The sequence below is a fragment of the Magnolia sinica genome, chromosome 3, assembly GCF_029962835.1.
Source record: "Magnolia sinica isolate HGM2019 chromosome 3, MsV1, whole genome shotgun sequence".
NCBI lineage: Eukaryota > Viridiplantae > Streptophyta > Magnoliopsida > Magnoliales > Magnoliaceae > Magnolia > Magnolia sinica.
The window spans coordinates 29,851,285-29,913,224 of NC_080575.1; the positions used below are offsets into that span (position 1 = coordinate 29,851,285).

At 41.8% G+C, this 61,940-nt stretch overlaps 2 protein-coding genes across 2 annotated transcripts; both read left to right on the forward strand.

The window, feature by feature from the left end:
• The first annotated feature begins 400 nt into the window (after window positions 1–400).
• LOC131239765 (cytochrome P450 71A1-like) lies at window positions 401–5,633 on the forward strand. The gene is made up of 2 exons (XM_058237625.1): window positions 401–1,369; window positions 4,801–5,633. The coding sequence occupies exons 1-2, from the start codon at window positions 470–472 to the stop codon at window positions 5,416–5,418; spliced, it is 1,518 nt and encodes a 505-aa protein (XP_058093608.1). The 5' UTR covers window positions 401–469; the 3' UTR covers window positions 5,419–5,633.
• A 19,858-nt stretch (window positions 5,634–25,491) lies between these two features.
• On the forward strand, window positions 25,492–59,700 carry LOC131239764 (cytochrome P450 71A1-like). Its single transcript, XM_058237623.1, has 2 exons — window positions 25,492–26,448; window positions 59,026–59,700. The coding sequence occupies exons 1-2, from the start codon at window positions 25,555–25,557 to the stop codon at window positions 59,641–59,643; spliced, it is 1,512 nt and encodes a 503-aa protein (XP_058093606.1). The 5' UTR covers window positions 25,492–25,554; the 3' UTR covers window positions 59,644–59,700.
• The last annotated feature ends 2,240 nt before the right edge of the window (window positions 59,701–61,940 follow it).

A 61,940-nucleotide genomic window follows, 5' to 3' on the forward strand; every position in this document is an offset into this window, starting at 1 on the left:
ACCACGTGTACGGCAGACGCATGTGACTCTTCAGAAGAGCAGAAAAAGACCACTTGCCAAAGGGAGACCAACAAGGCATTCACCATAAGCCACAGAGGAGAAGAAACAGCTGTCCAACACAAACCCTACTTGCCAAAGGCAGACCAACGAGGCATTTACCATAAGCCACACAAACCCCCCTGCTTTTTAAACACTCGAGCTTTTTTCATAACCTCTTAAAATTTCTGTTGCAATTTTATTACGGAATAAAAGGTTATGCAAACTCATTGGAGATAAAAACGTTTGACAAAAGAGTAAAAGATTAGAGGAAAACAACTGGGAAGAAATTTTGGAATACCGGCTGCATGCGTTTAAAGATAGAACACTAGCCACTTTCCCTGTTACCCGAATACTCATACTTCAGGAAGTTTATTTATAGGAGACCGCTAGCTATCTCATAGCACTCAACCCCAACAGTTTAAAAGATTCAATGGCTCTCAGCACCACCCTCTCAGCATGGCTTCCTCTTCTTATAATGATTATAATCCCTTCTCTTCCTCTCTTCCTTTTAATACACAAAAGGAATAGTAAAAGACGCTCAAAGCTACCTCCAGGTCCACCTGGGCTTCCCATCTTAGGCAACCTGCACCAGCTCACTTCCTTGCCTCATCGCAAGTTCTGGCTACTCTCTAGAAAGTATGGCCCACTCATGCATTTGCAACTGGGTCATGTACCGACCCTCATCGTTTCTTCTGCGAGAATTGCCAAGGAGGTCATGAAATCTCAAGATCTTCATTTCTGCAGCCGGCCGGCACTCGTCTCGCAAAGAAAACTCTCTTACAATTTCTCTGATGTGGCTTTTGCACCATACGGTGAGTACTGGCGAGAGATGCGTAAGATCAGCATCGTTGATCTTCTTAGCACGAAGAGAGTGCAATCCTTTCGAGAAATTCGAGGGGATGAAGTCGCAAAAATGGTTGCTTCGATTTCTTCGTCTTCTTCTCGCGCAGAACCTGTTAATCTGAGTGAGATGATGCTTTCTCTCACCTACGATATAGTTTCTTGGGCTGCTTTCGGTAAGAGCTATAACGAAGGAAGTGAAGATGAGAAGATGGAATTTCATGAAGTGCTCAAGGAGACAGGGATCATGTTGGGGAGTTTCTTTGTTGCCGATTATTTACCATGGATGTGGTGGGCCGATGTTATCACGGGGTTGTATGGACGGCTGGAGCGGAGTTTCTCTAAGTTGGATGCTTTTTATGAAAGACTCATCAACGAGCACCAGAATAGGAATAAGCCTGAAGCTGAGGAGGATGACTTTGTGGATGTGCTGCTTCGCTTGCAGCATGAATTCCATCTCACCAAAGATCAAATCAAAGGAATTATTATGGTAATCCACGTTTTCTTCATTTCTTCCAACTTCATTTCTTAGATAGAAAATGAATAATTTCATTCAAGCGGTGAACTCCCTACCTATGAAAATAGAAATCATGAGATACAGCAGCTGTATCAGTAGTTTATTATTATTATTATTGAGAGAGAACAGATATTTATTAAAATTCCTTTTCCACCGACATTTCACGTGTAGAATATCCAATCTAGTGCAAAAGGTAGGCAGCACCATGTGATCACACCTGAAATGAGAGATGACATGATCAACTAACTCATTGGGTGGGCCACACCAGCACATTGACTCTTACTTTGGCTGTCCATTGATTTTGATGCTGTCCCACTTAATGAGTTCCATATCAAATGATCATCATAGTATTAACCCACATCTGAACGGATTAGATGTTCTACACGTGACATCTTAGTGGAAATATATCGTTTGTATCTGCGCATCAGAAAGTGGATTGCGTGGCGTGCCACACGCCACAAACCTCGGTAGTGCGTTGTCTGTAGATTACTCCACCATGACGTAATTGTTTCATCTCCACTTGGCCAGATTGTTTTACGGCTTGAGAAGGAAAAAAAAAAACCAAGAAAAAAAAAAGAGAAAGGGAGGTCTAAAGCTCAAATGGACCAGACCATATATAAAGCAGTGGGGATTGAACTTCTGCCATTGAAAACTTCTAATGGTCAAGTAAGTTTTGAAAGGACGCTTTAGCTGGAAGTTCCTGCGCAAGGATGCTCGGTGGGTCCACTGAAATTTTTGTGATAAATCCACTCCGTCCATACGTTTTTAGGGATCATTTTAGGTCGTGCGACCAAAAATGATCTATATCCAACACTTGATTGGGTCACACGTTAGAAAATAGTTGGCATACAGTGAGCACAGTTGAGGCATTCTTACTGCTATAAAAGTTTTCTATCAGGCTATATTTTTTGTTTTTTCACTTCATCTCATTGGGAATTACCTTATAAACGGTTTGGATAAGCATATAAACATCAAGTGGAGCCTGGAAGGTTTCAACGGTACGAATTTCTTTCCCCGATTTTCCCTCTTGTGTGAGTTAGTTATTTATCCACCTAATTTTTGGTCTCACGTGTTAAAATGAGCTCTTTGGATGGACGAAATGGATTTCTCACGTACATTTTAGTGGTCCCACCCAGCATCCTTGCACATGAATTTCATGCGCGCGAAAGGCTTTCCCTGGAAATCTGTGTCGGTTTTGAAACAATCTGATATTTAGTTCGTCCCTTCATCCAGGACTGTGTGACCGTATGAACAGATTGGATGGCAAATAAACATCATGTTAGGCCTAAGAAGGTTTAAACGGTGGGAATCATTGCCCACACTGCTTTTTGAGGTGTGGTCTACTTGATCTGCCTCATTTTTGGCTCAGATCTTTAAGTGATCTTACAAAATGGATGGACGGTATAGATATAACACATAAATCATGATGAGCCCACAGAATTTGGTTACGTGGTCAAAATGATTGTGACCGTCATCTACGAACACTAGAGCATGTACTAATAATCTAACTCTGTCCACATAGCCGTTGCTAGTAAGGCTGTCGGTGATCGGCTATTGGGCTTCTGGTACTGCCAACTTTGGGCTGGGTTGTTGTACTGTTGTACCAATGATCTCTGAGAACCCAGGATTCATAAGATTCCTCAAGTCACACGGGATGAAAACATATATAATTTCAATAATTCAAAATAAATTGATTGGTAAAAATAAATAAAAACAATATTAAAATACTTTAAATAGTGAACTCAAACTTAGGACCGAGTTTCAAATTCAAATAATCTAAAAACGTGACTTACTAGCAAACTCATTATTTATAAGTAATCATGATTTCTACTATATATGCTTTTTGGTTTTTGGCCAAAAATAATAAGTGTCTAATTTGGCCTAACCACATTATTCTCCTAAATTTCTAAGCCCTTCAATGTTGGACACGACTCCTAAAACTTAGAAGATCAAAAGTTATGATGGAATTAAAACTTACTATTTATGGTAAAAATGGAAATAAAATGGACTTTCGACCATTGATCCGATGGAATGTCGCAATTCCAGCATGGGCAACCTGGCACAGAAGGGTTGGTTGGCTAAAGTAGCTTCTTCTGCACCAAAATCATATATGGTATGTCGAAAAACTAATTCTGGTTTGCAAAGTACGACTGTTTTAAGGTTCTGACATTCCTGATCACTTCCGCCTCCGATTGGGCCTTCTTTGGTTCATCTTAGCCATAAAAGCGTCTGTGACCAGCTCTACATCAACCACGCCCAAGGAACCGGCGCTGGCTTAAAATTCAAGCCTATTTATAAATCAGGCTGAACTCGAGCTTCATATAAAGACTGTCAGCCCAGCCCGAGTCCAGTCCCGCCTGGTTATGCAAAGCATTTTTATAACATATCAATGTGTGGTTAATAAATTAAACTTATTTGAAGTATGCTTTTGGATTTCAATGTCATACATTAAATAATTTCCTTTATTGCAATTATCTTTCACTTTTTTCTCTCTCATTTTTAATAACCTCATTATTAAATTCTTATTTTGCAATTGACTGTTGGTTGCTGTGAAATCCACTCAGTCGATTAGTAGAGGCACCACGTTAGGACCCTAGCTGAATATTCATGTCCATCTAAAACTTGGGTAGTATTCTCACCAACCTGTAGAAACAACCCACATTTTAAAATCTTGAAATCCTTGCCCTTGATTGAAGGGGGGAGGGATTAGGAATATTTTTACTATAAGAAGTATATTATGAAAGTGCCCTTTGCAAGCCGGGCTGGGTTCACAGTCTTTTGGTAATGTAGTCCAAGCTTAGCCCAGTTTAGAAACTGCCTTGATTTTCAACTCCGATTCTGGCCCTCAGGCCTGATACTCCTAACCAAGTCTGGCCCAAGGCCCGTGTGCCGACTTAGTCCATTGACACCCCAACATGCAGGAACCAGTACTTATTGGATGCTATTTACGTGACCTGACCTCAGTGTTGTGTGTGCATGGTACCATGACATCGAGCTCCATGGGGTCCCCTCCATGGTGGGCCATGGGCCTAAAAATCAGGCTAATTCATGATTTAGGTGGGCAATATTAACCACGGGCGTCAGTTGAGAGTAGATACCTATCCATTGAAACCTCCATGATCGCTTATAAGGCTCGCTAAGAAATGGTACAAACATATAGCCCATCTGTTGTGTGTATCCCACTTGGATAAGGGATCACACCAAATTTCAGCCGTATCCTAAGTTGGTATAGCTGTGCACATTTCTTTAATTATATCATGTTAACTTTATATATAAAGACATTATAACCCCTAACCATGCTAAGGGGTCTTGGAATACCAAATTGGAACTCTCTCTCAATGGTATGCTTGAACCCGATATTTTATCTTATTTAAATGCTTTACCTTTTTCTTCTTTTGTTGCAGAATGTTTTGATCGCTGGAACAGAAACAAGCTCGACACTCGTGGTTTGGGCAATGACAGAACTTATGAGGAACCCAAAAACAATGAAGAAAGCACAAGATGAAGTTAGAAGAATTGTTGGGAATAAAGGAAAGGTGGAAGAAAGCGATCTTCATCAACTTGAATACCTTAAGATAGTTATAAAAGAGACACTGAGGTTACACCCTCCAGGGGCACTTCTACTTCCTCGAGAAACCATCCAGGATTGCAGGATCGATGGATATGATGTTGCTGCGAAGACTAGGGTGATTGTGAATGCATTCGCAATCGGGAGAGACCCCAGTTCATGGGAAAACCCAGAAGAATTCATGCCAGAGAGATTCACGGGCAGCTCTATCGATTACAAAGGGCAAGATTTTGAACTCATACCATTTGGGGCAGGTAGGAGAGTTTGTCCTGGGATGTATTTTGGAGCCATGATTTATGAGCTCGCCCTTGCGAATCTTCTCTATTCTTTTAATTGGGATTTTTCAGCTGGGATGAAGAAAGAGGATGTGGATATGACTGAGGAATTCGGAGTTGTTGTGCATAAGAAACATGATCTTTATCTTGTGCCGACCGAATATAGCAAATTTGGTTAACAAAAAAAATAAAATTAATTGTGAAACAATCACATATAGTGGCTGTATCAAAGTTGTGATCCAACCAATACAATAAGCCATACCATCAGTTTTTGGTTGAATTTGACATTTTTGTACCGTGTGATCATTATGGTGTGGTCCACCCTTTGTAGGATAGTATATTTGATGTATTTGGCACATTCGCAAGAAATAATAAGGCATTAGCATGCGCTGTACCTAGTGCTTTTCTTGTCATTTCGTATTATGTCTCCGACTGCTATAAAAAGTACATTTATATTTGCTAAGACTTAAATTCCTCATGTATTGAAGCATATATCTATTATATATTGAGATCTTGTTTTTGGACAAGAACATTTTTTTGTTCATAGTGCTATTGTCTGTGGTAATTCTTTTCTTATGCATGAGTATTTTGGTCATTCTAGTAAACGTCATTACATGATTATTCCTCTTGCCACTGCCTAATTTCTTTGTTGAAAAAGAGTATTATTTATTGCAATGTATCATGGTCGAGCGTAAAAGAGTACCATGACAGAAATTGGATATACCTCTAAGTGGTGAGTTGACACATGATGAAACTACTATTATGACCGGAGTTTTGGACTTACTATTTATAAATGACCTCCATTCCTATTATTCAAGGTTTTCACCCAAAAATAGTAATAAAGTGTCCAATTTGGCCCAACCACGGTATTCTCCTAACTTTTCTAAGCCCTTTTCATGTTGGGCATGACTCTTAAACTCAAACGATCAAAATTTATACTCGAACTAAAAATTACCATTGATAGTAAAAACAAAATTAAATGGGATTTTTGACCATCGATTTGATGGAAACTTGCAAATGCGGCATGGCCAACCCAGCATAGCAAGGTTGGTTGGCTTAAGTAGCTTCTCCTACCCTAAAATCATATACAATATGTCGAAAAACTTATCCCGGTTTGCGAGATACGACTGATTTAAGGTTGTGACAATTTGGATCGTTTCTGCCTCGATCAGGCTTTTTCTAGTCCATCTTTGCCAAGAAAGTATCTGCGACCTACTCTACATCAGTCCCCTCCGCTTCAAAAGAACTCGAGTTCTCATCTAGCTTCAATTCATGATACTCAGTTAAGTCCACAACGTCGAAAGTATGCAAGATCTCCATGTCATCTGGAAGATCAACAATGTAATCATTGTTATTGATCTTTCGAAGGATCTGTATTGGTCCAATCTTCTTGTTTTTCAACTTATTGTAGGTCCCAATTGGAAATCTCTCCTTGCGTAGATGAAAGAAAACATTGTCGCCTACCTCGAACATCTTTTGCCGCCAATGCTTGTCGGCTTACTCCTTGTACTCGTCGTTCGAAGCTTGCAACTTCGCTTATAAATCCATATGAATGCCCATGATTCGGTCCTCCATATGCTCTACTTCAATGCTCATGCCCGGGAGCTTGGGAAAATGAACCAAGTCAAGTGTGTGACGGGACAGTCGACCATAAACAATCTGAAACAGGGACTTCCTTGTTGAGCGGTTCACCATGCTATTAAATGCAAAATCCGCTTGAGACAAGGTCACATTAACCTCACTGCTTCGGCTTGGAACATGAAATAAACTAGAGGAGGTTTCCCAACGTCTGATTCACAATTTTAATCTGCCCATCGGTCTATGGGTGTAGGTAGAACTGTACACGAGTCAAACCGAGTCAAGCTTGGCACAACTTGGCTCGGCTCGGTCCTCAAGCCTGATTGGCCAGCTTGTCTTGGTTTGATCAACAGCTCGGGCCAGTTCGAGCCTATGTAACATTTTCTCAAACATGTATAATGCATCTTCAATTTCTCACAGAATACAAAACAATAATAGCACTTTACAGGTATTTCATTAAATACTTGACGAGTAATATCAAAATCAAGTTATGAGGGCAGTCTTATAATAAAAAGGTTTTTTTTTATAAAGATTTGTTTTATATCCATTCCTTCCTTTCCACTAGTCGATCCCATGAAGAATGCGTGTACCCAAAACAACACTTCATTGAGTCATTTCATCAAACACTCAGCGAGCAACATCAATATCAAAATAACCAAGTCACTAAGCCGATTCGATCCGAGTTGATTTGAGTTGGGGTTCGATTCGAGTTGAGTCGAGCTCAGGCATGCTCGCACTCGGCTCAAAAAATTTTCGAGCTCCAAAAACCAACTCGACTTTAAAAAATTTCGAGCTCCAAAAACCAACTCGACTCGGTCCAAATCCAATTTTGAGCCAAGGCGAGTCGAGTCGAGCAAAGCTAACTGAGCTAACTCAACTCGTGTATAGCTCTAGTGGTAGGCACTACTGAACTAAAGTTACGTACTGAATTGATTCCATAAATTCCGCTAGAAGTGGCTAATAAACTTCATGTCTCAGTTAGAAGTAATGGTCTTGGGAACCACGTGTAGCCACATGACCTCTCTGAAGAATAGATTTGCCACATGTGTTACATCAATGGTCTTCTTATATGGGATAAAGCGTCATCTTTAAAAAATGATCTACCACCACGAACACCGAATCCATGTTGCGTTGTGTTCATGAGAGACTAAGCATGAAGTCTATAGATAAGTCTTCTTAATGGTCGTTAGGCACAGGTAATGAGGTGTAGAGGCTCATATTCTTAGATTGCCCCTTAAAGGACTAACAAACATGACAATGCTGTACCGCTCTACCCACGTCACATATCAATTGCGGCCAGTAATACCATTCCTAATAAGAGACCGCGTCTTGTCTTGCCTAAGGTGTCCACCAAGACTACCTTTATGTAGCTCTTGTATAATTTGTTCTCTCAAAGAACTTTTGGGGATGCACAATTGAGTCCCTTTGAAGAGGAAATCGTCTTACACATGTAAGTCACTGAGATTACCCTCTTAGCACCTCACCTATGCATCCTTGAAGTCCTCATCATCGGCATACACTCCTTGAGACAGTCGAAGCTGACCACCTCATTGCACATTATAACCAATAGTGATGCACGACGGCTAAGTGCATCAGCTATCTTGTTATACTGCCCTGACTTGTGCTTCAAAATGAATGTGAATTCCTGTAAAAATACAACCCATCTAGCATCACACAATTTGCGTTATCCTAACTATTAATAAACTTTAAGGATTAACGGTAAGTATAGAGAATAAACTATTTCTGAATCAGATAATGCCACCAATGTCACAGTGCTTGAATCACTGCATACAACTCAGGCTCATATGTCTACCATTTCTTTCAGGCTTCGCTGAGCTTTTCATTTTAGAAGGCCACCGACTTACCTTCCTATGATAAGACCCTTCCAATTCTAACATATGAGATGTCATACTCAACCTCAAATAGCTTGTCGAAACTGGGAAGAACCAAAACCGGTGTTATGCACAATTTATGCTTAATTTTATCAAAATTCTTGTTCGCCTCATCAGTTCGTTAAAACAACTATTTTTTCATGAAATCTATAATGACTGTGATTATAGTGCTGAAATTCCACATGAATCATGATAGAATGTCCCCAACCCATGAAAACTATGTACTTCATGGATGTTTGTTAGAACTGACCATTCCTTAATGGCTTTCACCCTTTGTCATCCACCCTGATGTTCGTAGACCTCATGACAAAGCCTAAAAATAATAGGCTTTTAGTAAAAAGGATGCATATTTTTAGATTGAGGTACAACTTATTCTCGATGTACACTTAAATGACCTGTTGGAGATGTTTCATATGGCTTGCTTCGTCTTAACTATATATCAAAATTTCATCGAAGTAGACTACTATGAATTCAGAACTTAGTTCATCAACCTCATGAATGTACTAGGCACGTTCGAAAAGACCAAATGGCATGACCAATCATTCATATGACTCCTCCTTGGTCTTAAAAGTTATCTTCCACTCATCACCTAACCATATTCGGACCTGATGGTAGCTGCTCCTCAAATTCAATTTAGAAAATAATTTGGCACTCTCAAGCATATCTAACATATCGTCCAACCGTGGTATGGAAAACCTATATTTTATGGTAATATTATTCATCACCCGACTGTCGACATACATACACCAACTCCCATCTTTCTTAGGAGTTAATAGGGTTGGAACAGAGCTTTCTCGAATCAGATCCTTAAGGATCAAATCATTTACTTGTCCTTATAGAATATCACACTCCTTCGGACTCATCTGATAGTGAGGACAATTGGGTAAGCTAGACCCTGGGATAAGGTCAATATGGTGTTGAATATCTCACATTGGGGGTAATTGATCGGAAAGGTTGTCGGGCCAAATACCTTTAAATTCATGTGGCAGTGGTTTTAGTTTCTCAGGAATGATGATGGTCTCAAGTTCTATTTCTTTTATAATTAATGCATAGGTTTGTCCTGTCTCTTTGGATTCTACTGATCATGCCAATCTAATCGCCTTGATTAGGAACGTCAAATGAAAAATTTTAACCTAGGCCCTAATATCATCACCTAGCTCTCTTACAAAAAAATCAATCATAAAGGTTTTAGGTAGTTTAATCATGAGATTCGCAAGACATTCAAACTTGTCTTCATACTCTTGCATTGATCCATGTAATTGTAGCCATGATAATATTTTGCCCGACACTGTATACTCCATAGAATCAAAGCAAATGCATATGGTAGATTTGAACTCATCCCACGTCCATATAACTATGTTATATTCCAATCTAATCACCTTGATTACAGACATCGGATGAAAAAGTTTAACCTTACCCCTAATATCGTTGCTCGGCTCTCCTACGAAACAATCAATCATAAGGGGTTCAAGTAGTTTAATCGTAAGGTGGTTCGCAGGATGTTCAAATTTATCTCCATAATCTTTCACTAATTCATGTTGTTGTAGTCATGATCAACATTTCCTCCAACCTTATATACTCCGTGGAACCAAAGCGAGCACCGATAGCATATTTGAACTCATCCAACATCCATATAATTACAGACGATATCTTCCATCCAATGACACCATTAAATGCTTTTGCCTTTAAAGTGAAATGTCACTAATCCAATCTTCTCATGTGTAGGGCCTGGCTATAGGGTTGTCAATGGACCGAGCTCGGGCTTGCAAAATCAAAATTTTGAATATGCCCAGCCAAAATAGTTCGAAATCTGAACTAAGGCCAACCCTAGCCGAAATAGTTCAAAATCTAAACTAAGGCCAACCCCAGGCTTGGTCAGTTGACAGCCCTATTAGGCTATATCTAAAGAAAAGCCGAGCCTAATAGATCTAGCCGAGGGGGTCCTCCCTCATTGAAGCTGGGAAAATCCACCCATGTATATTTACTTCACAACGTAGAAGAGGAGTTGGATATCATAGGATTGTAGATCATTGAAGGTGTGAGCAACAATGGAGGTGTATGGTGCATTTGAGGTGACTCGATCACCTTTCTGGTGAATTAAGTTGTAAGAGTGTCTGTAAGATATCCTTCAACTTTCAAAAAATTTGGTTGTTCTTCCTAAACTCAAATAGTTTGTTGTAACTTAACATCAGCTATCATGATTCATTCGCCATCATTATTATTTGAATTTCAAGCTGATTAACATTTAGTCATAATGGATTGGTATATTCTAGTAAATGATGTGTGCCTTCAATGAATATATGAGGAAGAAGGAAGGAATAACAAAGAAGATAAGATTTGATAAGCAAAGTAAGAAGAGGAGGAAGAAAGAATGGTGTTATTACCCTTTGCAAAGAGAGTAAATGTATTCTTATATCATCAGCAACAACAATCATCTTTAAAATAACCTACAATTAAAATAATAATTGTTGATGTCAAAATCTGGATGACACTCCCCTCAGTCTCCCAAACCTTGGACCACTTCAACGTCTTGATCCTGCACAATGAGAACAGGCAAAGGTGACCCTGGCTAAGCCGGGGGACCTCCGATGCCTAAGTCAGGTCAAGGGAACCTGGGTCTAAGTGGGGAGTAGTGGAGAATGTTAGAATGTTGCGTACCTGTAGTAGTGGGGTTTCAATGGATTTATACCTGACTGTTGGACGGTCTGGGTTCGCTATTGTCGGCACGATTTACTCAATCAACGAGATACTGAGATTGTGGGGATATTATACGCAATCCGTGGATCATGTAGTGCATCATGCGGATAATGTGTATCTGGGAGCGAAGCAATCGGCCACGTTTACTTATGGTAGTTTTTGAATCTGGCAGACAGAATGCCCGCCTTGACATATTGCCTCGGCTCGGTACTCTGGAAAGCTTCTCTTTGAGGTCCAAGGCAAGGTGCCGGATTTATCTTATCGAGTCGGACTTCGTGCAATTGATGTCAGTGGTCAGATTGTTCGTCTTCCCTTAGACGTTAGGTAGGTAGCTTACCACTTCCGATCGAAGTGTGGAAGTCACTCCGATCCTCAACCTCGAAGTAAGAGCACCTTCATAGCTAAGAGCACCTCCATAGCGCATGACTTCTTCAGGGACGCTTATATCAGGTCGGACGAGCATCGCCTCGGTTGTTCATATACTTGGTTGAATTAGTTTGAAGCTTACCTTTAGGTTTATTAGGGGCTCGGATCTTCCCATAACAGAAGCCCCCTAATCTTCGAGTTCAACTGTGGACTCGGAAAGTAATTACATAGAAGATCGCCCGCCCATGCTGGTGCAATCATGATCTTCGAATTTGAAGCGCCATATTCTCAGGATTTTGCGCCTGTGGACTGCTTTCTAGCGGACGCGTGCCAACGGTTACGATTTCGAATAATTGATCAGCCTATGATGAGTCGCCACATAAGCTCGAGGAAGAGTCCATGCGACAGCTCCACCTACTCGAGGATCGTTCTGTGTATCAGAGCACGCTGTTCAATGTCGGAACCGTACTACCTGGCAGGGGCTTGGCCAATGATAGACAGCCGCGTGTACTCGAAAATCAGCTCGTGACGATTTGATTGCGGCCATCACTCCTTGTCATTAATGCAGAGATTCTCTGTGGCTTATATAAGTTTCTTTCGGACCTACTCCTTTCATTGGCATTTTAAGCTTGAGTGCGTGCCAGAGGAGGTGATATTCGGTGAGAACAATTCCGGTTGATTTAGAGATTTCGACGGGTGATTCCGACCGATCAAATGTTTCCGGCAAAGGCGATTTTCGGTGACCATCCGGTGAGTCCCTCTCATCGTTCCTTTTACTTCTCTTTATAATGTCATCTGATCTTAAGATTGTTCAGGAGTATGGTGATGACTCCGAGCCGGGGAACTCTGATGGTGGGAGAGGGGCCTCTGAAGGCCCCTTTGAAGCTATACCCTTATACCCTCTGCCTCGAAGACAAGAGGCAGGGGCTCGTACTCAACGGGTTGGAAAGAAGAAGGCTGCTTGAGTCCCCCAGACTACTACCGCCGAGGCTACTGAAATGCCCACGAGTGGATGAGCCTCGGAGGTAGTCCCTGGAGGCTCCGTTCTGTCGAAGTCTCAAATGGAATGGATCCATTCGGAGTTCCAGATCCCAAACCCCGTTTAGGTAAGGGCCCCCGGGCCCCTCGACACCGCTAGTGCCCCTGCTGAGGGGGAAGTTACAATCTTCCTCTATGCACTGGAATGTGGGCTCCGGCTCCCTCTTCATCCTTTCTTCCGAACTATAACAGCTTACCTCGGACTTGCTCCGGGGCAATTCACCCCCAATGCTTGGAGGGTGTTAATCTCTGCCTTCATCATCTGGCGCCAAGTCGGGAATCCAGAGCTGACCCCAGAGGAGCTGATGAGCCTGTACCTGGTTAAGCACGACAGCCAAGTACCATGGTACTACTTCACGACCAGAGGCAGCAAAGGGTCGGGGCTGGTGATGAACCTTCCGTCTTTCAACAAGGATTGGAAGAATAAGTAGTTCTGGGCTGCGAGCGAGTGAGAGGCACCAGTGGCGGAGCTGGGGACTCTGTCGACTCGGGTCCCCACCCGATTCTCGAAACCAGGTCGGACTTCGATTCTCTTTCCTTCCATTTTTTTAAATCTCCTTCTGCTTCAATCAGAATAGAGCTTTCTTTATCCTTGTAGATTTCCCAAGAGGCATGTCACTCCTTCACTCGGCCCAGAAGAACCGCATCGCCAAGGTTGGGGCACGATCGAGGGAACTTTGTTCCTGGACAGACCTGATCACTGCGGCCAACCTCCACTGGTCCGGGCTTTGCAAGTCTCAGCCTCTCCCCACATCCTTCAGTAAGTTGTCATTTTATTATCTTTCGTGAGATCAACTTCATTTGCTGGGTTGTTGATCCGTTATTTCTTGTGCAGGCATGGCTAAGGTGTCTGGTTCTTGGAGGCGGAAGGTTGCTCCAACAGCAGAGGAGATGCTGAGGGCCGAGTCAAGGACGAAGACTACTGTTCGGAGGAGGTAGGCCGTCACTCACGGGTAAGGCCTCTCTGTTGTAATTTTGGATGCCGTAGCTCTAGCTGCGGTTCTTGTCGATATGTGGGTTCCAGCAATCCATGTTCCCGCTACAGCAACTATAACTCCTTCCTCAGCAGCAACCATAACTCCTTCCCTTCCTCACACTGTCGTTCCTCCCACCGCGGAGGCCCTACCTGCAGCCCCCGAGCCCTGCATTATTGTGCCCTCTTCCTCTGAACGGGACGAGGCCATTAGGATGGCTGACGATATGCTCTCTCCCCTCAAAGCTGGAAATGAGTTTGGGGCCGAGGCTCAAACCTCAGCAGGTAGTTGGATTGGGAGGCAGCGGGCTCGGCCCAGGTGGGGATGGGCGGCGGGAGGTTCCAACCGGGCTACCACTTGTCTTGTTTGACGCCTTGGGCCGCGAAACATGCCCCAGAAGAGGAGATAGCCAAACTTCTCACCAAGTCGAACAGCTCCTTCCTGAACGACCTAGCTTCTGTTTTCTATACGGTATTACTCATTGCTTTTCTGCCTCATCCACATGCTCATTTTTCTATCTCCGTTCAGACTGTCTCGAAGCTCCTTTCGACTCGGGAGAGAATACGGGAGCTCGAGAGGAGGGATGCCGAGGTGGAGGCTCTTCGGAACGAGGTGGGGGTTCGCAGGGATGAGGCTACCTTGTTTCATCTCGAGTTGGGCGAGCTACGTCGGCAGCTTGAAGATGGGAAGACTAGAGAGCTCTAGCTGTTGAAGGTTGCAGATGACCTCAATGTCCGATGCGAGGCGGCGGAGGCCGAGCTGGCACGGGCTAGGGCTCATGCGGATTCGTTGGCCAAGGAGATTACCTGGCTGGGAGAAGTCCTAAAATGGACTAAGGCTAAGGTGGAAGAAGAACGAAGCCGAGCTGTCTCTCAAGCGATGGAGGCTCAACGGGCCGAAGACGAGGCTTCCCTGACAGGAGCAGTAGCGGCTGCGATTGATGCCTTCAAGGCTTCGAAGGAAAGGGATGCCGAAGCCACCAAGTTTTACAACTGTGGCTATAATGCTTGTATTAAAGTGGTCAAGGATTTGTACCTGGACCTTAACCTTGAGCCCTTGTTGCCTGACGACACTGGAGAGGAGCCTACCGAAGACGCCCACCCGGACCAAGCCCCTGATTCCTAAGCGCCCCCGACTGCATAATTCTCAGTAACCCTCTTTTTTTATTTTTGAATGGATAATATTATTATTTTTTAAATGGATGGTATATTTTTTGACCCTTTGGAAAGGGTTCTTGGATGATGATTTTTCTCGTATTGGTTAATTTTTGGATGTTTGATGCCGATTGTTGATTGTCGAACTGAATCATTGTCCTGTCGGTTGATCTCCATGTATGGCCGAGCCGAGCCTGTCCTTGGACGGGTCAACTCCCTCCAACGCATTTTTAGTAGACCTTTTTAAGCCTTCCTGGCTCGATTATTGTTGAGTCCGAACCCCTGGGGGTTCGGCTCTTCCCACGATTGGCGAGAAACCTTTGTTCTATGCGTTAGTCGGATGATGAGCCGATTACCCTACTGGAGAGCGAAGTCATCTTTTAGGTTTTCCCCTGTCTTGGAGGGGATGTCATGTCGAGTTTTCGTGGGATTACGTTCTGACCCCTTCTTTAAGGGATCGGCCCGTTCAGTCCGCCTCTGAATATGAGAGGCGCCTTCTACTTAATAGATAATTTCGTACGTGTAGAAGATGAATCATGAATTTTATTGAAAGCCTTAAAGGCTGGTCGCTTGGAGGCGCATACTTATTAGGGGCCTTAAAGGCCAGTACATTAGGGATAGTAAATCTTCAGATGCTCAGTGTTCTAAGGGTGAGGGAGTTGGTGGCCCTCGAGGTCTTCCAAGTGGTAGGAGCCTGGCTTTGTTAATCGGACCACTCGATATGGTCCTTCCCAGTTAGGCCCGAGTGCTCCAACCCCCGGCTCGACAGTGTTCTGAAAGACCCGGCGGAGGACTAAGTCCCCTGGGCCGAACCACCTGACCTTGACTTTAGAATTGTAAAAGCGCGCCACCTGCTGATATCGAGCAGCAACTCGAAGCCTCGAGATGTCTTGGACTTCCTCATGAAGATCCAGGTTAATTGCGATCTGTTCAGAGTTTTGGTCCTCTTGGTAATTTCTTACCCGAGCAGTAGGGAGACCGATTTTTATCGGCACCATTGCTTCCGAGGTGTAGGAGAGCGAGAATGGGGTTTCCCCAGTAGAGGACTAAACTGTGGTCCTGTAGGCCCAGAGGACGAATGGGAGCTCCTCGGCCCAGTTAACTTTTGCTTTCTTCAATTTCATTTTGAGATGGTGTTTAATGACCTTGTTAACTGCTTTCACCTGTCCGTTGGACTATGGGTGCTGAGGAGAAGAATATGCGTTTGCGATGCTGAGCCCTTGACACATGCTTCGGAACTTGTCGTTATCGAATTGTCGACCATTGTCTAACACGATGATATGTGGGATCCCGAACCGGCAGATAATATTTTTCCAGACAAAGTCAATCACTTTCTATTCGGTGATCTTTGCAACAGGCTTGGCTTCGGCCCACTTCGTGAAGTAGTCGACCGCGATGATGGCGAACTTGACCTGCCCTTTCTTGGTAGGTAGAGGGCTGATGATGTCGATCCCCTATTGGGCGAATGGCCACGGTCCGCTCATAGGGGTCATTTCTTCCACTGGTTGCCTTGGCATAGCAGCATAACGTTGGCATTTGACATATTTTTGTACATAGTCCTTCGAGTCTTGCTTGAGAGTCGGCCAAAAATATCCTTGACAAAGTATCTTCAGGGCCAGAGCTTGACCACAAGAATGGTTCCCGCATATTCTTTCGTGAATCTCCCGAATTACGTAATCAGCTTCATCCAGTCGGAGGCACCTGAGGTAAGGCTGGGAATGCCCCTTCTTGTATAAGATGTCGTCCAAGACGACGTATCGAGCCGCTCTGACTCTCAGTCGTCTCGCCTCCAATTTATCCGGGGAGATTTCACCGGACGTGAGATAGTTGAAGATCGGGTTCATCTAGCTCGGAGTAATGTGCACTGGATTGACTCTTTCTACCTGGCCAATGCTCGGATGTTTTATGAATTCAACGGGGATGAATCGCGGGATCTTCCCTTTCGCAGCCGAGGTGAGCCTCGCAAGGGCGTCGGCCCATGAGTTCTCCACTCTTGGGATCTGCTGGATAGTGCAACTCCAGAATTTTTCGATCAGATTCCTCGCCTCATCAAAATAAGCGATCATCCTTGTCTCTTTGGCTTCATACTCGGTGGAAATGTGGTTTACCACCAGCTGTGAATCGCATCGGATCTGGAGAGACTGAACGACTAAACTTGCCGCCAACCTGAGTCCGGCTAGTAAGGCTTCATACTCCGCCTCATTATTCGAGGCTTTGAACCCGAGTCTGATCGCATATTGAATAATCGTAGAATCAGGAGCGACCGGGACGATTCCAGCTCTAGCTCCTTTGACATTGGACGACCCATCAACATTGAGGACCCATCCCGAGTCAATACTGCCTTTTGGTCACCCAAGGAGACAAGCGGGGTCATCTCAACTTCGGTGCCGATGTCATCTGCATTCGAAGTTGTGAACTCGGCAATAAAGTTCGCCACAGCCTGGCCCTTAATTATTGTCCTTGAGCGAAATTGGATATCGAACTCTTCGAGCTCAATGGCCCACTTGGTCATCCATCCTGAAACCTCAGGTCTCTGGAGAACTTGTCTTAGAGGAGAGTCGGTCAATACAACGATGGAATGAGCCTGGAAGTACGAACGCAACCTCCGGGCTGAAACAACAAGGCTGAGTGCTAATTTCTCCAGGGACGGAATCTTATTTCCGTAGGTACCATCACCTTGCTCACGTAATATATGGGGTATTGCTTATTTTCGACTTCTCTGATTAGGGCCAAGCTGACAGCCGAGGCCGAGACCACGAGGTACAAGAACAGGGGCTCACCTTCTTTAGGCTTGGATAGGAGGGGGTGAGCCCAGGTATTGCTTTAGCTGCTCGAAGGTTTGCTCGCATTCTGACGTCCACTCTGCCTTCTTATGACCCTTTAATTGTTGAAAGAAGGGGAGGCATTTGTCCGTCGCTCTGGATATGAAACATCTGAGTGCGGCTACTCTTCCTGTGAGGCATTGTATTTCCTTGACAGTCCGAGGTGAATTCATGTCAATGAGCACCTTAATCTTATCGGGGTTGGCCTTGATACCCCACTGACTGACTTGAAACCCAAGGAACTTTCCCGATTCAACCCCAAAAACACACTTTGCGCGATTCAGCTTCATCTGGTATTTTCAGAGGACACTGAATGTCTCCCCGAGATTTGTTAAGTGATCAGACGCCTTAATACTTTTCACCAGTATGTCGTCAACATATACTTTCATGGTGTGTCCGATCTGTTTGGCAAACATTTGATTTACCATCCTCTGATATGTCACCCAGCGTTCTTCAGGCCAAATGGCATGACCCGGTAACAGTAGAATCTCTTACCCATGACGAAGGTAGTCTTCTGCCTGTCTGGAGGATGCATCACAATCTGGTTGTACCCAGAATAGGTGTCCAGGAAGGAGAGTAACTCATGACCAGCCGTGCTGTCCACCAGTTGATCGATCCGAGGTAATGGGAAGCTATCCTTGGGACATGCCTTATTCAGGTCTGAGTAGTCTACACTGACCCGCCACTTCCCGTTGGATTTTTTGACAAGCACTACATTTGCAATCCAGTTGGGGTAATATATTTCCTCTATGAAGCTAGCATCGAGTAGGATGGAGACCTCCTCAGCAATGGCCTCGTAGCATTCTTCGTCGAATGGTCTTATCTTTTGTTTCACTGGTTTATGATCTGGGTCTACGTTCAGCCTATGGACCAAAACATTAGGGGAGATCCCTGACATATCTGCGTGCGACCACGCGAAGACGTCCTTGTGTCGCCGCAGGAATGTTAACATTTGGAACCGTTGCTCGGAGCTTAATGATGTACCGAGCTGAACGGTCTTGCTCCGGTTTGCTTCATCGAGGGGCACTTTCTCCAGATCTTCTACAGACGAGTTCCCAACTGATCCTCGGAGGTCCAGAACGTTGATAGTAATTTCTTATTTGATGGATCCCTTTTTTACCGCTATCGCGTAACATCTCCAAGCCTCGCGTTGATTGCCTCGGATGTAGCTTATTCTGCCCTCAGCTAGGAACTTCATCATTAGGTGATAAGTAGAGACGACTACCCTCATTGCATTGAGGGAGGGTCGACCTAGGATGACATTGTGCATCGATGGTATATTGACAACAAGAAAGTCCACCATAAGGGTGACTTGGTGTTGTCCTTCTCCTCCAATTACTGGGAGGGAAATGGCTCCTTCGAAGATCACTCTCTCTCCGACAAAGCCGTGTAGGAGGGTCTTCACAGGTCGGAAGCGCGACTGGGGAACCTCCATTCTTTCGAAAGCTTCAGAATAGATCACATCGGCTGAACTTTCGATGTCGACCAGGATGCGGTACACTTTGTGATTTACTATAGTCATCGTGACCACTAGAGCATCGTTATGCCGATGCTGGATTTCGTGCGCATCATCTTCCGTAAAGATTAGGCTGCACGGATTGACCTGGAGCTCCTTACTAGGCCGCTCAATTAAATGGACGTAGTGTTCTGGATCGGACTTCCTAGAGTAGGTCTTCCGAGCCCTGTTGGAATCTCCTCCACTGGCCGAGCCCCTGAAAGTGGTGCGGATTTCAGCTGGCTCTTCCGTGGGGTTATTCGGTCGCACTTGCTCCCGTTCTTCCTTCCGAGCGGCCCTCTCTTTTTTAGTGTATCAACGTAGGTGTCCCTTGCGGATAAGGGACTTGATTTCATCCTTGAGATCCACACAATCGTCCGTATTGTGGTTGTGGTCATGATGAAAACAGCAGAACTTTCATCTGTCCCGATGTTCCGGGTTGGCCTTCATATAAACAGGCCAATTCAAAAGTTTTTCTCCTCGGATATCTAACAGGATCTGTTCAGTGGACATATTGAGGGGGGTGTAGGAATGGAATTTTCCTTTCGGTCTTCGGCTCGGTCGACGATCGCGAGGGGCGCAGTCATCCGACCCTTTGCCGATCGGCTGAGACTCTTCGTTCCTAGGCCTCTTCCCTTTAACAGTTGAGTCGATTACTTGTACACTTTTGTGGGCATTGGTAAACTCCTTGGCATTAGTGTATTTTTGGGCTCTTGCGACGAAGTCCACTAACGTCTTCGGAGGGTTCTTTCCAATGGAGAAAGTGAACCTTCCTTCTTTCAGACCACTGAATACCGCAGCGAGCACCATTTTGTCATCGTAATCTTCTACCTGTAACACTTCCTTGTTGAAGCGAGCAATGTAGTTCTTTAGCGACTCTTTTGGCACTTGTCTGATAGTGAGCAGGTAAGTGTTGGGTTTTCGACTTCTCTTACCACTTATAAACTCGGTAAGGAATAGTAGGCTTAACTCTGCGAAGGAACCGATGGAATTGGGTTTGAGCTAACGGTACCAACTCCAAGTGGATCCTGTAAGGGTGATAGAAAATTCCCTATACATCATCGCATCCGTTGTTGTCTAGATCTGCATCCACGAACGATAGGCTTCTAGATGCTCAGATGGGTCACGGGATCCAGAATATTGGATGACAGGAGGTATTCGAAACCTCTACGGCATCACTTCATCCATGATAGTGGAGGTGAAGGGAGGTTCGATCTCTTCCATCATCGTCTGAACCATAGTGGGAACTGTCGACAATTGCTGCTTCCTTTCCAGGGTTAAGAACTTGTCATTGAGTTCCGCAAACTACGCTTCCCAGGGATCTTTCTTCTCAGCGACAATCTCTGGGGCATCTTCTATTTCTGGAGTCCTCCTTTCCCTCCTTCGCTCTAGCTGATGGGGGAGGTCTGTAGGTGCCAAAACCGAGGTGATCGAGTTGTTAGTGGGAGCCCAAGTGGCGGTATTCCGTACCGAGACTTAAACTTGTACCGGAGGAGGATTCTAACCCGAAAGCGACGCCCGAGAGTGTTGGGGTGCCTCGGGCCTCATACTCCTCAGCACAGAGTGAGCCTCTACGAACAGTCAGACCAGCTCGGGAACGGGATCCTCGCGAATTGGCTGTGGTTCCTGTTGCTGCTTCATTATGTTTACTTCATCGTGTAGGCCCTGAATCTCATTTTGCATGGCTCAATACTTACTGACCCAGTTGCGAAAATGCTGAGAAGGCCCCGAAGCTGACTCGACATGAAGTAGTGACGAAGAGCAAGTTGGCTCATTTGGCTTTGGTTCCACATCCACTGCTTTCTTCTTTCCTCTGGCCATTATATTTGAAGGTAGGAACCTGACCTTTCGTATCAGATTCCCACAGACGGCGCCAAAAAATGTTGAGGTCAAAATCTGGACGGCACTCCCCTCAGTCTCCCGAACCATGGACCACTTCAATGTCTTGATCCTGCACAATGAGAACAGGCAAAGGTGACCCTAGCTAAGCCGGGGGACCCTCCGATGCCTAAGTCAGGTCAAGGGAACCTGGGTCTAAGTGGGGAGTAGTGGAGAATGTTAGAATGTTGCGTACTTGTAGTAGTAGGGTCTCAATGTATTTATATCTGACTGTTGGACGGTATGGGTCCGCTATTGTCGACACGATTTACTCAATCAGCGGGATACTGAGATCGTAGGGATATTATACGCAATCCGTGGATCGTGTAGCGCATCATGCGGATAATGCGTATCTGGGAGCGAAGCAATCAGCTACGTTTGCTTATGGTAGTTTCCGAATCTAGCAGACGGAATGCCCGCCTTGACATATTGCCTCGGCTCGGCGCTCTGGAAACCTTCTCTTTAAGGTCCAAGGCAAGGTGCCCGATTTATCTTATCGGGTCGGACTTCGTGCAATTGATGTCAGTGGTCGGATTGTTTGTCTTCCGTCAGACATTAGGTAGGCAGCTTACCACTTCCGATCAAAGTGTGGAAGTCACTTCGATCCTCTGCCTCGAAGTAAGAGCACCTTCATAGCTAAGAGCACCTTCATAGCGCATGACTTCTTCAGGGACGCTTACATCAGGTCAGACGAGCATAGCCTCGGTTGTTCATATACTTGGTTGAATTGATTTGAGGCTTACCCATAAGTTTATTAGGGCTCAAATCTTCCCATAACAATAATAATAATAATAATAATAATAATAATAGCTACATGCAAGAGATTTGGAAATGATGCTGCCACGTGCAATGCAATAAATATAAATCTCGACAAATACATAGCAATCAACTTCTATTATCAACTCTCCAGGGTCATCCTGACACCAGCATATTTCTGTCTTTTTGGATGAGACGAATAATCGATGAGATTGGATGGTTGAATAGAGAGGATGAAGTTGAGGTGTTGCCCAAGAGAATTTGCCATCTGCCCACGCCAGTGCCCAGACCTGCTCATGCACAGGCAACACTTGTCGATATGGCCCATGGGTGCAAGATCCGAACTTTTCATCAAATGGGAAAGCTTTCTTAGATCATTTGGTCCAAAATTCAGAGGGCAAGTAAAACGTCTGAATGATTTTTGTTTCCAGCTGTCGATTTCTTTTATACACTGGCCTACATTATGAACCAGCCCGATTTTGGCCAGATGATCTAGAAAGTGTGGCGCACATCATGGAAAGCTCAGATCTTATATATATATGCTATGTTGGCATGTGATGGCGTGGTTTGGACCAGATATTGATTCGATGAGAGATGCAACAAAAAAAAAATGCGAGCTAAAGTGGAAAATTCGTAAATGGACATTTACTTCCAAATGAAAATTTTGAGCAGCTTATGCTATTCAAGATAAGAATATGATACATTATCAATTCATTATTGGTCCACGTGGCATCCAAAATCTGGACGGATCATCAAGTTGACCCAGCGGAATATGCAGGTCGCGGAAGGCAAACTGACATGCCAGTAGCTACCTCACTCTTGTGTATGATGTGGGCCCACCACCTGTTAAAATGCTCAGCTGCCCACCAGTTCGCGCCGAACTCGTGCTAACTTTTTTTAACACACATCATATGTGATGTGACTCTGAAATGTAATCTGTCTGCATGAAGCAGAATCTCATGAAACGTTCCGGCCCAATTTTTACTTTGATCTAAAACTTTGGTGGGGCATGAAAAATGAAAATAGTCTTCTCCCTTTATTTGCATTTCTCTTTGCTATGGCCCACTAGAATTTTAGATGAGAGTAAAAATTCGTACCTTGGGATTTCATAGGATTCCACATCACATGCACCGTTTGGATTAGACACCCATGACACGTGTGCAAAAGATGCACAAGTGTATTGGTGCACGGGTGAGCATGACACGTGTGTGTATATATATATGCCAAAATGTCCTATATAGTCGAGCTCATGGGATCTTCCCATGAGGTCTGAGTTGTGTGGGCCCACCGTGATGCATGTCAAACATCTATCCCATCAGTCAGATGCACCATTCCATGGTGGGCCTAGGACTTAGGACTTAAAAACCAAGTCAATTCATGACTTTTGTGGGCCACACTACATACAAAAGTTGAGAGGGGTTATCCTCCATTAAAACATTAATAATCATTTGTTGGGCCTACTGATATGTGGTTCACAAATCCAGCCCATCCATTATGTGTGTACCACTTGGATGAGGGGTTAGACCAAGTTTCTGATGCATCAAAATTTCAGGTGGCCCCCACTAAGTTCTTTTATATATTTTAGGCATGTATTCACATGATTTTAGATGGTATGGCCCACCTAAGTTCCGTATACGGCTGATTTTTGGGATATCCCATAATTTAAAGGGGACCCATCAAATGCATGGTGTTGATGTTCGACATACATTATGGTGGGGCCCACACAGCTCGACCTCATGGAAAGTTCCCATGAGCTCGACCGTATAGAACCTTTTCCCCATATATAGCAGGGTGAGTTAACTCTGTGTGACCCATCATGATGTATGTGTAGTATTGCACACTGTCCGTTTTTACAGCTTATTTTAAGGTGTGAGCCCAAGATTGAAACATATCCAAAGCTCAAGTGTGCCACACCACAAAAAACAGTGGAGACAATGACATCTGCCATTGAAACCTTCCTAAGACTACACTGATATTTATTGGTCATTCAACCTTTTTCATAAGGTCACACATACATGGATAATGCAAAAACACAAATATCAGCTTGAACTAAAACTTTTGTGGCCCCTAAGAAGTTTTTCAACTGTAAGTGTTCAATTCCCTTGTAGTCCACTTGAGCTTCATATATCCTTCAATTTTGAGCATGTACCTTAAAATGAGTTGAGCACGTACCTTAAAATGAGCTAAAAATGGATGAATGAAATGAATAAAACACATACATGACAGTGGGTCTCACAGGGTTTACTCACCATGCTATAGCACTTTTTAAGTTACTACACACAGTCCGCATCCTCCAACACCCACCACCCAAATGGTAAGATCATTCGATCGATGTGATATTTATCCGTAGACTCCAACTAAGGCCGTTTGGCCTCTACTATACATGACATAAGGAGCAACCAGACATTTTGCCAACACATTTAGTCTTAAGAGAGTCGTCATCTTTAAAATTTTAGAATACACTAAATAAGCTTTTCATGATAAGTAAGGGATATGTATGGAATCCTAAATACCTAAGCGCTTCCAAGCCCTCACCTTGAAGCTAGACACGTTGCAAATAGCTTGGATTTTGTCCGCTCCGTTTTCTTGCGCAAGTAATCCCCTCCCAACTCTTTATATTTGCACATAGATCCCAGACCACCAGACAAAGGTGATGTTGGGCCCACCATAACAAATACATGGTGAATCCGGATCCTCTGCTTGACACAGGCAGTAAAATCAGGGCGCGGATTATGTATTACCCCTGCTTGTTCGGAGCTCCGGACAGGCGGAGGCTCCAAGGGCCATTGAAGGGCCACCGTGATGTATGAGTCTTATCCACAACATCCTTCTCTTTTTTCATATCATTCTAGAATAATATAAATAAAATAAGGAAAATTAAAGGCTCAAGTGGACCGCATCATATGAAGCAGCGGTGTTAAGGACACCCACCGTTGAAACATTCCTAGGGCCCAATGTGTCATTTATTTTCCATCCAACCCCTTGATATGGTCATATACACCCGGATGAAGTGAAAAAACAAATATCATATTCATCTAAAACTTCCGTGGCCACTAAGAAATTTTAAACTGTAGGAATCTAATCACCACCGTGTGGCCCATTTAACACTTCAATATTCTCTATTTTCAGGATAATATGAAAAAACAAAATGACCGTGTGGATAAAGTACATACATCACAGTGGCCCCTCATTGGCCCTTGGAGCCTCCACCTATGCTGTGCTCCAAACAGGCGGGGGTAGTACCTAATCCACGCGGGTAAAATTAATCTTTCCTGCATTGTAATTGGTCCATGTCATTAGTGACACTATCAGCACTGCTGCATTAAATACAGTGTCTGATGATGTGGTCCAATTAGATTGCAACAAGCAGAATTTTCATGAAGCAAAGGATCCGGATTCATGGCGCATTGTCTCGTGTCAGGACCTCATCCCACTCAAGTAGCATATCTAAAACTAGAGTGATCCAAGAAACAGGAAAAAGAAGGGTTGTGTTGCCCATCATTGGCAGCCTTCCCTCTCTTCCCTTTGTTTTTCTCTCACCCTATCGAAATTTATCTCCTTTCATCTCTTCATGTTGCACGTGCCACTTCACTAGTACTGAACACTACACTAAAGGAAGAGACCACTATCTCATAGCCCTCAAACCAATCAGTTTAGAAGATCCAATGACTCTCAGCACCACCCTCTCAGCATGGCTTCCTCTTCTTCTAATGATTATAATCCCTTCTCTTCCTCTCTTCCTTTTCATACAGAAAAGGAATCGTAAAAGAACCTCAAAGCTCCCTCCAGGTCCATCTGGCCTTCCCATCTTTGGCAACCTGCACCAGCTCACTTCCTTGCCTCATCGCAAGCTCTGGCTACTCTCTAGAAAGTATGGCCCACTCATGCATTTGCAACTGGGCCATGTACTGACCCTCATCGTTTCTTCTGCGAGAATTGCCAAGGAGGTCATGAAATCTCAAGATCTTCATTTCTGCAGCCGGCCGGCACTCGTCTCATTCAAAAAACTCTCTTACAATTTCTCAGATGTGTCTTTTGCACCCTACGGTGAGTACTGGCGACAGATCCGCAAGATCGGCATGGTTGAGCTGCTTAGCACGAGAAGGGTGCAATCCTTTCGAGATGTTCGAGAGGATGAAGTTGCAAGAATGGTTACTTCGATTTCTTCTTCTTCTTCAGTACATGTCAATCTGAGTGAGATGATGATTTCTCTCGCCTGCAACATAGTTTGTAGGGCTGCTTTTGGTAAGAGCTACAATGAAGGAAATGAACATGAGAAGATGGAATTTCATGGAGTGCTTAAGGAGGCAGCGATCACGTTTGGGAGTTTCTTTGTTGCTGATTATTTGCCATGGATGTGGTGGGCCGATGTGATCACAGGGTTGAATGGACGGCTGGAGCGGATTTTCTCCAAATTGGATGCTTTTTATGAACGAATCATCAACGAGCATCAGGATCGGAATAGGCCTGAAGCTGAGGCGGATGACTTTGTTGATGTGCTGCTTCAAGTGCAGCAGGAATACCATCTCACTAGAGATCAAATCAAGGGAATAATCATGGTAATCCAGTCTTTCTCTTCTTCTTTGCTTTCTTCATTTCTTCCGACTGCTTACAAAAGATCTATCCTAAGAATTTCTTAGATAGAACACGAAGGTTTGGTATGGACCAAACGGAGGGAAAATCACCACATGGGCAGATTGAGTCGTACCATTGGACTAAATCGTATCCACCGAAGGTTTTGGTATGGCTGCATGGCTTGCGACTGAACTGTCCAAAGCCTTGCTTTTTTAGGCACTGCATGAGGATCCTCTGTGAACCACAGGGGTTTAGAACACGTACCTTCGACAGTCATGTCGCCAAAGAAGGTGAAAATGATCGCCTGCGTCAGATTCTTCGACTCCTTTCACCCTGCCAGATGATGAAAATGAAGGGTCTTTAATTGGGATGATGGAGAGGCGACCAAGAGCTTGGCGACTCCTGACGGACTCGCTGCCCGTCTCCTTCACTTCCACGGCTTAGAAAGAGGGAAGAAACCCTCTAGCTAGGGCTGTCAATGGGCCGGGCAGTCCCGACCGGCCTTTGGGCTTGGCCCGTATTGGGCCGGGTTTGGGGAGGTGTTTAAGGCCAGACGGTTGGGCTCCGGCGTAAATCAAAAGCCCGATTGTAAATTGGACCTGACTCGGGCTAACACCCCAAAAGCCCATATACCCAGCCCGGCCCAATAGGTTTTTTCTAAATCTAATTTTTCTCCCCCTTTTTTTTTTTACACACGCACACACACCCCCACACACTCACGCCATAGTGGAATTTCACAGATGAGTCACACCAAAATATCATTTATTCACCGAGATATTCAGGGCTTCGGCTCCGGCAGACTCACGACAGGCTTTGTGTAAATGTCTCAGGCCAGATTCCGGTTGGACTATTTTAGCCTCCCAGGCTGGATTTGGGCTTAGGTTCAGAATTGCAGGCCGAGCTTGGACTGAGCTCAGCCGGGCCCTAACCCGGCCCATTGACAGCCCTACCTCTAGGGTTACAACTCCTTACAACAGAGTTGTATGGTACTCCAGGTGTGCAGCTAACAATGTACTTCCACATTCCTGTGGATCCTACCTGAAACTAAATTGACATGATCAATCATCCATCACACAACATTAATAATAAATGCCATGTGTGGCCCTTTCTTACATTCTCCCACTTGGGTCACTAATGGCATTAAAATTTATGCAACGTGCTATGCATGTATTTGGTTTATTTCATAGAAGCTCAAAACTTTACGTGATATTTTAATAAATCATGTGTAATATTATATATAATTTGATCCATTAAAACTACTAATATGAGACTATAATATTCATTACTTTGTTTATTAAGTTGTGACTAAGCGAAATCACATATACCACACCCTGATCGATAGCTCAAGTGGTAGACTGAGTAAACGATACGTCGTTTCAACACTGAGGTCTTGGTATCGATCCCTAGTGGGGGTGGCTAACAGTGAAGTGTGAACTCACAGTGGAGTGTACTAACAAGCTAACAAAAAAAAAAAAAAAAATTTAAAAATCACATATACCAATACTTTCAACAATGTGGATTCTAATAGCACAGGTGCATGATATGAAAATTTCATGCCAAGTGATACTCTACATATGAACCTGTAAGTGATACACCTCAATAAATGCTCTATATTGTTCATTTACTTTATACATGCACAAATAATATATTTAATGAATAGGAATTAAAATAATATAAACATAAATCATCAACTAAACTTTAATTAACTGAAATGTGTACACAACTTTAATGTTTTTATTCTCCCACTAACTCTGTCTCGTGATAAACAATGTTTTTATCAGTTGAGGACTAATAATTCTAAATCCTCTTATTTTTCTTTAACGAGAGACCTTAGGCATATACTCTTTATCTTTATTCTCGAGAGAAATGTAGTGCCGCAATGCCTAGCACCCGACGTCATAGCATGCATTAAAATCTGTTTTTAGTTGATGAACTCACAAGTATCCATATTACATTCTCTTGTCCAATGACATTCCTTCCATGAAATAAAACCTAAAATGAACTTCCCATTAATGAGGCACTCAAGGTAAATTGAACTATTCATCGATCAATTCCACTTCACAAATGTTATTGTATATGAGTATAATACCTTAACACATTGTCTGTCACCTTTCGTGGATCATCACTTAGATTCTTAATTTTCCAAAATTTCTGTTTTACGATTTCTATAAGGTCGAGTGCAAGCTTCCAAACTTTCACAATATTCGATAAATCCAGAGTGAGTTAAGACAAGAAAGAGGACTAAGAGAAGATGTGATTATACATAGAATGACATGTAGAAGATTGGGTAACCATGAGTTTCTAATGTGACGGGATTCAAAATTCCGGTAAGTCCAGAACATAATTTTAACGGGAATCTATGAACGGCCTCCCACACACACGAAGCTACGGTGAAATGATTGGATTTAATTGGCTTGAATGCCGAGTTGACTTAGAAGTAAAAATGTGTTTGACTTGGAGTTGTCATTAACCAAATGAAGCTTGGAATCTACAACCGGCTTGAAACCGTAGAATCATTCAAAGGTTGGAGAATCATAAGATTCTCCAAGTCAAGTGACTCATGCGATTGGTCTACGATCATAATTCTGAGTAAGGGCCTCGGTTACAGAAAAGGAATGGATTAGGTACCCTTTTTCACCAGTGCAATGCATAATCTCTATTTTATGAGATTTTATGATTTTTTGGAGGATTTAGCAGAGTTTCCGCATCGCTACATCTAGTTATGCTTCATGGAGTTTAAGGCTCCAAACAGGCAAAAGAAATTAAATAGGAGAGATGATTGTAGAAGTAAAGTAAAAAAGGTGAATCTGTGCTAGTGATATGTTTGGAATGTGCGGACTAAAATGTAAGCTGATTTGAGATGTGGGAAGGAAAATGGGTGATCCGACACTCTTTTTCTACATTAGAGATGGTTGGATATCCTTGATTCAAACACTACTTTGTTGACTTCGGTTTTATCTATGGCTTTTGACAAACAGATAGGGACATATTAGAGGCAGGAAGCGGCTCCTGACAGAGATAGAAAATTTTTTGTTAAAACAGTTGAAAGCGAAAGACAAAGTCTATAGAGCTTTCTGGTTTACTACTACGGAAACTCATAGTGACTCAAACTCTGGCTCTCTCCCCCTTTTTTTCACTGCGGGACCCCTTTAAATAGCCACTGAGAGTGAGCCTAGTGGCAAATCTTATCTTATCTTTGGTACAGCTGGATCGGTGAAGGATCGTCAACTCAGATAAATAAACGATTAACAATCGCCGGATGCCGTAATTGGGGCCGACCAGTGCTGCAGAACCCAGAACCGACCACTGTGTGGCCGGCTATGCGCGTAATCAGCCATAGGGTGGTCGGTTCCCACATACCCGATTTTGTAAAGGTTTCACATAACCTGAGGCCGCGGGAAGTGGTTTTTGGAATGTTTCTTGTTCTGTTGGTGGCAATTGGGTCATGCATCGCTTTGGTCCTGCTTTCTTGTGTGCTCTGGCAGTGACCGATCTAACCCGATAGGTGTGTTTAGGGTGTGTCTTTAGTCATATAGGCGCTTTGATCAGCGGCCTACTTGAAGTCAACAGATAGGATTAATTTCGTTGAAATGGTGAGGCCATCATCCAGAACCGATGGACCTTTGGCCGCTTATGCGTAAAACCAGTCATCCCATGACTTGTTTTATGCATAACCGATCATGCCATGACTGGTTATGTGTATAACCGATCAAATTGTGGTGTCTACACTTTCGTATGCATATGTGACTTCTTTTTTCCAAATATCACGACTAATTCAGTGAGCTTTAAAAGGGATAGCACTCTTTTGTTTAGAGTAAAATTATATGTGTATCACCTTTTTAAAGACTTTATTAACGTTTATCTTACTTTTATTTTTATTGTAATTCACATTTTCATCCTTCACATTTACATCAAACACATGATAGAAATATTGAAGATTAAACTAACATTTTGAATTTAAAACTAAAGTATAAATATTATTTTCAAAACCATCTTAATATAAAACATGAAAAGGTTTGTCCATGTGTGGCCTTTGGAACAAGTGGACCCATGATCCCAATGCTGCAGTTGCCATTGGGAGTGTCTTCCATTGCTCCTATCATGATCAGAGATAGAGGTGGGCATTGAGTCGGGTTGGACTGAGTTAGGTCCAACCCGACTCGATCTGATTTTGAAAAAGGCCTGACCTGAACTTGATCCGACTCGGTACCGAGTCCAGGTATGGGCTGGGCTGATCCGAACTGAGTCCCACCCGGTCAGAAATACCGAGTCAGATCAAGTTGGCACTGATTCGGATTGAGTCATCGTGCAGGGGCCCCATGAATAGGTTTCAACGGCAGATGTTATTATCTCCACCATTTCCTATGCGTGGTCCACTTGAGCATTGGATATGCTTCAATTTTGGGGATAAAATGGATGGATGGAGGGGATAAAATGGATGGACGAAGGGGATAAAATACATAAATCATGGTGAACCTCATAGAGTTTACTCAGTACGCAACCTGCTTCCATCTCCACCATTTCTTGTGACTGTGAGTGGTCCATCCTCTTAACTTAAAAATAAAAAAAATAAAAAATAAATAAATAAATAAAAAAAGATGCACCCGATGGGCCACTGGCCGAGAGAGAGAGAGAGAGAGGGGGGGGGGGGGGGGGCAGATCGAGTATGGCGGATCGAGTTTCAAGTTGAGTTACTGGGCAACTCAAACTTGACTCGGTTTGAGTTCGGATTGGGCAAAGCCTACTCGGTTCGGACTGACTCACCAATTCTGTTTGGGTCAGGTTGGGTCCGAACAAGTCGGACGAGTCGAGTTAGGTGAGTCGAGACGGTTCGTGCCCAGCTATAATCAGAGAAAGAGAGAGAAAAGGTCTATCCATGTGTGGCCTTTGGATGATGCATGATCGTGATCATGGCTATCCATGGGAGGCAATGAATAAAGTCAACGATGGGACTGATTCCACGTTATCATGTTCATTCGGGCCCTTATTGTAAAAAAAAAAAAAGAAAAAAGGTCCAGCCCATTTAAGATATCCGGGCCCAGCAACCAACTCCTCTCCTATTCAACCATAAACCCTTCAACTTCAAATCCAAACATACACCATCACCACCTTCATGAAGTCCGAAGCCCTGGCCCAGTGTCCTGTCGGAATCCCGACCTCAAGTGTCACATTCCAGCAATGGGCTTGGAAACAGATGTTAACGGCCTGGAAAAATTGAGCCCAAAAACCAAAAGGCAGGAACAGTTCGAAAAAGTTCCAGCCAGCACTTCCAACATCACCATGATCGCAACGACTCTTGGTCGGCCATAAATGCTCGATTCCAACAGTACAGTCGGCCATTAGAGCACCTTTTAAAAATCACCTGAGTTGATGTCGTGGTAAAGTTCTGATACCACACGTAAACCGCAGCGGGTTTCACGACCACCACGGCATCAACGGTTTACAACACATACCTTAGTCGGCCATTGACGCGGACTGAAGAGGTCGCCGGAGAAGGTGAAGATGATAGCCGGCTTTCGGATTCTTCCGATCCTTTCACCCCGCCAGACGATGGGAATCGAGGGTCTTGTATCGGGATGATGGAGAGGGGACCGATAGATCCCTTTTATCACCATTTGGTCGGCGGCGAGTTCCACCTTCCGACGGATTCACCGCCCGTCTCCTCCGCTTCCATGGCTAGAAAGAGGGCTGAAGCTCTCCTGTGTTACAACTCATTTCAACGGAGTTGTATGGTAGTCCGCACGTGCCGCTAACGGTGCACACTCCACATCCTTGTGGTCTACCTGAAGCCACACTGAGATGATCGAATCCGTTCATCGCGTAGCCTTGATGATAAATCCCATGCGTGGCTCACTAATTTCTTGCATCCACATCTTTGGCCCGGAGGGATCGTAGCAAAAGCCAACTGCTGGCCCCATAGACCCACCTCAGGAATGGAAATTTCCGGAGAGATCCGAAGGTGACGCAGGGAATGACGTGAGGTCGAGCACCGTCCTCCCCACCGAACTTCTCTTGACTCCTCACCGAGACTCCTCAAATCCCCCTGGAAAAGAACAAGAAAATTGAAAATAAACGAGCTCACAACCCATTAAACATGGATACTAAAAGAAATTTTATAATCAAACTACAACTAAAACTCCTATAATTCGTAACTTACAAATAATAGACGGTCGTGATGTCTACTAGTTTTCGACCAAAATTAGCAAGGGCCTGCACAGTAACGCTGAAAATTTTAACTTAATGCGGAATTGGAAAGTAATCAGCATTTAGTTTTGTTTGTTAACACGGAATGTGGAAAGCGCTCCACGTATTTTTTGCTGAACTTTTTCAACAATGAAGGTCTAGCTTAATGGTGAATGGAGAATGTGCTCCATGTATTTTTTTAATTCCAAAATTGCCCTGCACTTTCTCATTTGTGTAGAACATTACCCAACTTTTAACGTGTGGCACTTCTCTGGGCCCACTATGATGTGTTAGATCTACACCACCCATCAACTTTTCTATATCGTCCTAGATCATGATCCTAAAAAATGAGGCACATCCATGTTGGGAAGCGCGGAAGGTGAGCCCTCAAGATCTGACGGTCTACACGATGTTTGGAATCTTTACAAAGCAGAAGATTGACGCTCCAACGGCCCGCCTATCTACTACTGGAGTAGATGGATCTATTCACACCTCTGATCCTATAGTATAAGTGGCCCCGGATTGCGATCTATGGATCAGATCGTCCCCGGGACAAGCTAAAATGGACAGACTATAGTGCACACTGTATCTCTCTATATACTCTCGGTTTATCGTATGATCCAATGCGAGAGAGAGCGCATCCCTTTTTATACGAAAGGAAGGAGAGATCGGATGAGATAGGATGAAACCATATTATCCGGTCAAATCCCTATCTCCTATCATATTTCAAATTCAAAGTTGAATTTGAAATCTTAACCGAATGGAAAAGGCCGGAAGAAGCCTAAACATGTGGGACTCACCCACTAGTGATTGCTCACCAGTGGCCCCCACTGGCCTACGTCTAACATCTCCCACTCAATCACATTGTGGGATAGGCACAAAAATTTATCCATTTAACTCGCCTAATAACAATCAAAGATCAAACATCGCGATCAAAAGAATCAGAGGCGTGGGACCAGCTGGATCACCGTAATCTTCTCACAATTGCTTAAGTACTAAGTGACCACCTAACTAGTACTCAATAACCCAAGCTTTACAATGCCTGTCCTAGTTCGCATGACCACACCGGATGGAGTTGACTCCCGACCTGGAGTACTTGGCCAACATACGCACTTATCCAACTTATCGAGTTATTCTGAAAACTTGAGTTTTCACAAACTTCGACTAAAACTAATTAAAAGCAATACTTATATATATGTGCTTTTTAAGAAAAATATTGTTTGCAAAAGTCTAATAAAAACAACTCAATACTGTCGGCAGATAAGTCTTCAAGTGCGTATTTATTATTCTAGAAACTTGGTGTAGTTGTCATGGGATCTTCCCCACGCAGATGTGTAATTTGGAATTAATCAAGCCGCTTTCCTAGCGTAACTAAGTCTGGTCAATCAAGGACCTTTCGTCATAGTACACTAAAGTAGCGACACTCAATCTCATCCTCATATACACAAGATGAGGGTAGCTAAGGACACGAAGAGTCACCTACGGGATTGCCTACTCGCACGTTGCAATGATTAGATCGAATCAAAGCAATCCGTAGGTAAAAGGTCTCAGCACGTGGCTACAATCCACGTCGTAAAGTAGATAATACTAGGTGAATGTCAGGTCTATAATACGCAGGTCATTCTACATGAGGTACGACTCATCTCATAATCTCATAACCTGGCTTTAAATTCAGGCCATAACATTGATCGCATAAAAAGAATGGTGCGATTATGTTATTCGACTTTATCAGTCTCATCTTCAATCTTAAAAGATTGTAGGCGGATACGACTCACTCATATCCTCATCCTTTATTATTCAAAATAAAGAGAAGTTCATACCTCAATGTATAAACATGACCCCAAATGTACCTCTCTTGTACATTCAAGGTTGGTCAACCCATGCGAGTGGGTGACCGGCCTGCCGACAAAAATAGAAATCCTACATGATCTCAAGGTAAATGTTGATGATCTTCATACCTAGTTATATTAGTGTTCAATACTGAATAAATTGAATATATTATTCATGAAAGATCGAATGTATTACAAAACAAGGACATCAGTCAAACTTTCCTCAATCTCATCTGCCTGACGTGAACCTGAAATAGATCTCTAGCTATAGGTTTCGTCATGGGATCAGCCATCATCTCCTTAGTAGGAATGTAGCTAAGGGTGGCCTTCTTATCTCTCACTTGATCACGGACGTAATGATACTTGATCTCAATGTGCTTAGATTTCTAGTGGTGTTTAGGGTCCTTTGTTAAGTCAATGACAGAAGTATTGTCTATCTTTAGCGATATAGGCTGACGTACACTCGGTACAACACCCAAACTCAATAAAAATCTGCAAACCCATACACACTCCTGAACTGCAGCACAACTTGCAATGTACTCAGCCTCCATAGATAAAAGAGTTGTGAATGTCTGTTTCTTACTTGACCATGAGATACCTCCTCCCCCAAGTAAGAATACATACCCTGAAGTAGACTTTCCCTCGTCGGCGTCATTACCCCAAGTAGCATCAGAATATCCTTTGAGTTCGAGGCTTGTGCCTTCATAACACAACATTAGGTCTTTTTCTCCTCTGAGATAGCGGAATATACGTTTGACGGCTTGCCAATGAGACTGTCTCGGGTTACTCTGATAACGGCTGACTATGCCAACTGCATAGCTGATATCCGGTCTGGTGCAAAGCATAGCATACATTAAGCTCCCTACTGCACTTGCATAAGGTACTAAGGACATAGCTAATTTCTCGAGTACAGTCTGGGGACACGATTTCTTGTCTAGCTTGGTAGCTTTATCCATAGGGGTTTCAATAGCTTTTGAATTTTTTAGCCCGAACCGCTCTAAGATCTTTTGTATATAGGGTACTTAAGACAAACCTAAAAATTTCTTAGGGCGATCCCTGATGATTTTTACCCCAAGAATAAAGTTGGCTTCACCGAGGTCTTTCATCTCAAAGTTTGAAAATAGTCAATCTTTAGTCGACATCAACAATTGCATGTCATTACCACCTAACAGGATATCGTCTACATACAGAGATGGTATCACAGAAGATCTTCCAAACCGTTTCATGTATACACAATGATCTTCTTCACTCACGTAAATCCAAAAGTGGTGATGGCCAAGTGGAACCACATGTACCACTGTCTTAAAGATTGCTTCAGCCCATAGATAGATTTCAACAACTTGCAGACTTTCTTTGGATATTTTTTGTCCACATAACTCATGGGATGTTGCATGTATATCTCTTCATCCAAGTCACCATTTAAGAATGCGGTTTTTACATCCATCTGATATAACTCTAAGTTTAAACTTACGACAATGGACAAGATCATGCGGATTGAGGAGAACTTTGCAATAGGTGAAAAGGTCTCCTCGTAATCAATGTCTTCTTGTTGTGTAAAACCTTTAGCAACTAATTGTGTTTTATACTTGTCCACTATACCATCTGCCTTTCTTTTGATCTTAAGTACCCATCTATTACCTATCGCTTTGCGATTGGAAGGCAGATCAACAAGTTCCCAGACTTTATTTTTCTCCATGAAAGCGATCTCTTCGTACATAGCATTCACCCAATCGACCGAGTTAGAAGATAATAATGCATCCTAATACGAATCAGGTTCATCATCATCAACTGCAATGCAAGAGAATGTTTGTCCCTCAATATCGAAGTATCTTCGAGGAATTAATCCTCTTTCGCTTCGACGTAACTCAGGAGCCTGCTGAGATGTCCTCCCACTATCCTGACGAACTATAGGAGCATTATCATCGTGAGAAGCAGAACTCCCACTCTCCTGAGATACATCGGGTATTTCAAAAAATTATAATGGAACATTTTGCTTCATTCGGCTTGGGTATCTATCTTCAACGAAGGTCACGTCTCAGGATTCTATCTCAATCCATTGTCCATGGTCCTCATAAACTAAAACGTATCCCTTTGAATGCATAGGATACCTTATGAACATGCATTTAATGGTTTTACTATCAAGTTTACCTCTATGCTGAATAAATAGTAAAACATATCCCAAAGATCCCCAAGGGCGTAGGTTGGCTAAAGAAGGAGTCCTTCCAGACCACATCTCATATGAAGTCTTAGGAATGGATTTGGGAGGGACTCTATTAAGGACGTAGACGACTGTTAACAGTGCGTCTCCCCAGAATGTGGTAGAGAGATTGGCTTGTGTCATCATCGATCTGACCATATCCAATAGTGTCCTATTCCTTCTCTCTACAACACCATTTTGTTGTGGAGTGTAAGTCATTGTGTACTGCCGAACTATTCCAACATTTTCACAATATGATTTAAACGTTTCAGATATATACTCGCCACCTCTATCAGATCGAAGGATTTTAATTTTTTTCTCCAGCTGATTTTCCACCTCAGCTTATATTTAAGAAAACAATCAAAAGCCTCAGATTTGTGTGAGATGAGATACACATATCCATAGCGCGAGTAATCGTCAATGAAAGTGACAAAGTATTGACATCTGTTTCTAGCATGCATATTAAAGGGTCCAAGATATCTGAATGGATTATCTCTAGTGTGCCCTTAGACCTACCCGCTTTGGGAAATAATTTCTTCAATATCTTCCCGGACACACAATGTTCACAAAATGACAAATCAACTTTGGATAAAGAGTCTAACAGACCAGAACGTACTAGTCTTGTCATACAATCCTTTCTTATGTGACCTAACCCCACGTGCCATTTTTGAGATTCAGATACTACAGTTTCATTCGACATAGCAGATAAAGCAAGAGGGGCATTATCACAATTTACGTCCAGAATAAATAAATCTGAAATTAAATTTTCTCATGCAAAGATGAGGTTATTCGGTCTCAAAGAAACTCTTGTTCCAAAAATCGAATATCAAAACCATCAAATAATAACCTAGAAACAGAAATTAAATTTTGACGCATCCCCGGTGCAAAAAGAGTATCACGAAGGATTATTGTTTGCCCTATGCGCGTACGGAGATGGAGAACATCAATCCCTAGTACGTCTTCAACAGCGTTATTGCCCATGTACAGCTTATAACTTCCTTTGGCTACAGGCTAGAATTCCTCGAGTCCTCGACGACTCTGTGTCACGTGCTTTGTTGCGCCTGAATCCAAAATCCACTCGTTAGATATAGTATCAATGGAAAGGATTTCAGAACAAACACCTACATACAAAGTATCTTGTAACTGAGAAATTACCGTCTTTTTATGGGCACACTGCCGAGCATAATGGCCAAAATTTTCACAGACAAAGTAGACTATATTTGTCTTTTTCTGCTTCTTCTTTCCATTCCCCTTCTTGAGATTTGGAGGAGGTGTTATGGTCTTCTGTTCTTGATTATTCTTCTTCGCCTTCTTGCGAGCTTTGGACCGTTTATTGTTAGCTTTCCTCTTATGGGTCTCTGCTACAAAGGCCTTGGCCGAACCTTCCTGAATTGCATTCATTTCAACCTCACATACCAAGTGGCCACAAAAGTCTCTGAACGTAGTGATAAAATCAGTATGGTTGAGAATTCTTTTGATTTGGGCCCAAGATTCAGGCAAGGAACTATGCATAGCTATAATCTTCTGATTTTCAGTCAATTTACACCTAACATTCCTAAGGGCACCTATCATTTGCTCCATCTTACGAATATGATCTTTGATGGGGCAGCCGACAGGCATCCTGTACTCTTAGAATTCTACGTTTATTGCCCTAACTTTCGCATCTGACTTCTGCGCATAAGCATCTGTCAGTGCTTCCCAGATTCCCTTAGCGGTTTCATGTACTTCATACGTAGGTATGAGTTCTTTGTGTATAGTGCTAAGAAGGACATTACGGGCTGAATGATTTTATTTTCGCCACTTATTATAGCGAGTCATCGCAACCCTATGTTCTTGTAAATTTCCGTTTTCAGCCAAGATGGGTTACTCTTGAACTACATCGAGTGTGTGAGATATGTCATCCTCGTCCAAAAGGCATCGCACCGCGCAGGACCAGTCTTCGTAGTTGTTGCTGTCGAAATGTTGTTCTTTCAGCTGTTTAGCGATTAACGCTTTGGTGGCCATCTCTACATTGCATGAGTATCACTACTTAGCTAAGATCTAAGGTATTAACACTAATCATCGGCATTTCTACGTGTTATATAAATTTTCAGAATATAAAAGTAATCAACACATGTTAAAGAAATCTAAAAGTCCACATACCCGGATGGGCGGTGTAGAACAATTAAGTTCTCTATTTAAGATGAAATTGGTACATTTATAAAATAATAATTGTATAACATGCAACCTTCCATTACATGGTTGCATGCATCATTTGGTGGAGGAGAATAAACTCTCACTCAGGTTATGCACAACCTTTATTTTAGGGAGCATCTAAGCACTAAGTTTTGTAATTTCTAATGAAAAAATGTAGGGGGCTTAGATCTAAACACATCAAGCCAAATATTTTCATACAAACCTCAAGTCGACCACACTATAGAAAGCAGTGGGAATGGAATGACTACCGTTAAAACCTTCTTAGGGTCCATTATGAAGTTTATTTGTCATTTAACCTCTTCATAAGGCCACACAAACCTGGATGAAGGGAAAAGACAAAAATCAACTTCACCAGAGGCTTATGTGGCCCTAAGAAATTTTTTATGGTAGGCACCCAACTCCCACCGTTTCTTGCAGTATGGCCCACTTAAGCTTTAAATTTGACTTTTTTTTGTCCCTTTCCCTAAAATGACATGGAAAAATGAATGAATTGTGTTGATAAAACATATACATCACGGTATGCCCTATGGAGCCATTTCCATCTCAAACTATACCGTTTACCGAGTGGGAGTATTACACAATCCCACCTGGATTTGGGGGAGCGGATCAAGTTGAGTAGCGAGACTCGCTACTGAACTGACGTCACCAAGTTCTGTGGGCCCACTGGTGTATGTGTTGTATCCACACCATCCATTCATTTGGAGAGATCATTTTAGGGTAAGAATGAGGCAGATCCAAAGCTGGAGTGGACCCCACCATAGAAAACAGTAGGGAGAGTTACGACCACCATTGAAACCTTCCCAAGGTCCACCATGATATTTATTTGAGATCCAACATGTTCATGTGTTAACGCAGACATGAAATGAGGGAAAAAAAAATATCAGCTTAATCGAAAACTTTTGTGGCTCTTAGAAGTTTTTAATGGTGGGTGTCACTCTCCCTACTATTTTCTATGGTGGGGTCCACTCAAGGTTTGGATCTAACTCATTCTTTGGATCATGCCCTAATATGATTTCTCCAAAAAGATGAACGGTGTGGATACAACACATACATCATGATGGGACCCACAGAACTTGATGACTTGGTGATGTCACTTCAGTAGAGTCTTGCTACTCAACTTGACAGTAGCTAATCCGCCTCCAATGATGGGGTTTAGCAGATAGCGTGGTGTGCCACATGCCACGTACCTTGGCCTTGATGTGGGGCCCACCTTGATGTATGTATCTTATATCCACTATGTTCATTGGTTTTTTCAAATAATCATGGGGCATTATATAAAAAATGAAGCAAATCCAATTATCAAGATCGTAGGAAATAGTGGTGAGTGACCATTAATGGGTCAAGAAAGTTCTAGGCCACATGAGATTTGGATCATCCTCATTTTTGGGATCAATCCCTAGAATGATTTGGAAAAATGGATGGACGGGGTGGATAAAACACATACATTATAATGGAGGCCACACAATACCGTCCAATAACTAAGGGCTATTGACATCGTTAGAGGTGGGTGGGACCTGACTGTGAGGCCCACCGTGATGTATGTGACTACAATCATGTCATCCATCCATATTGAAAGCTCACTTTTGGGCATGATCCAAAAAATGAAGCAGATCCAAATCTTAGATGGGCCATAGTACAAGAAAAAAGGGTAAATGACCATTAAAAAATTCTTACGAGCTAAAAAGCTTTGGATAAAGATGATATCCGTGTGGTCTCTTTTTTTTTTTGTTAGCTTGTTAGTACACTCCACTGTCAGTTGACACTTCACTGTTAGCCACCCCCACTAGGGATCCATACCAAGACCTCAAGTGTTGAAACTGGGTATCTTTCACTCGGTCTACCACTTGAGCTATGGATCAGGGTGTCTGTGTGGTCTCTTCATCTAGGTGTTTTTTACCTTATAAAAATGTTGGTAAATAAACATTTTTATTGAATCCATGAAGATTTTAATGGTAGGGATTCAATCATGATTATTTCGTAAGGGCAAATGTGTCAAATTAACATATTCCAAACATTTCAGAGGTTAGTTAACAAATGAGTTGTTCTAAATCCAATACTAGGTTTTCAACTTCAGATTTAGACTTCATGTTCTTCCAACTTCAGATTTAACAAACATGCCATAAATGTCCTATTTGGCTTCGTCACAATGTTCTCCTAATTATTCTAAGCACTTTTCATGTTGGGCACAACTCCTAAAGCCAAACGGATGAAGAGTTATAATCAAACTAAAACTTACTATTTATAGTAAAAATAGAATTAAAACAGGAAAATGACCGTCGATCTTTTTTATAAAAAAAATTCAAAGGCCGTATGTATTCATCCCAGAAAAGAGCTATACAACGCACCCACACTTCAGGCTAGCTCGGGAAAAAAGGACCCAGGACCAAAGCCGATCATATAACTTTCACAAATAAGGAAGGCCCGGCCTACCGACCAGACCCACGGGAGTGGGCCTACCTAAGATCACCCAAGCCAACCTTATCTAGGGACAAAAGACCCCTGACCTTAGGGGGAAGATTGCGAGCCAAGACTGAGACGAAGAAGCGTTGGGGTCCTGAGCCCCAACGGGCCATCTTATCCGCCGGTCTGCTCCCTTCTCTGAAAATATGGGAAATGGACACGACGGCCCTCTCACGTAACCGCTAAATCCTCTGGAGCCAGTATTTCCACCTCTAGTGGGAGGAGCCAGTCAAAATCGAAACTACCAATGAGGAATCTAACTCAATCTTGATTTGGTTAAAACCCTTCTCGACGCAGAGGCTAAGCCCAGTGTACACAGCCCGAAGCTCGGCTGATGAATTTGACTCGACCCCGAAGCCCATGGAGAATGCAAAAAGGAAGGAGCCGGATGCCCCTCTGCAAACACCACCACCCCCTGACCTCCCTGGGTTCCCAAGCACGAAACCGTCCACATTAAGCTTTACCGAACCCGGCCACGGAGTCCTCCACCTCACGACCTCGAAAGTAGTGATGGACGAGCTACCCGAGGGAATGCCCAGCTCAGCGAGCAAGCCGTGCTCCGACGAGAGGGAGCAAGAAGGAGGAATGGAGCCGCAATGCATAAAGGCGAGCCACCACTTCACTCAGTCGATCACAACAGATGGAAGCGGCACGATGCCTTCAAATTTAGCCGCATTTCTGGCACGCCAGATCTCCTAGAGGATGAAACACAGAGTCAGCCCCTACAACGTTGCAAACCGCCTTCTGGACAGGGATGGGAGCCACCAAAGATGCAGCCTGGAGGACACAGCAAGGGAGGCCAACATGGAGACGCTAAATATGGCCCCAAAGTAGAATTAAACTACAGAGGCGAGGGCTCCCCTGATGAACAGATGATCCACTGATTCGCAGTTAGTACAGGATGGCTGGATACCCTCACAGCAGACGCAGGAGGACGCAAGCTGAATCCCTTTGGATTGGACACGAAAGTCCACCGGGATGGCTTGACCCAGCAACCTCCACATGAATAGGGAGATTTTCGAGGGCATCTTAGCATGCCAAACCCACTTCGCCCACCCTTTCCGCTAACTTCTCTGCCTACACCTCTTCCAGGCAGACTTAACGGAAAAGGAACCGGATGGTTCGAACGGCCAAAAGCACTCAGCAGCATCCTCTGAAACACAGAAACCACCCTGGAACAGTAAATGGATGGTATCCTGGGGTAAGAACGAGAAGACAGACGAAGGAGGGAGGGGGCCATCGAAGCCGATGAAGTCGAAAATCCGCAAGGGGGGTAAAGTAGGCATTTCGCAAATCTGGCTTGCGTAACCTGGCATAGAAGGGTTGGGTTGCTAAAGTAGTTCGTCCTACCCCAAAATCATATATTTTACGTCTGATAACTCATTTTGGTTTGCAAGATACGTCTGTTTTAAGTTCTAACAATCTGGATCATCTCCATCTCCGATCGGGCCTTTTCTGGTCCATCTTGACCATGAAATTATCCGTGACCCGCTCTACATCAGAAGGTCTGGATTTTTTTTTAGTCTATGGCCCACTCACCCCTACCAATTACGATGCCGAAGCTTATCATGAGGTGTCCCACAACCCAAAACATATTAAGATGAAACTTCGGTCCTTACAAGCCCACATCAGGCCTTTTAAACATCATGACCTAAAATGATGTAATATTAGTAATATTATTGAGTTTGCCTCCCAAAGAGCCTAAGATTACATAGTTCTGTTGAGCGTATAACTCAACTGAACTTGAGGCATGCCAGGACAAGTGCTGAGGAGGGGAGTTAGGCTCAGACGAGATATTTTAACAGCAAGCAAATGCTTCAAAGGGTGTGAAGGGCTGCCAGATTTTGAATGGGGCTTTGGTACCCCGAAGCTATCCATTTCACAAGTATATGATTGTAGTTGTAGATTGTAGAATGGTTGGCCTCATTGCTTTTTATTACATGATGCATATGTGTGATGATGTGGTAAGAAGATTATGTTTCGACCGCTCAGTGGTAGAGAGACTATGTTGACTATGTTTCAACAAGGGATGAGTGCCCATGTGTTGTGGGTGGGTGGGTGTAAAAAGAAAAGAAAAATGTGTAATGATGTGGAAAGAAGATTTGCAAGCCTCTAGACTCCAACCATCCATGCTCTCCTCTTCTATGGAGTAAATCTGCTAAACCTCTAAATGTCCTGCTACCTAGGATTTTCATTTTGTTAGTTTCTTTTATTCTTTTTATTGGTTGTTATTTTCATTTTGTTGGTTTCTTTTATTCTTTTTATTGGTTGTTATATTAGGAACTTATTTTCTCTAAGGGGCCACTGGGCATCTCTACTAATAAATAAGCCTCGTAATTAGATTTTTATCAAATAATTTAAAAGCTTTTTTGTTCATAGAAATAAGCCAATAAACTCTTATTTGTAGAGATGTCAAACGCCTCTTAAGGATTTATTAGCTTATTTGGAAAAAATAAACTCTTATTTTGGAAATAGACTATTTGATAAAGTTCTAATTTTACCATTTATTTTTTAAAACTAATAAAAAAGCTTATAAAAAATAAGTGATGGGAATGTCACTTTTTCTTTAAAAGCTTATTTGGCTCAAGCAGGTTGACATTTTTTGCTAACTTTCAGACAAGTTTGTCCTTAAACATTTTAAATAATTCCCATCTTGCCATCTTCTCTTCTCTTCTCTTTACCATCTTTCTAAGGTGGGCCCACATAATGCTCGATCACATCAAAGGTGGGCCCCACATGTTGGATCCCCCACATCAAAGTGTGGCCCCACATGATGGACAATCCATATCGAGTGGGTCCCACCCAATGGATGGTCCACATCAAAGGTGGGATCCACATGATGAAATGTTGACATTAAAGGCGGGCCTACATGATGAACAACCCATATTGAAAGTTAGGCCCCAGATGATAGATGGCCAACTGTAAAATGTGACCCCGCATGATGGACTATCCACATTAAGTGAGCCCCACATGATGGACAATCCATAACAAAGGTGAGACCCACATTATGGATGGTGGACATCAAAGGTAGGCCCACATGATGAACGACCCATATCGAAGGTCCCCCCACATGACGAGTTGTCCACATCAAAGGTGGGCCCTACATGATGGATGATCCACATCAAAGTGTGGCCCAGCATGATGAACCATCCATGTTAAGTGGGCCTCACTTGATGGACGCTCCACATCAAAGGTGGGATCCACATGACGGATGATGGACATCAAAGGTGGGCCCACATGATGGATGGTTAACATCAAAGGTGGGCTCACTTGATGAACAACCCGTATTGAAATTGGGACCCCACATAATGAATGGTCCACATCATGGTGGCCTAAATCAAAGTATGGCCCCTCATTATGGAATCTACATCAAGTGGACCCCACCTAACGAGTGGTCCACATCTAAGGTCTCACATGACGGACGGCCCATATTCAAACTGGCCCAACATGATGGATGATCCACGTAAAAGTTACGCCTGACAAGATGGATGGTGGACATCAAAAGTGGGTCGCACATGATGGACAACCGACTTCAAAGGTAGGGCCCACGCAATGGACACATCAAATGTGGATTCCACGTGATGGGTAGAAGACATTGAGATGCCCCACATAAAGGACAATTGGCATTGATGGTGGGCCACACATGATGAATGAGCTACATCAAGGTGGACCCCACATAATGGACAATCCATGTCAAAGGTCAACCCCTAATGATGAATGGTCCACATCCAAGACAGGCCTTGCATGATGGACAATCCACTTTGAAGGTGCGGCTCACACAACGGACAATCCACATTAAAGGTGGGCACCATATGATAGACAATCCACATCCAATATCCACATAATGGATGGCCCAAATGTTTCAAAACATGAAGATTATAGCCATCCATTATCTCTCCATTTACAGCACGGTCAATCTATGATGAGATCCACCAAAGCAATCGTCTGGATTGCTCTTATAATGGAGTTGTTATGATCTTGGGTTAAGTCCTTACCTCAGTGGTAGACTCTGAGGAGTTTCAACAGGATGTCTTGGGTTCGAGACCCATAGGTGGTGAAATCCCGCTACAGCGTGCGTGGGTGTGTGTCAGGTCCGTATGTAAAAAAATAATAATAATAATAATCTTTAAAAATGACATCATCTACCTCTAAAAAAAGCTCTTATTTAAACATTTTACCAAATATGCTTATTTCAAATAAGTTCTTTTTTTTTTTTTTTGAAAACATAATTTTACTAAATAAACTTATTTAAAACAAGAGCTAGAACAAAAAGAGCTTATTGGAGCACCTCTTATCTGAAAAGCTCTTATTAGATTAGAGTAGATATGCCAAACAAGCCCTGAGTTATTATTATTAAAATGCTTTCATTGGTTAGAGTATATTAGAATTACATTTTATTGGTTAAGAATATGTGGTAAATTGTTAGATTTTCAAATCATTAATAAAAGTGACCTAACAGGGAATGACTCTTTCTTGGTTTTAATTATTATTATGCATTGGTAAAGAAAGTGATGGTTTCCTCATCTTTAGTTATCTTGGGTTTCTCACATCTCTCCAGTGCAAGTACAAAGATTCGGCGAACTGGCTGTAACCAAGAGATACAGGAATCTCTTCTAACCCCTAACATGGCTCAATGAAAATGTGTCATGTGCACAATGAAAAGTAAACATTTTCCTATGTGAAATTAACATTTTGCCCATTTTACTATGGGCCATAAATTTGCCAAGCATACGTGGAGCTTTTTATTGGGTCACCTCAAGGGGCAATTCAGGTCCCAAAAATTGGTGGTCTTTAAGTTGATCAAATTGAAGGGCATGGAACAAGCGAAAATTTAAAGTGATTCCTATCAAGGCAAATTTAGTCATCAATAGAATAAAAAGATGGATAAGAAAATTAGTGGAGATGGTGCCGATGATGGTTGTTGCCCCTTCCTAGAAACAGTTGGCCCCTAGGCAATTGGAGAGTTCCAATCCAAAGATACGAATAAAATAGGCCAGAATTTTAAAATGGGAAAGACCTAGAAAGGCTGGGTGAAGGTCAATATGGACAGATCTTGTAGAGGCAACCCGAGAGAATGAGAATTGCGGGGGGGTTGCGACCATAAGGGAAACATTATTTTTGCATTCCACCACTATAACAATCGTGTTTCTAACATAGTTGATGGGACTCAAGCGATGATAGATGGAGTCAAATTATTAAAAGCCTTAACCTCCAAAACATTATTATTAAGTTAGATTCCAATGTTGTAATAAAATGTGTGGGAAGTCACCAATCATACCCACTTTGGAGAATTGTGTACACGATTAGAGAGTTCCTTAAGGAGCTCCAGTGCATGAACCATCAGGTAACACATATGTTCAGGGAATACGTTTCAGTTGCAAATGCATTTTTGTAGGATGTGGCATGGTTATATTCTTAGCATGGTTGAACTAAAAGAAGGCTAAACGGAAGCGGACGTAGTCTGTCGAATCTGGGTCCATTCTTACGTAGGGCATGATGTAACTGGTCCCCAGGCACGTCCAGATTAAAGAATTTCAATCCGAATAGGGAGAAATTATCGTATGAAGTGTGAACCATAAATCAACCATAACATTTTATCCAAATATCATGTGAACCATAAATCAGCCATAACATTTGAATCCACAAGAAATTTTCGTATGAACCATAAATCGGCAAGATGTAACTGGTCCCTAGGCACGGTTATATTCTTAGCATGGTTAAACCAAAAGTAGCAAGACCTATGAATTTTGACTAGACCATACCATCCAGTGCCAATCGACCCACATAATGCGTCGTGTCTGTCTATTTTGTGAGAAAACACACACTTTTAACTCAAAAATGAAATTTGAGGAAAATTTACTACTTTTAATAATTTTGATTTTTGTTATATTTCCTAATTTTTAGAGTTTTAGATTTTCATCGTTTTTTTCAAAAATTACTTGTAATCATGCTAGGACTCTTTTTTTTTTTTTTTTAAGGTTTATCTAAAAAATTTATTTTTAAAAAATGGGCTTTAGAAGCATTTTACTAGAATTAGGACTTTCATTAGGGTTAGAATTTTACTACTTTTGGCAATTATGAATTTTGGTTTATTTTTATTTATTAATAGTGTAATTGAGAAAGAATAGACAATACACATTATTTAAGAAAAATATTTGAATTTTATCTTTTTTTCTTATGGATTCAAGAAACTACCTTATGAATTCAAGGTTTTAATCAATTCAGGAAGATGGTGATCTTTCTCATCACCTCATCACGCCCTTCCTTGCATCAATTAGTATCAAAGCGAGGGTTTTCCTCAGCTTAATAGCATCTAACCAAAATTTAGGTAACAATCCCATGGACAGTGGGTGCTCTAAAGAATTAATCCTTTGACAATGGCAGTGTTCGTAGCTTTTTAGCGGAAAAATCGACAAACCATGCAAGAACTACAGGCAATGATCGACCATTAGACAAAATTCGTAAGACATATCCATGTTCCTAATCATGAGCAACATGAGGTTGTCAATAGAGCACGTGGTCATCATGTTCGTGGTGCGACCTTGGTGACAAATCGTAGGCTATATCCGATAATGGCGAATTGCATGCCACTACCGTGATCATGAGGAAGTTGTTATACAAACCAAAGGTGGAGATATATCTATAGCGGCACAATATCTTTTGAATAAGGTGCACTATGAACCAAACAGTTTGTAATGTGATTATCGATGTCAAGAGCAATGAGAATCCCATGTTGAAAACAATAGTGGAAAAGCTCCAACTAAAGACATAAAAATACCTCTCCATATACAATTGGATGGATCAATGAGGTCAACGAAACAAATGTAACTGAACGATGTCATATTCCTCTTTATATTAGTAAATATTATGAGGATAAAGTAATGTATGACGTGGTTGATATGAAAGCTTGTCATATGTTACTTGGTCAACCATGACAGTGTGATCATAATGCTACACATAGAGACCGGGATAATTTATATTTTTATTAAATATGGTCACATTTTTTCTCTTACTTTTATTAGCAGTTTGTGCATCTTGTTTGTCAATCACATGAGTCCTTATATCATGTAGTCAGTTGAGCCTCTGGAAGTTGATTGTTAGTGCACTAATTTGTGCATCTTGTTTGTCAATTACATGAATCCTTGTGTTATATAGTCGGTTGAGCCTCTGGAAGCTAAAAATCAAAGACACAAGAGAACAAGAATATCAAGGAGTAAAAAACAGATAAATGAAGCGCATTGGTGACCCTAACCCTTGACCCAAAATAATTCTTAAACCTCTAGATGATCTTGGCATAATAGGTAAAACCCTATTGATCATCTCTTAGCCTTAGAAACCTAATTGCAACAAGATTAGTAAGGCTATAAGAGGTGTGAAGCTGTTGTGAAATCATACACCCAAAACAGTAAACTTTCGAGTGTTGCTCGATCCCATCGAGCAGACTTCGAGGGATCTTCGATTGCATCGAAGACTACTCAATGGAATCAAGTAGGTAACTGATCAAATATGTCCAAAAAGTTATCTAAGTTTCTTGATGGAATCGAGGAACCTTCGATGACATCTAAGAATACCTTCGATGCCATCGAAGACCACTAGATGGCATCGAATAGTAGTGTCTAAACTATCCAGTAACAATTCAATTAAAAATCTGATTTCTTCAATGTCATCAAAGTCCTGCTCGATGTCATCGAAAGAGTCATTATCTATCCATTTTTTTACCATTGGAGCTCGAATTCTTTATAATGGTCATTCGGTTCTTGGGCATGTGGATGAGTTTTTTATGCAGCTAAATCTTAAGTGATTTCATGATTATATCTCACATCCCAAGCCTCTAAACCAATGAGTTCTAAGTCATTTTTCTTGATATTAACACTCAAATGAGGATTCCAACCTCCACCTTGAAAATGAGCTTGAACTCTACTAGTTTTTATATATTAGACTCAACCTCTATAGGTATATCATTGTCTAAATCCTCTAGAAGACCTATCTAGGTGAATCTCCTATGAATTACAACTTTCCATCACCTTGGTCACCTCAAAAGAGCACTATGTATAAGGTGTTTAATATTTGAGTTGAAGCCTTAGCAAAGCGTCAGCATCACGATTGGGGAAGCAAAGGGGAGATTATTAAAGCACAGGAGAGTATCAATCAAACTACTCGAGAAGGCGCGAGAAAAGGGGCTCAATCCGACAAGTGAGTTGTCATTTGTAAAATTCGGTATACTCTGTTTCCTTGTGCATGATTAAGGGTAAGAGTTTGTAACCCAAACTCGACTAGATTCTTATGTAGTACATTAACTCTTGTGTAGGGATTAAATCTAAGTTCTTGTGTAAGACCTTAGCTATTACGTAGGGACTAAATCTAGGTTCTTGTATAGAACATTTTGCTCTTGTGTAGTGCCTAAATCAAGTCCTTATGTATACCACCAGACACGTGTGCGTATGTGTTAGTCTCTATGAAAGCCTCCAGCGAGAGTAAACGTGGGTTCTTGGATTCGGATTGCGGTTGTTAGTTAGCCGATAAAAAATAAATTAAAGTCTCCTGTGGGAGCCTCCGGTGGGAGTATATGTCAGTAAGTTCTTATGTAGGAGCGAGGTTCGTGGCGAGCTTATAGAAAATCATGAAAAGTCTCTTACGGGAGCCGGTCCTTATGTAGGATTGTAAAGGTTAGAGATGCACCTAATTTAAAACTTTTAATGTTTGTGTTTAGGTTTGTTATTTGAGCACTTGTTTAATTATGCTTATGTGATGAATGTTTAATTATATCTATGTATAATTAGATGAATGTTAAGAGTTAATAGTTAGCACATACCACAAACACATGTACACTATCATGTTTATAGACTAGTTACTTAATTGATATATCATTTGCATTATATGTAATTGGATCCTCTATTGCCTTAGAACCCTTAGAGTTAATTATTTTGCTTAGCTTAATTTGCATATTAGCTTAAGTAGGTAATTAAGTTTTAAAAAGATGAAATTTTTATTGGTCCTAATAACCCTCCTTCCCCCCTCTAGGACATAGCATTCATTCTGTAGCCCCGCATAGCATCTGCAGCGCAACTGTGGTAATCCTATTACACCACATGTGAACTTTCAATATCATTATCCATGTAACAACTAGGAGACATCCATGTATCAACTGAAAGTTCTTACCCTGTATTCGCTATGTGTTCCATAAAAAGAATATACGTTCATTCTCTCCTCTGCTTAATAGTAAGAGAGAAACCAAATAAAGTCTCTCATCTTTACCTAAAGTTTTAATGAGTTGACATATATTGGTGATAGTGAGTGGCAACATTATCTTCCCCAGACAAGAATCCTTTATAAATATAGTGTGTAACAATAAAGCTCTTTAGGCCCACCATGTTTTCTACCAAATTGGCCGATCAGGTGCTCTTACCATGCAAGTCGTTAGGAAAAAAATTTAAAATAAGATTGTATTTGGTTTCTCTCTCACTATTAACTTAATGAGAGAATGAATGTATTTTTTTTTTATAGAATACATAGAGAACACAAAATAAGAACTTCCAGTTGTTACAAGGATATCTCTATGTTGTTACATTATAAGGATATCTCTAGGTTGTTATAGATAATACAAGAGAAAACTAACTAAATTTATCTTTACCAAAATCTTCATTTTATATTATATCATATTGATACCATAACGAAATTTAAATAAATTGTATTTAGTTTCTTTCTCACTATTAACCTGAGGATAGAATGAATGTATATTCTTTTTATAAAGTACATAGAGAATGCAGGAAAAGAATTTTCGATTGTTATAAGGATATCTTCATGTTGTTACATGGATAAGGATATCTCTAGGTTGTAACAAATAATACAAGAGAAAACTAGCTAGACATGATGGGCCCCACAAGCCTAAACGCAATCCATAAAATAAGAATTATAGGCTATTTGAATCCTCTTCATATGTGAGTGTTTTCATAGGGCCAAAAGTTAATTAAATGAGAATATTTTTGTATTGCTTCTTTGTAAGTAACTTTGTTGCATGTCACCACAAGGTCATCCACATAAATAGCAATGATAATTAAGGAGGTCACATGCTTCTAAACAAAGACGGAATGATTGAAAGTGCATCATTGAAACCTAATTTAAAGTACATTAGTGTTGAAGTGCTCAAACTAAACACAAGGGGATAGTTTAAGACTATATAATATCTTCTTCAATCTACAAACCTTACTTTCTGACCTAAGAGACTTAAATGCAAGAGGTAAGCATATCTACCTCATGTAGATCTCTGTGTAAGAAGGCTTTTTTGACAGCTGATGAAGAGGCCACTTTCAATGCATGGCAATGGATAGAAGAATATGAATGGAGGTGAGTTTAGCTACTAGAGAAAACGTATCGTGATAATCAATCCCAAACTTTTAAGTGAATCCTTTATCAACAAGGAAAGCTTTGTACCAACAATTGTGCCATCTAGATTATACTTAGGAGTGTATGCCCACTTATACCCCACCACATGATGCTCTTAAGGAGGAACCAACTCCCACATCCCCTGTTTGTTAAGGGCAACGTATAATCAAGCATCACTACATTCCATTATGAATTTTTAAGGATTTCTACAATTGTAGAAGGAGGAGAAACAAATAAAATTACAAAAAGGAATACATGAAAGTATGACGAAAGAAAAGCATAAGAGACATGATTACCATTCAAGTGAATGGTATTATGGTCTATACAATACAAGCTGAATGTATAATAATATGTTTATCATTTGGACTACAATGGGAATATCATTTGTAGGAGAATTTTTAGGGTTTGCAGCTGATAGGTCAACTAAGGCAGGACAATGAGTCTCGGTGTCTCTGTACTTAATTGTGGAAATACCATGCAGAACTGGAGCGGAAAGTTTCGGAGTAGAAATATGAGATTCAAAGTAGATAACGACCTCAAAAAATATAACATCTTTAGAAATATATTTACATCGAGTGACTGAAATGAGAATATCATTTGTAAGAGGGTTTTTAGGGTCTACAGCCAATGGGTCAACTGAGGCAGGACATTGAGTGTCAATGTCTCCATACTCGATTGTGGCAATGCCATGCAGAACTAGAAGAGAAAGTTTTGGAGTAGAAATGTGAGATCCAAAGTAGAAGACTTCCTTAAGAAAATATAACATCTTTAGAAATATATTTACATCGAGTAACTAAATAGTAATACTTATACCCCATCCAAGAGTTGAAATAACTAAGAAAAATGTAATGAATGGAACTAGATGTGAGCTTACCCTATGAGGGTCCCACACATAAATGAAGAAGGTATGTTAAAAAGATTTTTAAAAATAGGTTTTAAAATTTAAAATGAGTAACTATTTCCTAGGGATTTAAATGGCATATGCTTTATCATATATGATGCAATGAAAACTATATTATCCAAGTATGATTAAGAAACAAACATCGCAGTCATCATTATTCTAATTACCTCTAACAAATTCATGTTTTTTTCCTTTCAACAACCCATTTTTTTTATAATGTAAACACAAGACATTTAATACTCAGTCCCCTAATTTATATATTAAAAAAACAATTACAATTCCTTAGACATGTATTCTTTTACATTGTTTAACCAGAACACTTTAATAACTTTATCAAATTGAGTTCCAATATATTTAGTAAAGATTTAAACCATGGTAGGCACTTCAAATCTATTTTTCATCAAATTTAACTATATAAATCTTAAATAATCATTTATAAAGGAAATGAAATATCTAAAAACAAAAGTAAAAATTATTGGGGCATGACCCCAAACATTCGAATGAACTATGTCAAAAGTCAATGTCATTCGAGTTTAATAATAAGGATATAAAAAGTATGAATGTACTTGAACAACGCATATATTTCACACCTAAGAGTACTATTACAAAACTTATTTGAAAAGATACGACAAAGTGCATGAATTGAAATACATCCTAAACGAGAATGTCAAAATTGAAGATGCTTCTTAGAGCTAATTTTGGATGTTGCATTACACAATAAAAACATGTGGTCTATATAAAAAAGATATAGCCTTTAAGACTCTTATCCACGACTAGTTTGCATCTCAGTCATAGATCCTACACATTACAAGAATTTGAGAAAGTAATATAGCAATAGAACTATTTACATAGAGCACCAATAGAGAGAAGATTAGATAGAAATGTAGGAACATAAAGAATTGATAGTAATGTTAGAGATGAGTTGAGCTAAGAAGATCCCTCTAAAGAAACCATTGAATAGGATCTGTTAGCTAGCTTGATCCGATCATATAAGGAAATATAAGTAGAAAAGTTATTTTCCTTACTAGTCATGTGGTCTATAACTTTAGAATCAATGATCCAAGACATGAGAATGAAAATTGGGTCGAGAAATATGATGGGCAGAGACACGTAAATAATTCAATGTATTAACAATAGATGAAGGAAGAGGATGATCCCCGACATTTAGATGAATTTGATACATAGCTAGTCGTAGTAGAGCAACCCCCTCTATCCTTTAACACAACAGTATTAGTCTCACATCTGGGCTTAGGGAAAAGATGAGGATGTAAGTTGTGACAACAATTCTAATATGTAAATGACCCCCACAAAGAGTGCAAATCAAGTTATCCAAATCAAAAGAGCACAAAGATGGGGAATTTGACCGCTCAGTACTAGTCTAACCTTTAATAATGTATCATCCCCTATTCGATTTGGACTTGACTGCAAAAGCAAATATCTCAAGAGTAGATGCTACCATAAAAGTGTGTTGATTAGCCTCGCTCCAAATATAATTATAAATTAAATTTAAACAATGTAACTTCTTGCATATCAAAATTTAAACACTTTGGGATTCAAACTCGTCATTAAGCCCACCAAAAAATTCAAATATGCAAAGCTTTTCATGCCACTAACACATATCTTTAGAGAGAACAAAGACAGTAATCAAGTTCCTTCCATCACTGGTAGAGGGAGCATAACAAACTTTTACTGAAGACTCCCCTTGTCACATATTCACAAACTCCCTATGTAATTGACATGCTTGAGCAAGATCATCATAATGAGGGAACATATTTGCAATTATATACCATATTTGTTGAACTATAAAAGACATCATTAATGGTCCACTAATTCAGGCTACATAAAATTAACCAACCCATAATAATGAAGTTATTAGATTTACAATCATTGTGTGATGTGTTGTCTTCCGGCAGTGTTAACTTCCCTCCATATATAAATTTGAACTTCCATTTTTCTCTAAGGTATATTTTAACAGATTGTAACAATGTAAGATAGCTGTTACCATCCAATTTTACGATAATAATACATAAGATAAGTGTTAATCAACTGTTCCAATAAAGCATGCTTTTTGCCTATCTATGATAATTATTTGGGAATGAAAAAAAAAATGAACTGTCACAACTCCTTTTCATTGTTACACATAACTATACTAGTTTTGGAAAAATACATCAAAGCAACACCATCTTCGGCCCATCAAATAAGGCACTATCAACCCACTATCAAATTTAAAAGGTAGCATGATGGTCGGCACTACTAGGGCGGTTAGACATTACCATTGGTGGCTCGTTGTTAGAGCTTTATGGCTAAACACAATTCATTGGTGGTTGGTGGTGGCCCGCTAGTGGCTAGAACTATTGTTGTGTTGGAGGTGGATTAGGAAGCTTTTACGAGTTTGGGCTAGGCTGGACAGGGTACTAGTCAACATAGATTGGATCATCTGCCGAGGGCTAGCTCCGACCACGCTCTGATTCTGCTAGCTTTCCCCCGTCCTTCTCTTACCTCTGCCAAGACGTTTAGGTTTCAAAGGATGTGGACGCTGCATGACTCCTTTCTCCAAGTGGTCAAGGCTACCTAGGAGGGAGAGGAAGTGTCTCAGCCCATTCTCAACGTTCAGCTAAAACTTGAGAAAGTCAAGCAAGCTCTCAAAGCATGGAATAAGGAGATATTTGGTAACGTGTTCTAACAAGTTAAACTCGCAGAAGAGTCCCTAGTTCATGTTGATCATCGGATGCAAAATTCAACCAACGAGGGCCTCCAACAACAATACATTGAGGCCAGACATCACCTAGCCCACATGGAGCTCATGGAAGAAATCTTCTGGAAAAAAATGCTAAAATTTTCTGGTTGGAAGAGGGGGACAAAAACACAAAATTCTTCCATGCATCGGCTACCAAAAGACTTAGGAGAGCTGAAATCAGGTCGATTAAGGTTCAGGGAGGTCAAATGGTAGAGGATCTGGAAACCATTAAAATCGAAGCAGTTAAATTCTTCGATTCTTTATTCAAGTTAGAGGAAATATATCCAGCGCCCGATCTCTCTATCAATTCCTTATCTTCTTTTTGTAATGGAAAATGAGAATCTGGTTGCCCCTCCCTCCCTCTTAAAGGTCCACTAGGCTATTTGCTCTCTTCCACAAGATGGAGCACCAGGTCCGGACGGTTTTACTGGGGCCTTCATTGCGAGTTGCTAGCACATAGTGGGGCAAAATCTCCATAGAGCGGCGGTTCATCTGTTTCAAGGGGGAGATATCCCCAGAGCATTCACATCTTCCCTCATCTGTATGGTTCCAAAATCTCCAACCCTAGCAGCTTTTTTTTACTTTCATCATACCAGCCTCTGTAACTCTGGATACAAGGCCTTCACTAAGATCATAGCCTCCAGATTATCCAAAGTGTTTCCGAAGCTGATATCTCCCGAACAAGGTGCCTTCATCCAATGTCGATATATAGTCAAAAACATCGCCCTTGCATAGGAGATGTTCAGGGAAATAAATAGAAATGTTCATGGAGGAAACATAGTGGTCAAATTGGATTTGGAAAAGGCTTATAATAGGGTGGAGTGGGGATTTCTTAAGCAGGTCCTCAGCCGCTTCAAGTTTAGCGAGAGATGGGTGAACATGTGGTAGAAAAATGTTGGGCTAATAATTGGTTCTTTGTGCTCGTTAACGGTGAGGCGGCAGGATATTTCAAGTCTTTCAGAGGCCTCCGTCAGGGAGACCCGTTATCGCCCAGTCTATTCATTGTGGCAGCAGAGGTCCTCAGCAAGGAATTTAAGTTACTAGTGGGCTGGGGTTTTTTTCATCCATTCAAGCTCAGGCAGGCTACCCGCTAATCTCCCATCTCCTTTACATTGATGACACGCTCTTGTTTCTAAACGTGGGTCATGCGACGCTTCAGGCAATAAAAGATTTCCTCACATCCTTCCAAGCAACGTCTAGCCAGATGGTTAACTGTCATAATAGTTCCTTTTGTTCTGATAAGCTACCCACTAGTAGGGTAAGGGCTATAGAGCTTTATCTGGGATCTCCAAGTTCATAACAGGGGCCTCCTATCTGGGAGTTCCTATTGCTAGGGGAAGAGTGAAACAAGCAGATTTTTGGATTTTTTTGGATAAGATAGAGGTGCATATCAGTGGATAGAATGCAAGATGTCTATCTTAGGTAGAAAGGTCTACTTTAATTTAGCATGTTTTGGGTGGTATCCCCATTCACACTATGGTTGCCTCCCTTATCCCAATTCAAGTCCTAGCTAGGATGGAGATGCGTTTTGTGAACTTCTTCTAGGGATGGATAGATGGTAAGAAGAAGCTCCATTAGATTAGCTGGAAGAAAATATCCAAGCCAAGGAGTGAAGGAGGGCTGGGAATCAGAAACCTGAAAGAGGTGATGAAGGCCCTCCGTTTCAAGTTGGCGTGGGCGGTCAAGTTCGGCAATGGCATTAGCCAATGGGCAGCCCTCATGAGAGCTAAATACCCTTGCGACCTTCAATCCAGAGATAGGGGTCGAGCCTTAGCTTCTCCCTCCCCTATTTGGAAAAGCATCAAAATCTTGTTCCTAGTCCTAGAGGGCATAGTTCAATGGCACGTTGGTCCGGGACCATATGGCCTCTGGTGTGATAACTGGATTGGCCTTGGCCCACTGGAGCATCGGGCTAACAAGCCCATCCCAAAAGACCTCTTATCCCTAAAAGTTCGGGATTTCTTAGGCTCGGATGACCCCCTCTCCCCATCCTCAGTCTTCTCCTATCTTCCCCAAGAGGTGTTGGACTTCATATTCTTAGGTGGTTTCTATACTTCGGATGACTCAGACTCCTGCTTCTGGCCCCTCTATCCTCAAGGCAGATTCTCTGTCAAAAACAACGTTGCATTGTGCAAATCAAGTGGGCAGCGCTGGAGTTGGGCGAACTGAGTGTGGCACTCTAAAATGCCTCCTAAAATATCCACCTTCGTCTAGAGACTACTACAGGGTGCCATCCGGGTAGAAGGCATAATCTAGACTAGAGGGATCCACCTGATGTCCATGTGCATATGATGTGGGGTCTCTCAGGATCAGTGGTCTACAAATGAATCATTGAACCATCTCTTTCTCTTCAACAACCTTGCGGCGTCACTTTAGCGTCACTTTGGAACCATGCCTAAGCAAAGGTTTATCAATGCCTAGATCCCGTTCTATGGCCAGCGATCTCACCCTCAAGGCACTAGGGGTTGCGTCTCCACCTCCTCAAACGATGAAGACTGAGTTAGTGAAGTGGATGTTGCCGTCAGCGGGCCGGACCAAGTTAAACGTCGACGGGTTGGCTACAGGTAACCCAGCCCTCTCAGGAGGAGGGGGTATATGTAGAGGGAAAAAAGAAATTTTCCTTTTCGCGTTCTCAGTCGAATATGGGGTGGGCACAAATAACTGAGCGGAGTTTCGAGCAGTCTAGGACGGTCTAACCCATTGCCTGAACCTGGGCCTGTCCAAGTTGGAGGTTGAATCTGATTCTAAATTTGTGGTGGATTTTATGAATGGAAGATCTCAACCGGCTTGGCGCTAGAGGTATTGGGCAACCAAGATTGATAAGTTGAAACTAAGAGGTCAGTTTAGTTTTCACCATGTGCTGAGAGAAGGGAATGGCCCGGCGGATGGGTTGGCCCGCCTGGGAAGTAATATCCAGGGAACTTCCCTTGTCCTGCAGGCGTCAAACCTCCCTACTCAGATTAGGGATCTACTTCTGCTAGATAGAGTCAAGCTGAGCTCCATTAGGCAGTTTCCATTGGGAGTTTTGCATTAGGCTTCTTAGATAGCCTTTTTTTTTTTTTTTTTTTCCAGGTTCCTTATGATAGGCTTCTTCTCGGTCCTTTTTTCCTCGCGGAAGCCCCAAAATTGTCCATGGTAATCTATAGTCTTATTCGTGATATGAAAAAAAGGTTATTCCCAAAAAAAAAAAAGGAAGCTTTTACGATTGGAACGGAATCACAGCAGAGACCCACTACTCTATGTTGTCCATGACAGCAACCTTAGGGTTTCGAAGGAGGAGGGGAGAGAGAGAGAGAGAGAGAGAGAGAGAGCTAGGATTTTGAAAATGCTAACTCTGATACCATGTAAGTTATAAAATTAGGCTTAAGGTTTTCCCCTCTTCCCTCTCATACGGTACATACTCATCCTATCAATGGGGCTTTGATAGGGGCACGATGTCATATGCCATAGTGTTGTGTGAGGGTGCGTCTTCACCTCGAATTTCATCTTATACTAAATCTATCCTTGTAAAATATATAAATACATAATAACTGAGGGGTCTAGGAATACCAAGCTAGAAATCTTTCTCATTACTGGTATGTTTGTACACAACGGGTAAGCTTGGAAAGCCTCTATGCCATGGTCAAATATTTTTTTTCTTACTTAAATGCTTACATTTTTCTTCTTCTGTTACAGGATGTTTTACTTGCAGGAACAGATACAAGCTCGACACTAGTGGTTTGGGCAATGACAGAGCTTATGATGAACCCAAAAGCAATGAAGAAATCACAAGATGAAGTTAGAAGAATTGTTGGGAATAAAGGAAAAGTGGAAGAAAGTGATCTAAATCAACTTGAATACCTTAAGTCAGTGGTAAAAGAGACAATGCGATTGCATCCTCCAACCCCACTTCTGGTTCCTCGAGAAACAACCCAAGATTGTAAGATTGACGGATTTGACATTGCCGGAAAGACTAGGGTCTTTGTGAATGCATTTGCCATTGGAAGAGACCCCGAGTCGTGGAAAAACCCAGAAGAGTTCTTGCCAGAGAGATTCATTGGCAGCACCATCGACTATAAGGGCCAAGATTTTGAGCTCATACCATTTGGAGCAGGTCGGAGAAGTTGTCCTGGGATCTATTTCGCAGCCATGACTTATGAGCTCGCTCTTGCGAATCTTCTCTATTCTTTTAACTGGGATTTTCCAGCTAGTACGAGCAAAAAGCACATAGATATGACTGAAGTATTCGGGCTTGTAGTGCAGAAGAAATCTGATCTTTGCCTTGTGCCTACCAAATATAGCAAATTTGGTTAATGGAAAAACTGAAAAATAGATGTTTCACATATGAGAAATGAAGATACGATAACTATATCATGTTCTAATGCAATCACTCTTTACCCGCCACATGACAAAATATAAAGATGGTCCATGCAATGATGATTGTTTAGTACAAAAATCAAACAATCCACTTGTTCAGTGGGCCATACTAAACTTATCAGTCCAACGAATCATACCATAGGTTGTTCACTGATAATGACATTTTGTGTGTTTGATGAAATGACTCAAAGAAGTGTGGCTGGTGGCAAGGAAGGTATGTATATATATGAAACCAACACCCTTTTTTTTTCTTTTTTTTTATGTTGCTTAGAAGGTATTTGATAAAATACCTATAAAACCATTGTTGTTGTCTCAGTTACAGTGAGATTTTGAAGGTGCAGTCCAGGTGTTTGTGAAAATTTAGGGTTTAGTGAAAATGCTGCAATGGCGAACTCAGCTCGATCTTGGCTCGAACTCACCCAAGCGGCTGACCAAATCAAGCCAAGCTAGCCAGTCAGGCTCGAGGACCGAACCGAGCCGAGTTCGAACTGAGGTCAGCTAGTGGCCGAGCTGAGTCGAGCTAAGGCCAGCTCGACTCGATGTACACCCCTAATCAAAGGTTCTATAGTGACATAGGGATGGATGTGATGAGGTCAAGCACCGTTTTTTTCAGGGGGATGACTATTCTAAATCCACGAAACTACTCTGGACTCCTCACATAGACACCTCGAATCCATGAGGAAAATAAAAAAAAAAATAGAAATAATATAATTCTCAAAATTCATAATAAACTAATTGATTCTTTAAAATAAAATAAAATAAAAGAAAAAAAAAGAAAACCGAGCTTACAACCTCTTAAATAGTAACATAAAACATAGGAAGAAGTTTCGGAAGCCTACCGTAACTAAAACTCCTAAAAATGGTGACTTACTATTTATAGACTGTCATAATTTCTAGTAGACATCATGGCTTTCGGCCAAAAATAGTAAGTGTACTATTGGGCTTAACCATGCTATTCTACTAACATTTCTAAGCATTTTTCATGTTGGACACAACTCCTAAAGACCAATGGACGAAGAGTTACAATCAAACTCACCCATTTTAAGGTTCTAACGGTCCGGATCACTTCTGCCTCTGATTGGGCCTTTTCTGGTCCATCTTGGCCATGAAATTGTACGCGACCCGCTCTACATCATATAAGCCAACATCTGGTGATATCTTCCTATGAGAAGGAAATGCTAGCCATCCTGCATGCCACTATCAAGTAGCGTACTTCATTGATTCAAAATCTGCATGCCCCTTCTAGACGCTAGATGCTCAGTCTCTAGAAGGTGGGTTGCGAAATTGCTAAGAGATGATAGCTAACTCATATACAACTGTAGGAAATGTTTCAAAAATGAAGCCTGTTAGAGGCATAGTTTTTCAAGTGGTAGAGTTCTTGCTCTGGTTGTTTGTAAGTGAAAAACATAAACTTAAAACTGCCCAACGTAGAAAAGAGACAAGAAAATATTTCACGTCGTAAGGATGATGCAAAGGGCTTTCCAGAGACTTGAGCATTGGAATGGATGTTGATGTGTGTGCCATGTGCAATTTTTCACACATGGTAACTAAGCCAAGCTGTGTGGGGCCTGGGCTGGGCTCATGCTTGGGTTGGTGTGCTCTTCGGACTCTCTCACCTTCCTGTTAAATGATTTTATTTTTAAAATTTTTCTTTATTTTCTAACAGTTTTCATCTGCTCAAATTCCTTATTTACTTAAGATTAGTTAAAATTTTCTTCCTATTTGTTAATTACTCTCTAATTACAATTAGCCTGTATACCGCTGCTTTATTATTTCCAGCAATCTATCTTATTCATTACAATCTTCATTCTCCTTTCTGATTCCTTGTCTGATTTTCTCTCTGACTCTTGAGTCAGTAGATGGGATCAATGGTGAGATCAAGGCCATTGTCAAGAGTGTTAAGCGTTAGCCATATCTTGGCATTCCATTAGAAAACCACTTCATCAGGATATAAAATCTGGAGGCTGGAACTTGTCATAGTTATTTTAGCACTTTGTTTGTGCTCACTGCTTCCAGGGCAGCAGGAACTGGTCTCACCTTGATGGTTATTCATCATAGCTATCCTCTGCAATCTTTTCCTTTGTAGCTTAGTCATAGGACGTTGGCTACTCCATCTCTTAAGATGATAACCCAGGATTATGTGCAGCTTGATTTGTTTGATGGATCAAACTTCCAATGGTGGCAATCAGAAAGTTTTCTTCTCGGTGACATCACTGAAACTCGCGTATTATCTG

Coding starts and splice junctions, on each gene's coding strand:
- LOC131239765 (XM_058237625.1), top strand. CDS start 470: ATGGCTCTCAGCACCACCCTCTCAGCATGGCTTCCTCTTCTTATAATG. Junction 1,370..4,800: donor AAATCAAAGGAATTATTATG/GTAATCCACGTT, acceptor CTTTTGTTGCAG/AATGTTTTGATCGCTGGAAC.
- LOC131239764 (XM_058237623.1), top strand. CDS start 25,555: ATGACTCTCAGCACCACCCTCTCAGCATGGCTTCCTCTTCTTCTAATG. Junction 26,449..59,025: donor AAATCAAGGGAATAATCATG/GTAATCCAGTCT, acceptor CTTCTGTTACAG/GATGTTTTACTTGCAGGAAC.